Source organism: Leopardus geoffroyi, chromosome B3, assembly GCF_018350155.1.
Source record: "Leopardus geoffroyi isolate Oge1 chromosome B3, O.geoffroyi_Oge1_pat1.0, whole genome shotgun sequence".
Taxonomy (NCBI): Eukaryota; Metazoa; Chordata; class Mammalia; order Carnivora; family Felidae; genus Leopardus; species Leopardus geoffroyi.
In genome coordinates, this window is record NC_059337.1 from 70,681,490 (window position 1) to 70,753,578 (window position 72,089).

The window sequence follows — 72,089 nt, forward strand, 5'->3', positions numbered from 1 at the left end:
GGGCAGAGGAGAGATGAGTGATCTTTGGAAATACAAAGTGTTTTGTTTTTGTTTGTTTGTTTGTTTGTTAATTATAAAACTCCCAGGCTCTCACTTCTCAGAATGTATCACAATGTTTTAGAATTAATTGAAAGTCAGAGAGAGGAAGATGGTGGCATAGGAGGACGCTGGGCTCACCGCGTCCTGCTGATCACTTAGATTCTACCCACACCTGCCTAAATAACCCAGAAAACCAGGAGAAGACTAGCAGAAGGGATTCTCCGGAGTCAAGCTTAGACGAGACGCCCACGGAAGAGGGTAGGAAGGGCAGAGAGGCGGAGAGGTGGTGCGTGCTACACGGACTGGAGGGAGGGAGCTGGGGCAATGGAGGGACAGCCTGCCCTGCAAAGCAGAGCCCCCCAGTCTGGCTTTCAAAAGCGGAGGGGTCAGAGTGTGTTCTGACAGCCAGTGGGACTTAACATCTGGAATGTTATAAGTTAACAGCTCTGCTCGGAGAGCAGGAGGGCTAGAGGACAACGACAATGGAAGGGAGAGTTGTTGAGCCCCTGACTACAGAGCTCAGCTTGGCGGGGAACAAAGGCACTCACCAGTGCCATCTCCCTCGCCCATCCCCCAGCCAAAATCCCAAAGGGAACCAGTTCCTGTCAGGGAACTTGCTTGCACCATGCAAACACCCAACACTGTGCTTCTGAGGATCCATCCCTCTGGTGGCAGGCAGGACTCCCTCCAGGTGCCACAGAGCCCCTCCTGAAGCGGATCTCCCAAAAAAAGCGAGCTGGGCCTTCCCCTCCCGCCCCTGTGCACCTAGTCGATCCACCCAAGCTAATACGACAGATCCTCAGCACTACAAGCCTGGCAGTGTGCAAGTAGCCCAGATGGGCCATGCCACCCCACAGTGAATCCCGCCCCTAGGAGAGGGGAAGAGTAAGCACACACCAGTTTGACTGTGGCCCCAGCAGTGGGCTGGGGCAGACATCAGGTCTGAGTGCAGCCCCGCCCACCAACACAAGTTATTCAAGACAGCACAGGGGAAGTGCCCTGTAGTTCTGCAACACTCCAGGGACTATCCAAAATGATGAAACCGAAGAATTCCCCTCAAAAGAATCTCCAGGAAATAGCAACAGCTAACGAACTGATCAAAAACGATTTAAACAATATAACAGAAAGTGAATTTAAAATAATAGTCATAAAATTAGTCGCTGGACTTGAAAACAGTATAAAGCACAGCAGAGACTATTGCTACAGAGATCAAGGGACTAAGGAAAAGCCAGGAGAAGCCAGGAAAAGCCATAGTAAAATATGCTATTAATGAGCTGCAAAATAAAATGGAGAAGACCACAGCTCGGATTGAAGAGGCAGAGGAGAGAATAGATGAACTAGAGGATAAAATTATGGAAAAAGAAGAAGTTGAGAAAAAGTGAGATAAAAAACTTCTGGATTATGAGGGGAAAATTAGAGAACTAAGTGGTGCACTAAAGAGAAATAATCTACGCATAATTGGTATTCCAGAGGAGGGAGAGAGAGGGAAAGGTGCTGAAGGTGTACTTCAAGAAATAATAGCTGAGAACTTCCCTGATCTGGGGAAGGAAAAAGGCATTGAAATCAAGGAGGCAAAGAGAACTCCCTTCAGATGTAACCCAAATCTATCTTCTGCACGACATATCATAGTGAAACTGGCAAAATACAAGGATAAAGAGAAAATTCTGAAAGCAGCTAGGGATAAACGTGCTCTAACATATAAAGGGAGACCTATAAGACTCGTGACCAATCTATCTACTGAAACTTGGCAGGCCAGAAAGGAACGGCAGGTAATCTTCAACATGATGAACAGAAAAAAAATATGCAGCTGAGAATCCTTATCCAGCAAATCTGTCATTTAGAATAGAAGGAGAGATAAAGGGCTTCCCAAACAAACAAAAACTGAAGGAATTCATCACCAATAAACCAGCCCTACAAGAGGTCCATCCTAAGGGGGGGATCCTGTGAGACAAAGTACCAGAGACATCGCTACAAGCATAAAACCTACAGACATCACAATGACTCTAAACCCATATCTTTTTATAATAACACTGAACGTAAATGGACTAAATGTGCCAACCAAAAGACACAGGGTATCAGAATGGATAAAAAAACAAGACCCATCTATTTGCTGTCTACAAGAGACTCATTTTAGACCTGAGGACACCTTCAGATTGACAGTGAGGGGATGGAAAACTATATATCATGACTGGAAGTCAAAACAAAGCTGGAGTAGCCATACTTATATCAGACAAACTAGACTTTAAATTAAAGGTTGTAACAAGAGATGAAGAAGGGCATTATATAATAATTACAGGGTCTATCCATCAGGAAGAGCTAACAATTATAAATGTCTATGCACCGAATACGGAAGCCCCTAAATATATAAAACAATTACTCACAAACATAAGCAACCTTAATGATAAGAATGTGGTCATTGCAGGGGACTTTAACACCCCACTTACAGAAATGGATAGATCATCTAGACACAGGATCAATAAAGAAACAAAGGCCTAAATGATACATTGGACCAGATGGACTTGACAGATATATTTAGAACTCTGCATCCCAAAGCAACAGAATACACTTCCTTCTCGAGTGCACATGGAACATTCTCCAAGATAGATCACATAACAGCCCTTCATAAGTATACAAGAATTGAGAATGGGTCACAAAACAGCCCTTCATAAGTATACAAGAATGAGATCATACCATGTACACTTTCAGACCACAATGCTATGAAGCTTGAAATCAACCACAGGAAAGAGTCTGCAAAACCTCCAAAAGCATGGAGGTTAAAGAACACCCTACTAAAGAATGAATGGGTCAACCAGGCAATTAGAGAAGAAATTAAAAAATATATGTAAACAAATGAAAATGAAAATACAGTAATCCAAACCCTTTGGGATGCAGCGAAGGCAGTCCTGAGAGGAAAATACATTGCAATCCAGGCCTATTTCAAGAAACAAGAAAAATTCCAAATACAAAATCTAACAGCACACCTAAAGGAAATAGAAACAGAGCAGCGAAGACACCCAAACACAGCAGAAGACAAGAAATAATAAAGATCGGAGCAGAAATAAACAATATAGAATCTAAAAAAACTGTAGAACACATCAATGAAACCAAGAGTTGGTTTTTTGAAAAAATAAACAAAATTGATAAACCTCTAGCCGGGCTTCTGAAAAAGAAAAGGGAGAGGACCCAAATGGATAAAATCATGAATGAAAATGGAATTCTTACAACCAATCCCTCAGAGATACAAGCAATTATCGGGGAATACTATGAAAAAGTATATGCCAACACACTGGACAACCTGTAAGAAATGGACAAATTCCTAAACACCCACACACTTCCAAAACTCAATCAGGAGGAAATAGAAAGCTTGAACAGTCCCATAACCAGCGAGGATATTGAATCGGTTATCAAAATTCTCCCAACAAATAAGACTCCAGGACCAGATGGCTTCCCAGGGAAGTTCTACCAGACGTTTAAAGCAGAGGTAATACCTATCCTTCTCAAGCTATTCCAAAAAACAGAAAGGGAAGGAAAACTTCCAGACTCATTCTATGAAGCCAGTATTACTCTGATTCCTAAACCAGACAGAGACCCAGTAAAAAAAGAGAACTACAGGCCAATATCCCTGATGAATATAGATGCAAAAATTCTCAATAAGATACTAGCAAATCGAATTCAAGAGCTTATAAAAGGAATTATTCACCATGATCAAGTGGGATTCATTCCTGGGATGCAGGGCTGGTTCAACAGTCGCAAATCAATCAACGTGATACATCACATTAATAAAAAAGGATAAGAACCATATGATCCTGTCAATCGATGCAGAAAAGGCCTTTGACAAAATTCAGCAACTTTTTAATAAAAACCCTTGAGAAAGTCGGGATAGAAGGAACATACTTAAAGATCATAAAAGCCATTTATGAAAAGCCTACAGCTAACATCATCCTCAATGGGGAAAAACTGAGAGCTTTTTCCCTGAGATCAGGAACATGACAGGGATGCCCACTCTCACCGCTGTTGTTTAACATAGTGTTGGAAGTGCTAACATCAGCAATCAGACAACAAAAGGAAATCAAAGCCATCAAACTGGCAAAGATGAAGTTAAGCTTCCACTTTTGCAGATGACATGATATTATACATGGAAAATCCGATAGACTCCACCAGAAGTCTGCTAAAACTGATACATGAATTTAGCAAAGTTGCAGGATACAAAATCAATATACAAAAATCAGTTTCATTCTTATACTCTAATAATGAAGCAACAGAAAGACAAATAAAGAAACTGATCCCATTCACAATTGCACCACAAGCATAAAATACCTAGGACAAATTTAACCAAAGATGTACAAGATCTGTATGCTGAAAACTATAGAAAGCTTATGGAGGAAATTGAAGAAGATATAAAGAAATGGAAAAACATTCCATGCTCATGGATTGGAAGAATAAATATTGTCAAAATGTCAATACTACCCAAAGCTATCTACACATTCAATGCAATCCCAATCAAAATGGCACCAGCATTCTTCTCGAAACTAGAACAAGCAATCCTAAAATTCATATGGACCCACAAAAGGCCCCGAATAGCCAAAGGAATTTTGAAGAAGACCAAAGCAGGAGGCATCACAATCCCAGACTTTAGCCTCTACTACAAAGCTGTCATCATCAAGGCAGCATGGTATTGGCACAAAACCAGACACGTAGACCAATGGAAAAGAATAGAAACCCCAGAACTAGACCCACAAACGTATGGCCAACTCATCTTTGACAAAGCAGGAAAGAACATCCAATGGAAAAAAGACAGTCTCTTTAACAAATGGTGCTGGGAGAACTGGACAGCAACATACAGAAGGTTGAAACTAGACCACTTTCTCACACCATTCACAAAAATAAACTCAAAATGGATAACGGACCTGAATGTGAGACAGGAAACCATCAAAACCCTAGAGGAGAAAGCAGGAAAAGACTTTCCTGACCTCAGCCGTAGCAATCTCTTACTCGACACATCCCCAAAGGCAAGGGAATTAAAAGTAAAAATGAACTATTGGGACCTCATGAAGATAAATAGCTTCTGCACAGCAAAGGAAACAATCAACAAAACTAAAAGGCAACCAACACAATGGAAAAGATACTTGCAAATGATATATCGGACAAAGGGCTAGTATCCAAAATGTATAAAGAGGTCACCAAACTCCACACCCGAAAAACAAATAATCCAGTGAAGAAATGGGCAGAAAACATGGATAGACACTTCTCTAAAGAAGACATCCAGATGGCCAAACAACACATGAAAAGGTGCTCAACGTCGCTCCTCATCAGGGAAATACAAATCAAAACCACACTCAGATATCACCTCACTCCAGTCAGAGTGGCCAAAATGAACAAATCAGGAGACTATAGATGCTGGAGAGGATGTGGAGAAATGGGAACCCTCTTGCACTGTTGGTGGGAATGCAAACTAGTGCAGCCGCTCTGGAAAACAGTGTGGAAGGTGCTCAAAAAGTTAAAAATAGACCTACCCTATGACCCAGCAGTAGCACTGCTAGGAATTTACCCAAGGGATACAGGAATACTGATGGATGGGGGCACTTGGACCCCAATGTTTATAGCAGCACTCTCAACCATCGCCAAATTATGGAAAGAGCCTAACTGTCCATCAACTGATGAATGGATAAAGAAATTGTGGTTTATAGACACAATGGATTACTACATGGCAATGAGAAAGAATGAGATATGGCCCTTTGTAGCAACGTGGATGGAACTGGAGGGTGTTATGCTAAGTAAAATAAGCCATACAGAGAAAGACAAATACCATATGTTTTCACTCTTATGTGGGTCCTGAGAAACTTAACAGAAACCCATGGGGGAGGGGAAGAAAAAAAAATTTAGAATGGGAGACAGCCAAAGCATAAGAGACTCTTAAAAACTGAGAACAAACTGAGGGTTGATGGGGGGTGGGAGGGAGGGGAGGGTGGGTGATGGGTACTGAAGAGGGCATTTTTTGGGATGAGCACTGGGTGTTGTACAGAAACCAGTTTGACAATAAATTTCATTAAAAAAAATTAATTGAAAGTCATGTAGAGATATCAACTAGTCTCCAGAAGGCCTCTCATCTCAGCTGAGGAATCATTCTAATCTCAAGCAATTTTATAATATTAAAAAGAATGGTGTGTGTGTGTGTGTGTGTGTGTGTGTGTGTGTGTGTGTGTGTAGTGTGTGTGTGTTCTGTCAGTCAGAGGTGGAGTGGGAGATCATGAAAAATAGAGGAGGTAATGGGATGGAGATAATATTGTTGACCATTTTTTTTCTATTAAATTTGTGCTGCAAATAAATAACTTTGAATATATGTCATTTTGCTTCTTGAAAGGTTATCTGTAGGATCAATTTCCATGAATACAGATAGCTAGAAATATAACATCAATGGAAGAGAGAGAACAGAAGGAAAAACATGACAGGACACAAATGGAAAAAATAGGAGAAAAGATAATGGGACAGAGAAACCATGATCACAGAGATACCTGTACCACAAAGCCACATGTGCAAATACAAAAAGGTTGGGGGAACAGGGAGGGAAGAGAGGGAGCAGAGGATCAGAGGAGAGAGGAGAGATCTTTGGAAATACAAAGTCTTTTTTGTTTGTTTTTTAATTACAAAATACCCAGGATAATATAGAGAATTTAACTAGTCTACAGTGGGCCTCTCGTCTCAGCTGAGAAAGCATTTTAATCTCAGGCAATTTTATAATATTAAAAAGAAATGTGTGTGTGTGTGTGTGTGTGTGTGTGTAGTGTGAGTGTGTGTGTGTGCGCGTGCGCGTGTGTGTTTTAAGAGGTGTATCTTAGGATGACCTGAACTGGTTAACTACACAAGGCATCCAGTAGTGATGAAAATATGAGACTGGAATTCAGAGGACAAGATTGTATTCCTGGCTCCACCCACGATGGTTGTTTCTTTGGGAAACTGTTGCAGGTTCCTCAGATATTTCCCAATCAGAAACCGTGGAAAGGAATTTCTTTCTTTTACAAAATGTTGTAAGTATCTATCATTTGGAAGGCTTAGTGTATGGATGGGTCAGCAATTCAGCACTAGTTATGGTACGTGAAGTCCTTGCTCTCAGGGAGTTTATATTCCAGTGGAGGGAGCCAGTCAAAGAGCAAAGAAGATAGGTTTAAAACTGTCAAAAATGAAGAATATAACAGAGTGATATGTTGGAGAATAAATGGAGACAAGTAGGGTGTTCTTTTAGGTTGGGTATTAGAAAAGCCCTTTTTGAGGGGGTGACATTTAAGCTGAATAACTAGATAAATCTGACTATGGGAGGTCTGAGAGAGGGCAGAACAGGCAATGGGAAGAGCAAGAACAAAGACCATGGAGGTGAAAGAGCTGGTGCATGGAGGAACAGAAAAGAACCCACGTGGTGATTAAGTCATGGGCAGATGGAGGAAAAGTATGAGGCCATGTCAGAGAGGTAGGCAGCAGTTGCACAGGATACAGCATGTAGTCATTCTTCTACCTGTGTACTCACAATTACAGTAGGGCTTTTGTAATCTGAAGGCCACTCTGGCCACTGCGGGGAAGAGGGATTTGAAGGAGGCAAGTGTAAAAGCAAGAACAGTTTGAAGATTTTGCAGTACTATGCACAGGAGAATTTGGGGACTTAGCCTGCTGGAGAATGGAGGAAGGAAGTGGGTAGCAGAAAGAATAAAGAGAACTCAACATGTATTTTTATGGTACAGTCATTTGGACTTGGTGATAGACGTGATGTCTGAAAAGAGGAATAAGGATAACTCAAGAATTTGGAGGGATTAACTATAAATAATAGCATTGCAATTTAAAAACATGGAAGTGACTCAGACAAGATGAGTTTAGTAATAGGAAAAAACTTGCTGTTTTAAGCATACATTTAATTTTTGCATAGGTAATATGTTTGCATAGTTAAACATTTTTAAGGTAAAAAAAAAAAGTTGCCCGAGAGATCTTCCCATCGCATTCCCCCATCCATAACCTATAACCCGTCCAACCAGAGAGAAAACAATTTCTTGTGTAAATTTTCAAAATTGTGACTATGTAAATAGTATTTATGTACATTGGTTTATTTTCCTGTTTTGAACATATATTTGAAACATATCATACAATATCTTTACCTTATTTTTCACTTACAGTGTATCTTGGGAAATTTTTTGTGTTAATACTTAAAGTGTTTCCTAACTCTTTATATGTATGGCTGTTTATTATTCAGGTTGTTAACATATAACTTTATTTTTTTCTCCTAATGAGGAAAATATAAGTCATTTACAATTTTTTGGTTATCACAATGTGTTCTTCAATAATTAAACCTCAATGTGTCACTTTTTGAATGTATGAAGGACACATCCTCAGAAATTAAGTAGAGGGTCAATGTTAGTGTGTGTGTGCATGTACATGATATTTTTTTCTAAAGTTTACTGAGTGGTAATTTATGTAAAATAAAATGATCAAACCTTCCGTATACAAGTAAATGAATTTTTGAGCAAGTATATACCTTCTGACCCTGACAAAGGACAAGATACAGAGTATTTCGAACACATGAGGAATTTCCCTCTAGATCATTTTCAGCCAATTACATCCCTGGAAATAACCACTATTCTTATTTTTATCAACATGGTTTTGTTTTGTATGTTTTTGAAAGTAACATAAATGGGACCATAAAATATGTGTTGTTTTGTGTCTGGGTTTTTAAATTCAATATATTTCTTTTGAGATTTATCCATGTTTCTTGTTAATAAACATTCCATTTTCTGAATATGAACAATGTTTTCCCCCTAAATTTGGAGGGAGAAATAAATAAAGCTGACAAGAGCATTTTTGTATAAATCTTTCCATGGACATTTGCTCTCATTTATCTTGTGTACACGCTTACGAGTTGGGTTGCTGGAACATAGGGTCAGGATATTTTTCATGCTTGAGAAATGGCCTTGCTTTTCCATAGGGGCTGTGACATTTTACACCCCTACCATCAATATAGGAGAGAAATAAATGTTCTGTATCTTCACAATTTTTAGTCTTCTAAATGTAGCAGTTCATTGAAGCTAGTGTGTAGTGGCATCTTGTAGTCTTGATCCACACATCCCGTTGAGGAATGGTAATGAGCAGCTTTTCAAATGTTTGCTATTTGGATATCATCTTCTGTGTAGTGTCCTTTCAAGCTTTTTGCCAATAGGACTCTGTATTTTCCACTCTGTCCTTTTCAGTCCAATTTAGCTATTGTGTTACCAGAATAATTCTCTATAAACTTTGTGCATATCTTAGGAAACTTTTTTGTGTATACTTTATGCTTCAAAAGCCACATCCATAATTGTGTCTGAGACATATTTGTCTGCTTTAAGTGTACTTGGCTAATGTGGACAAAACCTGTAGGATTCTTGGATATCTTATTTTCCAGCCAAGATTCTACTGGGCACTGTCCCTAATATTTCAGAAGACTTAACGAAGGGGCTCAGAGCCACGCCATTGATTTATTCTTTATTCTGAAGCTATTTATTACATGGAATTTGTGTTTTTTTTCCATTTGGAGACTGTCAGGGGCCTTCTATATTTTCTCTAAAATCATTTGAAAACTGATCCTAAGTATTTCTTCTTAGGGTCTCTATTTCTGTACTTTGTCACATGCTGGTTGAAATAATCATCTGGTGCTGTCAGTATTCTGCCTAGAATACTCTTGAGCCATATCCTTAAGGAAACATATACATTTTCTGTATTCCATGTTTATTCTGAAGACAGTGTCACCAAACATGTCACTATGATTGAAATCTAATCTCAGTTTCCTCATTACTCCTCTAGCCCCTCTAATCATCTCCTTGCTAATATTCCAAACTCTGCCTTTGTTGATCCCAAACCATGGCCTGCAACATGATTTTGGTTTTTTGCTATGGTTGAACCCCACTACTGGTACCTATCTCTATTTGTTATAACTGCAGAAAGACTACCCCACAACTTAGTGGTTTAAAGCAAAAATTTGTTCTGTATTTATGACTCTGGAATTCAGGCACTGTTTCAGGAGTGATGGCCAAGTCTTCATGTGGTATTGACTGAATTGGTCAACTGGGTGCAAATGATCTAAGATGGCTCAGTTGTGTCTCCTACAACAGCAGGTGTATGGCTGGGCTTCTTCTTCTATGTGCTCTTTCAGCCTTCAGTGTCTCTTTTCATGTGGCCTCACGTTTCACTTATTTAAAACTTTTTATTTAAATTTCAGTTAGTTAACATACAGCTAATATTAGTTTCAGCTTTACAACATAATGAATCAGTGTTTCCAAACATCACCTGGTTCTCATCACAGCAATGCACTCCTTAATCCCCATCATCTATTTAACTCATCCCCCACCTACCCCATTGTTGTAAACATCAATTTGTTCTCTATACTTAAAAGTCTGTTTCTTGGTTTTCCTCTCTCTCTTTTTATTCTCCATTGCTCATTTGTGTTGTTTGTTAAATTACACATATGAGTGAAATCATATGATATTTGTCATTCTCTGACTTATTTCACTTAGCATAATACTCTCCATAATCCACCCTTGTTGTTGCAAATGGCAAGATTTCATTGTTTTTGATTATTGAGTAATATTCCACTGTATATATGTATATACCACATCTTTTTTTATCCATTCATCATTTGATAGATACTTGGGCTGTTTCCATATCTTGGCTATTGTAGATAATGCTGCTATAAACATTGGGGTGCATATATCTCTTTGAATCTAGAAGTGTGGTTGCTGAATCATAGGATAGTTCTATTTTTAACTTTTTGAGGAACATTCATAAAGTTTTCCAGAGTGACCACACTAGTTTGCATTCCCTCCAATGGTGCAGAATGGTTTCCCTTTCTCCACATCATGTCAACACCTGTTGTTTCTTATGTTGTTGATTTCATCCATTTTGACAGATATGACATGATATTTCATTGTAGTTGTGATTTGGATTTCCCTGATGATGAATGATGTTGAGCACCATTTCATGTGTCTGTTGGCCTTCTTTATGTCTTCTTTGGAAAAATGTCTATTCATGTCTTCTACCATTTTGTAATTGGATTATTTATTTATTTTTTGGTGTTGAATTGTATATGTTCTTTATATATTTTGGATACTAACCTTTTATCACATATGTCATTTGCAAATACCTCCTCCAATTCCATAGGTTGCCTTTTAGTTTGTTTATTGTTTTCTTTAGTGTATGGAAGCTTTTTATTTTGATATAGTCCTAATTATCTATTTTTGCTTTTGTTTCCCTTGTCTCTGGGACATATGTAGAAAGAAGTTGCTATGGCCAATGTCAAAGAAGTTACTGCTTGTGTTTTTTTCTAGAATTTTAATGGTTTCAAGACTCACATTTATGTCTTTCATCCATTTTGAATTTATTTATGTGTATGGTATAATAAAGTGGTCTGTTCAGTTTCATGTTAAGATGTCTATACTATCCAAAGCAATCTACACATTTAATGCAATCCCTGCCAAAATACCAGTAGAATTTTTCAGAGTCAGAACAGACAATCCTAAAATTTCTGTGCAAACACAAAAAACCCCAAATAGCCAAGGCAGTCTTGAAAAAGAAGAGCAAAACTGGAGGCCTCCCAATTCTGGACTTGCAGTTATATTACAAATATGTAGTGATCAAGACATTATGGTACTGGCACAAAAACAAACACATAGATCAATAGAGTAGAAAACCCAGAAATGGACCCACAACTATATGGTCAATTAATCTCTGACAAAGCAGGAAAGAATATCTAATTGGAAAAAGACAGTCTTTTCAATGAACGGTGTTGGGAAAACTGGACAGCAACCCGCAAAAGAATTTAACTGGACCACTTTCTTATATCACGTGGCCTTTCATTTTTAGGAAGAGTGACATGGGCTTCTGTACAGCATGGTGTTTTCAGATGCCTAAGGTCATAAAGAACTAGTTTCAGTGACCTTCAGTGAAGCTTGGGAATTCCAGAAAGGTGGTTCCACCACATTCTATTAATTAAAGCAGTCCCAAAGACAGCCAAACTTCAAGGGAATGGAGAAATAATATGCAACTTTTGAATATAGGGGTAACAATGCTACATTGCAAAGAAGCATTCATATAGAGAAGATGGAAATTTGTAGTATAAAGCACTCTGTTGCATTGATTCATCTAATGAAATCATAAAACCAGACCAGATGCAAAGGTGGGGGAAATGGACTCTACCTTTATGGGAATCACTTCAAAGAAATGTGGCCATTTTTTTCAACCAACTGAAGTTAAATTCAGCTTATTCTTGATTTCTTCTAAAATATTACTTAGATTACTTACCAAGTTATTCCACTTTAAATAATTCATCTGAAGTATTTTCATTTGAGTGACACTTTCCCCAGATATGACATTTTTGGGTTGTTTTCTTATCTAATGGATTTTTTTGATGTTGCCCCACAGCCACTTCCACTTGTTTAATAGTTGGTGGTTTATTTCTGGAACAGTGCATGAGTGACCACTTAGGTTGGTACCCAGTGGGAACAGTATAGGTGACACCTGTCCAAATTCTAGTAATGAAAAACCCTTTCTCTAGGAAAGTGTTATTTTCTTATTTATCTTTTCACATTTTCAACTTGAGTAAAATGAGCTAGTTTAGTTTGAAACAAAAAAAAACCAGCATCTTGGTTTTGAAAAGTAAACTATTTTTACAAGATGTAATAGCAAAGAATAGATCTTTTATATTCACGTTAGCAAAGAAAGAATGACTAGGTAACAACAAGACTGAATATTTTAGGCAAGTCATAGAGTTATTGATATTATAACACAATCTGTGACTTAAAATATTTTTTATTTAATCATAAATTGCTGATATTGAAAGCAAGAGAAATCATTAGCTTGGAAAAAATAGAGAGAAAGCAAGAGGGAGAGAGAAAACCCAAAAAGATTTAAGGACATGACAAAGGAGACAGTCAAGTTGGTTGGTAAGTTTATGTTTCAACTGGCAGGTTTAGTGGCTGGGATGGAGGCAGTAGAACAAATTAATAGCTGTGAATAGCTATGGTTGTTGTCAGATACCTATTTTCCCTATGCAACCCTGCCTTATCAAAGCTTCTACTCCAGCCATGTCCTCCATGATTCAACTTACTCACTGCTTTCTGGCATGCCAGAAGTTTTCTTCTGTTTCTTCTATTTTAGTTTCTGACTCCATATGCTATTTTGAACTTAATAATGTTTCATTACTCACAATTATGTTTGTTCTTGTTTAGTACATGGTGAAAAATTTTAAGAAAATATGTCTGTAATAGCGGTGCACTGGTTTTGAAGATCATATCAGGCAATGATCTCTTTCTAGTAACTAACTTTACTCGTTATATGAAACATAGGATGACAAAATAAATAGAAGTCAAGCTGGCTTAGATACAGAGATTTAATGTTAATGTAACAGGACAAAAATAGATACTATCAGTTTATTATTTCTCCCCTTCCCTCCCTTCCCTTTTTATTGGATGGATGTTTGATCCTATAGAAAAGTCAACTGTTTTATCATTTCTAGGCAAAGAGGAGTCAATTCAAAATTCAGAAAGTATAATGCAAAATCAGCCTTCAAGTTCTTAAAACAAAAGTCACATTATTTTTGAGGAAGGAAGCAGATCATCATAGGAGATAATTCAGTATATAAAAAAAGAACCCTATCTACATCATTCCATATTGCACCTTGAGATGCAAACTAAGTTCTCTATTAAAAATTGGAATATTTTTAGATGAACAGAACCTCTGGTATTCTTCTTATTAGTCATTTGTTTTTATTTTTAATGAAATCATGACAAATCTTTTTCCCTCAATGGCTTGACAAATTACCTTGTCAAATAAGACTAAAACTCTATTGAGTTGTATGAAATGACCTATGACTTTGATGACTGTGTTCCTCTGTTTGAACTGAGAAGATGTGTACACTTACAGAAATATGTAAATTAAAAGTCAAATGTTGTAAAGTACATTTTAATTTGTCAGGTGTTAGTGCCAGGGAAAGAGATATTGGGCAATAATAATTTACTATAAATCAGAATATTTTGCTGCAAAGAACATGCAAATTGGAAGATACTATTAATTATAGTGCACTGCTAGTTTAATTTTAACATAAGAGGTAGAGTTAGAGACAAATAAGGTCACAAAAATTCAAAAGACAAACAAATTAAAAAAAAATCAAATAGCAAGATATCTGTTAAGCCCAGCCAACCTAGAATTCTTTTCCCCCAGGCATAATTTTACCTTGGAGAATGTAATTAGACATTGGCTGTAAGAACTTACAGCTGGCTAGAGACTCCACAAGGTAGGGAAAAAAAAGTGGTTTCTGGTAAGAAACAAAGCAGTATATTGCTCTATGGTAATTAACATCACTTTCACAATCTACCACAACGTTGTTTTTTTTTTTTTTTTTTTTATTGCCAGTATTGTTGAAAGGATACCATCCCAAATCCTACTTTGAACCACTTTCTTTATTGTTTTGTTGCTCTTTTTTTTACTTCTATGTTTTAATTCCCTTTATGATATTAGAAATAAGTGTGTTTAGATGAACAAATATTAAATGTATAGATTGGAATTTTTTCCTATGCATTCATCTATGAAACTCTCACACTAATCAAATTATAAAACACTTATCAAAAAAATTTTCCCTTATACCACTTTGCAGTAAATATTTGCTGTCAGAGCTAAGGACTATTCTCATTTCTGTCACTAAATATCAGTTTTGTCTATTTTTTAATCATTCAAATAAAACCTCATAATATGTATTCCTCTGACTGTCTTCTGACTAGGGATGTTTTAGATCTATATTTTTGTTGTTTCATATATTTAAAAATGTTTTTTTAAATTTTATTACTGAGTCATATTTCACTATGGATATACTCTGATCCCACTGGCATCTACTTTTCAGGTGACCTAAACTGGCATAATTGGTATTGGGAGTGGTCTGAGAAAACAGGTGATAAATGGGCTTTGTGGTTGTGCAAATAAGACTTATGTGCAAATAAGACTCTGTTACAAGTGGTAGATAAGACACAGGCAAGTCCTGGCATAATATAAATGCTTGATCGCTCAAGATTTCAGTGGTGGTGACCTGGGGAAACATCTTGTGGAAAGGAATGCAATTTGAGGTAAGTGATCCAGTCATTTGGAAGTCAAAGGGATCAAAATAACTACAAAGAGTGGAGTTGTTTGCTTATTGCTAAGTTGTATTGATGCCTTGGAATAATTAGAAACAGAAGACCATAACAAGCAGCTATCAGTTAAGTGTAGGGACCTTAGGAGCTCTTTGGTCATTTACAAAGAAGTCCTTATGTCCTGTAGTAGAAATACCTTAGACAAGGACTAGATTGAAGATCTAACAGACTTACACAGCTCCAACACAATATAAACACTCAGGCAAGGCATGTGTATTATGGTAAAGTCAAGGCACTAGAAGGAAAAATTTAGGACCCTGACATTGGGCATGAGTATATCTGGATAAATGCTCCTGAAGGCTTTGGCTCTGCAGACTCCTTCATTTTAGTAAGAGCTGGACTTCCTCCTGTTCAAGGAAGTTTCAGAGCCTTTTCTCCTGTAAGGCAACAGGTGATCCTTTAGGCCTGGCCTAAGTTCCTCTCCAGTGAGATAACTACCAGTCCCAGGATGACTCTTGGGACACACTGGGCCTCATAAAAAAAAGGAAACAAACTGACACAAAACCAATTTCAAGAATGAGCTTTCATGTATAATCAGGAACTATGGGACTATTATTGAAAGGGAATATTGAGTCTCCTTTACACATTGTTCTCTTGACCTCAATGAGCATCTTTATGATGGTTGTTTTTAATTCTTTGTCAGGTAAATCATGTAAGTCCATTTTATTAGGGTTGGTTTCTGAAGATTTATCTTTTACCTTTCTTTGGGACATTTGGTCTGGTTCTCCATTTTCAATTCTTTGTGTTGGTGTATGCATATTGGACAATGTAGGCACCTCTCCCAATCTCCACAGATTGGTCTTATATAGGAAGAGATCCCCACCAGTAAGCCTAGCCAGGGTATCTGGGGAGCTCTACAATATTTTCTGTCCCCAAGAAGAAACAGGCAGCTTCTTGGTAGTGATTTTTGTTTTCTCACTCTGTGCTGAACTTGGGGTAGGGTGTGGGGAAAGCGCTGGCATCTATCAGCCCAAGCTGCATCTCCATTCTCCCCCAGCTGGTTAGACTATGCTAGAACCATCAGAGCTTCGGGATTGGTGAGACAGATGCTAATTCTTGGGGAAGCCCCAGAAAAGTTAGGGTGCTGGATGCATGAATTAAGTCTGACTCTCCTGGCAGAAGCTGAGAGCTGGGAGTTTTTAATATACTCACTCTGTGCTGAGCAGTGGGCAAGATCAACAGCATGTACTGCCCCAAGCTACTGCTTCTGTTCTCCCCCAGGCAGCTAAACTGTGCCAGGCCTGTCAGAGTCCAAGACTGGCAAAACAGAATCTTGTCCTCAGGAAGCTGCCTCTGAAAATCTGGGATAGTATAAATGCAAACCCACTCCTTCCCTCCAATTGATGAAGTTGGGACATTGGGGGTATCTTCCTGATCCTGTGACATTGTGACAGGGGCAAGATTTCTGGTAAAAGGGTATCCTGAATCTCCTTAAAAGCTTCAGTGAGCCTGGGGCATTTGCATTTTCCTGGGGTGCAAGAGACTTTGAATTAGTTTTTGATTTTTCTCAAAAAGAATTTTTCCATGAATTGTCGATGATTGGTGTATTTGTGGATTTCCTACTCTGCCATGTTTCTGTTGTGACCCCTAGCATTAAGTATTGATGCATGCTGCCATGTGGATGAATCTTGAAAAAATTAGGCTAAACAAGAGAAAGCAGTCACAAAAGACCCCATCCTTTGCCCCTCCCCACACACCTAGATAACCAGTCTACTTTGTACCCATAAAAATTTGTTTATTGTGGACATTTCATTCAAATGGACTTGTGCTATATGTGGTCTTTTGTGACTTATTTCTTTCACATTGCCTTATGTTTTCAAGATTTGTGCATGTTGTAGCTTGTGTCAGTACTTGATTCTTTTATTGCCAGATAATATTCTATAGTGTAGATATACCACATTTGTTCATCCATTCATCAGTGATGAACATTTGGGTTTTTAAATATCTTTACTATTATGAATAAAGAAAGTGCTATAACCATTCATATTCAGGCTTTCATAGGGGCATGTGTTTTCATTTCTTTTGTATATTCATATTTGGCATGAAATTGATAGGTCACACAGTAACTCTGTGTTTAAAATTTTGAGGAACTGCTAAATTTTCTCCAAAATGGTTGTCCATTGTACATTGTATAAGGCCATGTATAAGGATTCTGACTGTTCTGTGTTATTGTCTGTCTTTTTGACTACAGCCATCCTAGTGGGAGTACAGTGGTATCTTACTGTGATTTTCATTTGTGTATCTCTAGTGACTAATGATATTGAGCATCTTTTCATATACTTATTGCCCATTTGTGTATCTTCTTTGAAGACTTTTTTTTTAGTTATACCCATGTCTCTTATCAAATCCATGATTTGTAAATATTTTTTTTCTCCCATACCATGCATTGTCTTTCATTTTCTCCTCCCATTTGTGTTGAGATTTGTTTGTCTTGTGATTTTTGATTGTGAGTTTTTATCTGCAAAACCTTTCTGTGAGAGTTCACTGTAGCCCATTTTCAAGGAACATTTCTTTTCAGTGAATATTTGTGTTTACTTGTGCCAAACACCTAAACATGTATCCTTAAATAGCAAGTTAAAATAAAATTCTCATTTTGAGGTGTGGGAAAATACAAAGAATTAAGTGACAAGTGAATCCTTGTTAAGGAAGCATTTAATTTCATCTGTACCAAGAATCAAGTTTTGGTAACATTTTTTTCTTGCCGTCTGCTCTGCTAGGCAGGCTTTCTTCTAATACTCTCTTTTTTTCTTTTCAAAATCTGAGCACTCAGCATGGCCTCCAGTTGGTCTCTATCTCTGTTCAGGCCCAATTCCTAATCCATAGTACTCTCCTAAATTTGTAGGATCTCTGGGCAATAGCATTCTGTAGATGTTTTCGGAGTAGTAAATGGTTCAGTGCAGGTTTATCCTCCTGGAATGGAGCTCAAGCTTCATACTGGGCCTCAAATGTAATTTGTTTACTTTCTTTTAACATTTTGAATGGATTTTAATGGTTATTTTAGATGTTTCTAGCAGTCTTAGATGTTTTGTAAACAGAGGGGCTCAGGATTTTGAGTGTGCTATACTATAGACACAAAACTCTCATGTAATATTTTATCAGTTGGAGAATAATCCCATCTACCACTGGATGTATATTTTACCTTATAAATGGTTATGGTTTGTTTAATATAGGGTGTGCTACAATGTAAGACTGAGATTTTATGTTTACCATGTATGAAGAGTTGAATGTAATTGCATATAGCAAATATTCTGAACTTGCTTTATTTCTTCTCTTCCATTTAACTGAAAATTTTCATGTTTTCCATTCTCCTTTACTTTAATTACAAGGCTCTAATGCTTGTAATTTATTAAAATACATGAGCACCATAAGCCCTTGTGTACTCTTAGTGTTTTTAACAGTTTCTATCTTAGAAGAAGATAGAAGAAGTCTATGTATTGCGTAAGTGTAGGTCAAATTGAATAATATTCTACTATAATAAAATAATTCATATTTTCTTTATTCACTCAATAAATATACATGAACTACTGGGTGCCAATATGTATATTAGAAACTGGAAATACATGGAGCTTACAGCCTAAAGACAAAGTGGACCTTTGTCCACTATAATTATACAAGTATTGCTGCCATAACTTGTGCAAAGGATGGAAATCACAGCATGCTATAAATGATTTAAAAAAAAAGAAATCTAGGGGTACCTGGGTGGCTCAGTCATTAAGTGTCTGACTTTAGCTCAGGTCATGATCTCACAGCTTGTGGGTTTGAGCCCTGGATCAGGCTCTGTGCCTGTAACCTACTTTGGATTCTGTGTCTCCCTCTCTCTTGGCATCACCCCACCCTCCCAACTTGTGCTCTGTCCCTCTCTCAAATAAACATGTAAAATAATTTTAAAAAAGAAATCTAAATTGGCCAAGGACATATAGGAAAGGGGTTCTAAAATCTAATATTATGTCTGGGTTGTATATTTTAGGAGGAATTTAGCTGGATGGAGAAATGACGGAAGATCATCCTAGGTGAAGGAAACAGCCTATAAATAGTCCTAAATTAATATGCCTGATATTTTGGGGGCACCTGGGTGGCTCAGTCAGTTAAATGTCCAAATCTTGATTTTGGCTCAGGTCATGGTCTCATAGTCCTGAGATGGATCCGGCATAGGACTCATTGATCAGTATGAAGCCTGCTTGAAATTCTCTCTCCCACTCTTCCTCTGTCCCTCCCCTGATTGCACACGGGTGTGCTCTCTTTTTCTCTAAACACAAAAACAAAACAAAACAAAACAAAAAAACAACAACAACCACAAAAACAAAAACAAAAAACAAAAAAACCAACAAGAACAAGCAAACAAAAAACAATTTAAAAGAGTCATCTCTGCACCCTTAAAGAAGTGCATAAAGAACATCTGGGTCGTGCAGCCTAATATGGAGATGATCCTGTGTTCCCTGAGCAAGTCTGTGATTATCTTTGGTATGGTGACAGTGGAGAGACACATATTCCAAAAAGATTTCCAAGGAGGAAGTACATGGGAGAATGAAGTATAGAACTAATGTCACTGTGACCATAATGAGAATGTTCCCAAACACAGTAGCACTGTAGATTAGGGAGAATGTTACAAAGAAGAAAATTCAAGGTTCTTATTGTCCAGAAAATCCTAGTAAAATAAATTCAGTCACTACAGATCCATTTTTAAGATCCATTTACTTGATTCATAGAGGATCCAGAAGTTCATTTATACAAAGAGAATAAAAAAAAATAAAGCCACAATTAGCACTGATGTTTTCCTATTTCTAATTGATGATAATAGTTGGTGTTATGAGAATACATAACCTTAAATATGTCGGCATCACATCTATAATTTGAAATTATTTTATGGGTCACATTCTGAAACAATATTCTCATAGTTATGCAGCAATTAAAAAGTATTAAGAGAGTGGAAGTTTTATTTTCTATTATCTTATTCATTCAAATGATACTCTTATCAATTGATATTGACCATCACTAATTTGCTCCCTTGGACAAATTGGATAAGTAGCTATATTAATATTTATTTTGTCTTTTATTATCACAGTTATCTGTCTCCTTGTGAGATTATGTTACAAAAATATATAAGGAATATATAATTTGGAAGATGAGATTGTGTTATCCTGTATCACGGAAGTCATTTTTTTAAGGTTATTCTATGTTTCTGAAATAAACACACACCTAGAAGCTAATTTAGACATGAAAGAAAGTATTCCAATTCATTAAAATAATTTTGCTTTTTAGTTTCTGTTGGGTAGTATACTGAGAATTTTACGAAACATGTACTCATCCTCAGATCTTTATGAACTTCTTTTCCTAGTACCTTGTATTACTGTTGTTCACAGTGCAAAGTGTGTGTCTTCTGTGTAAATTTAAGTGGTGGGTAAGAGTAAATAATGAAATGATTCAACCCTAACATATAGAGTTTGCTCTGGTTATGACATGTCATACTAAATTGTCTTTACTTGGCTTTTTAAAAATTATTCATAGCATCTAGAGTGATCAAAAATGATCAGTAGCTATTACGTGATTACTGTGTGCTAAACTCTAAATGTTTCATATACATTAACACATTTAATGCTCATAAGAATCCCATGAGGTGAATAGTATTAATATCCTCATTTTGCATATAAAGAAATTATGGCATCGAAGTATTTAATGATTTACGCTGTTACACAGCTACCAAGGGTCAAAGCTGGTATTCAAGCTTGTCAATCTGATCTTAAATCTGGGCCCCTGTTAAGAGACATATTGCCTCCAAAATTAAAGGAATGTATATTTATGGTCTAGTTGTCAAATATTGATTGAATTCATGTGTTCCAGTAGAATTCCTTAGGAGATATGATTCAACAAGTATGTTGGAATCTTTCTGTGTTACAGTTAATTACACTGTATTTTCTTATATAGAATGAATCAATGCATGTCTAGAGACAATCTAGAGATACATAATTATCAAGTCAAACTGGCAATAAACCAAGTAAAAATATTTAATTTAGTATATGGTGTATATAACATATTGTAACAATTTTAAAAGGTTGGTGACCAATTCCAAGTGACACTTTCACATACAGCTTTAGGCTTGGTTGCTATTATCTTCAAAACACTTACAAAGTGAACACATTCCTTATGATCAGTGAACAAAAATGACAAGACTCAGAGAATATGTGAGGATTTGTAGGAAGAAGAGAATAAAGAACAGTGAGTAGGAGGAGTGGTACGTTTAGAAAAGGGACTGAATTCAGATGTAAAGATGAACAGGAAGTGTCTGTTCTCTTTTCTCCAATGACCTGTAATGTTCTCCTTGTTTTCGTTTCTACTCAGGCCCTTATCAAAATATCCTATCACCATTATCCAACCTTAATTCATTGCTTTCCTACCTTAGATATTTTTAAAAACTGGATAATCATACAAATTAGGGAAAATAAAGATGAAAATGGTGTTCTTGTAGGTCAACCGCCCAGGAGGACACAGAGTGTATGCTAAATGATGATGATGGTCTGGAGGAGCACACAGAGGACAGCCACGCACCATGCCCTCTTTGAAGGTCTGTGTTACGTGATTATCAGGTGAGTGAGCAGGAATTTTGCTTTGGAGACCTTTATGACAGTAATTTTAATAAATGCACTTTGAAGAAATGATTATTTGATGAATATAGCAGCTACAATTGGGGATGAATACCTTTGCTACATGGAATTTCATGCCCCATGATACACTGACAACAGAAAAACTTGGATGTGAAATTAATACAGTTAAGTATATTGTAATTAATAGGAATAAAGCCTACATTACAGCTTTAATTTGCCCTTTCATTTTGTTTGAGAGGGAAAGCTGGCATTCATTTATGTTGATAGCTTTCCCAGTATTTGTTTCTCTTATTCCTCTCCTTCTCATCCCATGCAAGTTTCTAAAATGGTTTCTTTAGTTCTGCATTTAATATGTGTGTTGTTATGAGTGTACAAAGACAATATAATAGAAAGGAAAGGAATTATATAGTTTAGACAGAAATTCTATTACAGGAGAATTGTCTTCCTCAAATCAATTGCGTATTTTATATATTTTGTTATAATTGAAGGTATAATAATTATATGTTAGATCTGGGAGGTCCTTGTAGTCATGTACTTCTTACATCTTATTTAGCAAATGAAAAATCTAGGTCCACAAAATTAGATACCACCTTGAAGGCTGGAATAGCAAAAGAGGAAGAGAAATTACCCATAATACATAAATGCTGCTGGGACAGTGTCACCATTACTGTGTTGGGACTTCTAGCTTATTACTGAGTAAGAATGTAAGAGATCATGCACTTGATGAAGCTTGAGGAGCCTTGGACCCTTCCACCTTACTGATGCTGCTGAGCCCTCCAAAGTATTTCTGGAGTCCATCATTGCCCGGTGGCCTGGTGGCTGGATACTCTGCGGCCACAGCCCAAGGCAGAGGAATGTAAAGTTTCCCCCTTTTTCCTGCCTTCCAATATCATGTTAATGTCTTCCACTGATAGAACCTGATACTAGTAAGTTTTAAGTTTACAAGGAGTTCAGGAAAAGTAATTTTCAGGCTTGTAGCTATCTACTAAAGAGAGGACTGTAGAAAAGCTAATATGGGGCAGCGAGTCACGAGAAATATTCTGAATCCTCTTCCAATTTTGTTGCTTAGATTCCATACACACCACTCCGCCTTTATTTAAATTTCCAATCAAAGATAATTGCTTCAGCTGAAAGATTCATTTATCCTGCATACAAATTAAGATATTCTTATCTTTTCTCCAAATGGAAAGCTAGAAGTTTTCATAGCTTCCTATATCCATCTCAGTGCCATGTTGGGATCTCCTGTAGCTTAATCATAATCCCACAGGATCATTCCATAGCCTAGAGACTAAATGGCAAAGTTAATCACCAGCATCTTCTTGGTGAGGAAAAATAAAAGAAAAAAAAGAATTTGAAATTTCTTTATAAATACCATAAATGCACAGTTATCCTAGTACATATTCAGAAAGAAAATATTCTTGGTTTCTACCATCAGCATTTTACTAATGGGTTGGGAAACTCAATTGTCCATGGTTGTCTTCTTTTACTGCCAATTGCTTTCTTTTTTCTGGTCAGCTAATAAATCTGATGATAATGATTCTTTATTTGGTGGGGTGAACCTGATGTAAAATTTTATTGGGTTATATCATTCTCATTTACTTAACTGAAATATACTCGTTTACTTTACATATAATAAATGTACAATATTATATTAGTTTCTGGTGTACAATATGTTGATTCAGCAGTTGTATACATTACTATACATTACTCAGTTTTCACTAGAATAATTGTAGTCACTGTTTGTTACCATACAATATTATCTTTGTGCACTGTTGGTGGAAATGTAAATTGATGCAGCCCCTGTGAAAAACATTTTTATTTACTTTTATTACTTAGTTTGCAAATATTATGAGACACCACAGAGAATCGTTTGAATCTCATATATGAGCTTTCCTACTCTATTGAGGAACACTAAGCCTAGTACACCTTGATTATTGGGATCAATCTTTTCAGTTGACTTAATAAACTCTTCTATTAAATCAGAGGTATGAGGAGACTGAAATGGCTGGGACTTTTTTACTTTCAGGTCAATGGGAATTTTTTGTTTGTTCTTGTTGGGAGTTATTTATTGGGAACATGTGGCAGGAACAAGAATAAATTTATGAATGTTATTAAAATTTAGATAGAAAATCTGTTATAAAGGCATAGATGTTGAAGTTAGAGTTTGGATTAGATTCTCTGTTTAGTGCTTGTTATTTCTGTGGCAAGTTCATTAAATTTTGTAATGCTGAGTTTTCTACTGAGAATATGTTAATAATATGCTCTATTTTCACCATTATAATGTTAAGAGAAAACACACGCAAAGTGCCTCATCCATGGTTAAAGCTCAGTAAATATCTGAAAACAACAAAAACCTGAAAGTTACAACATACATGAATGGGATTATATTGGAAGGGTTTGTGTTTGGATACATAATTCAGGATGTTTTATTGCATATATATGTTGTTTAGGGAAGGATTGCCAGTTCTCAAGGTGTGACTTATATTTCATACAAAATCATATGCCTCAGTGTCTTTGGATGATGGTGGTGGCAACAATGATGATGATGTCTTTCATGATTGTAATGTTTCAGTTAAAAGGTTGATCTGGGACTCACATGCTTGTTCTTTATCTTTCTTATTGCTTTTCTCATGTTTTTATTCCTGAACGTGTAGATGATTGCATTTAAAAGGGGAGTGAAAATTGCATAAAACACAGAGAGGATCTTATCTATGGAGATCTTGCTGAATGGCCATATGTAGATAAAGATGCAAGGTCCAAAGAACAGCACCACCACTGTAATGTGGGCTGAGAGTGGACAAAGCCTTGGAAGACCTGGTGGAGGAGCGACGCCAGACAGTAATTAGAATGATGCTATAGGAGACGAACAGAAAGGTGAAACAGAACAAAGTGAGTAGTCCACTGAATGCAATGACCTATAGCTCCAAGATGTGTCAGTGCAGGCAAGTCTGATGACCTGAGGCAGATCACAGAAAAACTATTCACAACATTGGGACCACATAATGGTAAAGGCACAGTGAACACCATTTGGCTCACAGGGTGAACAAAACCAGTCGTCCAGGACAGAATTGCAAGTCCGATGCGAATACAATGGATCATGATATTTTTGTAATGAAAGGGTTTGCAGATTGCAGTGAATCTATCAATTGTCATGGCTACAAGCAACATCATCTCACCTCCACCTAAAAGGTGAAGGAAGAACATCTGGGCCATGCAGTTTTATAGGAGATAGCCTTATATTCACTAATTAGGTCATAGATCATTTTAGGAGTAGCAAAGGAGATCAGGGACTTATCAATAAAGGAGAGGTTTTCCAGCAGGAAGTACTTGGGAGAGTATAACTGAGGGTCCAGTTTTACTACAAAGATAATGAGGTTACCTAATACAGTGACTGTATAGATAATGGAAAAAAATAAGCAAAGCTGTCATTCATGAAATTCTGTGAGGCCCAGCAAAATAACCTCAGACACCATGGAATGTTTTTTTTTTTCTCCATTTGTTTGATTGTTAGTATATGAAACCTAAAAAAAATAGATTAAAGTCTATGAGTTAAAGTTAATATTCACTTAACGTTGCTTACTAAAATCTACCAAAAGGTGCAAAAAAAAAAAAAAAAAATCAAAAGTATTGAGCAACATTGAATCCAAAAAAATTTTGAACGTTTATTTATTTTTGAGACAGAGAGAGACAGAGCATGAATGGGGGAGGGTCAGAGAGAGAGGGAGACACAGAATCCTAAACAGGCTCCAGGCTCTGAGCAGTCAGCACAGAGCCCGATGCAGGGCTTGAACTCACGGACTGCGAGATCATGACCTGAGCTGAAGTCAGATGCTCAACCGACTGAGCCACCCAGGTGCCCTTTTTAAATTTTTTTTAACGTTTATTTATTTTTGAGACAGAGAGAGACAGAGCATGAACCAAAAAATTTTTTAAAAAGAATGGACATAATTTCTTACCAAAGGTTATGAGGAACTTCTGTCATAGACCAAGATGACTGAAGAAAATTGAAGCCAGCAATACATAACTCATATCTGCACTAATCTTGAGTAAAGTGGTATCTGAGTTGGTAAAGAAATTTACAAGTTGCTTGCCCCCTTTTTAGAGGGTAAGGAATAGATTTTTTGACCCTCCATGGGCAAAGAGGAGGACACTTTCCTCTTGAAATCTGTTTTTAAAATGCATAATAGTAAGGGGCATATCAGTTAAGGAGAGGCCAACTGGTTTTCTAACTGAAAAGCAGGACCAAGAAAAATTTGGTAGATGGAATATAGAACATTGAGAATCTAGGAGTCAGTCCTGCAAGTGCTGCTGAAAGTCAGGAGAGCAGCAATAATAAACACTCTGAATTTTAGACACTTGAATCTATGGTTGGCCACATGGAGATGGCTTCTTACCTTCATTTACATAAGGTAGAATAAAGGCTTCGATATATGGGCTCTGACTTTACCTCCCTGCCTATGAATTGAGTAGATTGGAAGGTACAGTACTCAGACTTGGCACAAATGGATGCTTGCTGCTGGCTTTTCACTGTCTCACTTACTTTTTCTGTCAAGTGGCTGAATGTTCTAACAAATTTAGTATAACATCCATATCATTTATAAGGATAGTATAATTGTAGAGCTCTGATAAGCAAAGGGGGGTGTCTATAGGGAACACATCCATGTGGTTGAATAAGCTGGATAATTTTCTTTTGTGGGAGATTGCCTTGGGCACTGTATATTTAGCTGCATTCCCGGCCTCTGTCTATTACATGCCAGTAGTATCCCCCTGTGTGTGACACCCAAAAAGGTCCACACATATTGCCAAATGTCCCTTGGTTGAGAACCACTTATATATACTATTGTATATATCCTAATACAATATCCTATTGTATTATCCTATCAATAATTAATACGAATATAAATATTTAAATACTAAATATGAAAATTTAAATATATAAAAATTATTAATAATTGGAAGAAGAGTTAAGATATGACGTATAACCAAGAGAAAAAAATCATCAAGAAAACCATATTCAGAAATATTTAGATATGAAATTTTAAATTAAACTTTCTTGAATAGATATTTTGAAATCAGGATCTTAGAAGAAGACAGAATCATGAGAGAAAAAAATGAAAGCTATAAAAGAAGGATGGTATGGAATTTTTCAGGCTGTAAAATACAGGATAGAAAATGAGAAATTCCATTTGAAAGACAAAGGAACATCAACAACAAAAATCACTCTGGATAGAAAATAGAAATCATTGAAACTAAAGCAAAAGCCAAAAAAATTGTGGAAAAATTTAACAGAGCCTCAGTGACCTATAAAAAATATCAAGTGACCTAACACTTGTGGTATTGGATTCAGAGATGACAGGAAACAAATATTCGAAGAAATAATGTTTAAAAACTCTAATGAATAAAGTATCAATTCACAAAACAAAATTAGGTTTGAATTTCTCAAGAAAAACAAAGAAATCACTTCAAGACGTATAATAATTGCTGAAAATGAGCAATTTATAAAATTTCAAAATCCGTCAGAGGCAAAAAGATACATTATATACAGAAGAACAAAAAATGAACAACTCTACACTTTTTTTAAACTATGCAAATTCTACTTAAAATAGGAAAAGAAAAAAAACCCTCTCAAACTAGAATTCTATACCAAAATTAAGAGTGAAATAGAAACATTTTTGAGCAGGTAGAAGATTAAATATTTCATGGTCACCAGAAATGTTAAATGAAGCTGTAATGACAATTTATTACATTTATAATATGTACAAATAAAAGGATGACATAATAATATACTACGAAGGAGAGAAAGGATAGAGAAGTCCAGTATATGTGAAATGATAAGATATTGTTTGAAGGTATTCTAATGTGATAATTCAAAATTGCATCATATAAACTGCAGAGAAACCATGAAAAAGAGGAAGTGGGCCTGGATGAGAGAACAACAGAATGGAAGGAAGGAAGAAAGGAAGGAAGGAAGGAAGGAAAGAAGGAAGGAAAAGGAAAGGGAAGGGGAAAGAAAGAAAAGAAAAGAAAGAAAGAAAGAGCAGTTAGCTAAAATAACCTTATATGTCTAGTAGCTACTAGCTTGGACAGCCTAGGTTTAAATGTATTTATTTAGTTTTTGAAAGAGACAGAGACAGAGTGCATGTGCACAAGTGAGGAAGGAGCAGAGAGAGAGGGAGATAATCCCAAGCAGGCTCTGCTCTATCAGCACAGAGTCTGATGTGGAGCTTGGGTCTGGATCTCACAAACTGTGAGATCATGACCTGAACCAAAATCAAGTCGGATGCTTAACTGACTGAGCCACCCAGGCTTGGACAGCCTAGGTTTAAACCATTTGATTCTTTCCTGGTTAGATCAAAACACAATCCTTGGTTATTGATATAGTTTCCAAAATGAAGCCTGTTGCTCTTTGTAAATCAGCCACAATAAGCCCTAAAGGCAGCAAAACTCTGAGGAAGAGGGTAAGGGAAAATTTGCATGATAGATGCTATCAAGTACCCTTACTTAGCATTGTAGGAGGAATTAGGCTTATGGGTCATTGACACCTTTAGATGTTGATAATCTCTTAAACTAGGGGTCTTGCTATGTGGGCAAATAAATTGGCTGTAGGTAATTGGAAAATAAAACCACTCTCATTTCCAGCTTTCAGTTACACAAACATTTATGGGCACATGGAGGAAAATTAAGACAAGCAATGTTGAAACCACCCAAAAAAGACGTCGTGCTGAGCCAAGAGGTTGGAATGCTAAGGTTTTTGTCAGATGCTTTCCCTAAAGCATTTCCTGAACCAGCTACTGGAAATAATTAATAAAATGGCGTGGAAATATCCAAACAGCAAAAACGTAGGCGTACTTCTCTCATACCCACTGAGGCCATTAGTCTAAACACTGTGGACTTAGCGTCCATCTGATGATGATTTTACACAGATTTCCCTGAAAAGAAGAGTCTGCACAGAGCCAGCAAAGGATTATACTGGACTCCTTCCAGAAGCCTCAGTGGTGTAAAAATGGGAATTTAATAGAACTGATGCCTATTCAGTTCTAGGATTTGCTTATCCTTTTGTAAGCAATCCTTCTTGCTCAACTATAGACCCCAACAGCACTTTCTTGAGGCATTGACAATGACTGAAACATTCCAGCCCCCAGACCAGAAAAGCCCTGATAACAACAGAATGCCTAGAAGACATCCCCCCCATGGCCCCTTCCTTGCCCATGATCAGGAGCTAAACACATACTGATCCCACCTGTGATTACATGCTCCCTTCCTGCTGTCTTGCATGTACCCCCTTAAACCTCTCCTAGAAAACTCTAGGTGTCTACCTTGCAGGCAGAGAAGTGAGTTAAGGTTTGAGCCTGCCAGCTCACACAGCTGCAGGCACCTGAACTAATTTTTCCCTTTTCCAAACCCTTGTCTCTTGGGTTATTGTCTTCTCTTGCGATGAGTATATCCAAGTTTGTTTGGCAATAGTATTGGCAAACCCAGCCAGGATTTATGCTATCAACTTGTCCAGTCCACTCAAGGTTCTCTGGGATGGATCAGTTGACTCTAGCAGCTCATCAGGGCTCACCCACTGATTTCCTGAGTTAGTGGCTGGGTGTATGGTTCCTTATTGGTCTTACAGAAGCAGCCACCAAGAAAACAGTTAAAGGTTTATAATAGTGGAGATCTATGAGTGTATTTCATGTGGAACAACTCTTTGATCAGAAAAGACACTTTACTGTTAGTAATCTACAAAAAGGCCCAAAGAAACATGGAATTACCTGGCTATGTCACATTTCTTATCACACTTGGAGCAGTGGTCCTATTGAAAATGGAAATAGGCAGGTCAAAATTACTTCAAATACAAGTGAAGAGAGGCATGAATGTCTGGCTAATATTATTGGGTAAATATATGTTTCAGGTAGATGTGAAAGACAGCCTAGGGGATACTCCACAGGAAACATTTCTTAGAACTGGAGGTGGGAATAAGGAAATGCGGAGACTGCAATTCTCCAGCTTTATATCTTTATATCTTCATTTTGACAGACCCAGTTATGCTTACAATAATGCCAGGCCTAAGCTTAATATAATAATTATGTAAATGGTAACTATATGTTTGTGATTGATCATTTTTAAAAATGTTTATTTTTAAGACAGAAAGAGACAGACAGAGCACAAACAGGGGAGTGGCAGAGAGGGAGACACAGAATCCGAAGCAGGCTCCAGGGTCTGAGCTATCAGCACAGAGCCCGATGCAGGGCTTGAACCCACAAACCAGGAGATCATGACCTGACCTGAAGTCAGACCCTTAACCAACTGAGCCACCCAGGCACCCCTGTGATTGATCCTTTTTAATATTCTTAAATAAGTCTTATATTAGAACACTCTAGACCTGGTAGTGGGTTTTATATTCCTCTTCCTAACTGTTGTCCATAATAAGTAAAACATACTAGTTTTGGTAAGTATGCAATGCCAGAAAAAGTTTTCTCTTGTAATTCAGGGAAAACAACATGGCATCTTTAATAATTCCCATTGGTATTTGATCATCAGTTGAGTATTGTTAGGTCTCAAAATACGTCACTTATTTATGACCACTCTCTCAATATATATGACTATTTTTGGAGAAAATATTTTTGTCATTCTTTTCGGGAAATACTATTATTTTTGGAAAGAGAAGCACTCCAGGTTTCAGTGTGTCTGACTCAAGTAATGTTCTAAAACACTGTAAAACTGGTAAGTCATAGAGGAAGTTTTAACATGCATTAAAAAAATATAGAACCATTTCTAGATATTGGCTTTTAATCCCATTGTTAATATGCAGAATCAGATGTGAAAAGTCCTTTAGAAGCTGAACACTGATAACAGAGAATTCTAGAAGGCATTGTCACTCTAGTTGTCATAAAAGTACAGCATATTCACATTATAAGTGTGATAGCATGGGGCAAATTAAATAATTGAGTACGCTTTGATATACTTCAAGTGATGTTATTTTCCTTTTGTTAAAGAGTTTCCATTTCAAACTTCATAATGTCCATATCATCACCAATAAACATTTGAGAGCATTGTCAATCCATGTCAAACAGTGACTCCTCAAGAAGTAAGTGGCCGAATGAATTCTTTGCTTTTGTTTTCAAAGAAATGTGCTATTCCCTGTCAGGCTGATAAACCTACCCAACCTAACACTTCAGTTTATCCTGTTCTGTTAAACAAACAAACAAACAAACATCATCAGCTCAATTAACAAATATCATGTAGACAAGAACATGATTTTTGGCAAACCTGACCTAACCCATAATTGCTTTTATTTCATATTCTTTTGTATTAAGATTACAAGCACTTTTAAAAATACATTTCAATAGAGTAAATCACTCATATATTCTCAGGTAATTGGACACATTGTGTTCTCTAGATCTAGCAACTCATAGATCAGTCATAATTTGTGGTTTCATAATTTGATGCCTGTGATATCCTGCAAGTAAGTTTCTACTTCTAGTACTCAGTTCAACTGTATTTTCTGCACATGAGTCTATGCATTAGAATTAAAATGTTGATTTCAAAGTTTATATATTTTTCTCCTCAGCCATTTTATATAGTTAGAAAGTTCCTTATAGAAAGAAGAAAGCTAAGGAAATTTCTGTGGGAAAGGGGATCCTAGGCAGGTAATCAAAATGATTCCTTTCAAAACATGAACTTTTTCTCTTTTTCTGTCACCCCTTGCCCCCTCCACACAAGATTGTGTGTGTGTGTGTGGGGGGGGGGTGGGTATAGGTGGTTTAGAGTTAGAAACTTATATGTGAATGTGGTTTAAAGGAAAATTATAGATTAGTGCAAGTTATACTATGAAAACAAAATAAAAACCATAAAAAGTAGAAAAATTCTTTGACTTTCAATAAACCTATCTATGGCACAGTTACATATCACTGATGCATTTTTCCAAGTATTTTTAAAATTCCTGTCTGCTTTCATTCATTTCATTAGCATCTGTATTGGTGGCCTTAATAACATGTATTACGGAGAATATAAGAGTAATTTGTCTATTTTCTTTTTTTTTTTTTTTAATTTTTTTTTTTCAACATTTATTTATTTTTGGGACAGAGAGAGACAGAGCATGAACGGGGGAGGGGCAGAGAGAGAGGGAGACACAGAATCGGAAACAGGCTCCAGGCTCTGAGCCATCAGCCCAGAGCCCGAAGCGGGGCTCGAACTCACAGACCGCGAGATCGTGACCTGGCTGAAGTCGGACGCTTAACCGACTGCGCCACCCAGGCGCCCCTAATTTGTCTATTTTCAAAGAGCTTAAAATTGATCTGGGGAAAGAATCACAACACTAGAAATGAGAGACCTCAGATTAGAAGAGATTTACGTAGCTCATTTTCTTGTGTTCCTTCAATTTCAGAATATTGGTACCTAATGCACATGGTATACCTGGAGAATAAGTAAATGGTAGATCACATGAAACGGACCATAAATACACTGGAAATTGTTATAGGTTTTACACTAAGGAAAGTTTTATTATATAGATGAGACCTTGAGGTGTCCTAAAGGATTTGGTTAAATGGACAGAGGAATTTGTGGACATGAAAACATGTAAGGATAGAAAAAAATGAATGAGGAATTCAGAAAACCATGAATTTGTTTTTGCTGAAACAGAAGTTGAATTTTTGCGCTATTATAAAACAGTATTGAATGTCTAGGGTGGATGACAGGCTTATTGTGAAGGCCTTGGTGAACTTGGGATTGATAAGGGAGTTATGAAACTGCAGGTTTCTTAAGAAGACAATAACAGGATGAAAACAGAATTCTTATGAGAATGTTCAATTCCTAAAGATAAACTGTATTTGTGGGGGAATTACATTATGTATCATCAACAAAATGCAATTCGATATAGCCATAAAATGTTTTGGATTTTCATGTGCTCATAGAAATATATATTTAATGTATTGACAACCCAAAGAAAATAACTATGCATATGAACACTATTCTCTCAATAAATAGTAGTGAATACTATGGTCTTAATAAAAAGCATATAAATGTAAACATATACTAGTACCCACAACAACACACACACGCAAAGAACACACACAATGTACTAATGTGTATATTACTGTTCTCAGAGGATATCCAGGAAACAGACTGTTAACAGTTATCCTGCTGCTCTGTGTGCCATGTTTTCTTTTCCATTCACATAAGCTACTTTGATCCTTTTTAAAAATAAATTAGTGGGGTGCCTGGGTGGCTCAGTCGGTTAAGCGGCCGACTTCGGCTCAGGTCATGATCTCGCGGTCAGTGAGTTCAAGCCCCGCATCGGGCTCTGTGCTGACAGCTCAGAGCCTGGAGCCTGTTTCAGATTCTGTGTCTCCCTCTCTCTGACCCTCCCCTGTTCATGCTCTGTCTCTCTCTGTCTCAAAAATAAATAAACGTTAAAAAAAATTTAAAAATAAATTAGGGAAAAATAAATATTTCTAACAGTTTTATTGGAATGGTTATTCTGTTTCTGTTTAAAAGTGCTTTAACATCCAATTTGACATTTTAAAATAAATATGCTTAAAATTCCTAATTTACATGGATTTTGCTTTAACACTGATTTTAATCTAGATCCTGAATATTCATTATATATTTTATTCATTCATTCACTCCTTCAATAGACATTAGTCAGATGCAAGAATGTATATAAACTATTTCATGTATATTTGAAGTCTATCTTGTTCTCTTCAAGTGCAGTTTCAAAAACGGGATTTCAAAACGTTAGTATGGATCTTTTAAATATTAGCCATAAAACTGAAAGGAGATACAACTTTTCTTAACATGGAAGTAACTTTAATTACTTAATGTAACTTTGTACTTTGCATCAGTCCAAGGTTCTCAGAGTAGGAAACTGGCCAGAGAATAAGTTTATGTAGAAAAAAATACATCCCCAGTTGGATAAATGTACCCATGAGATTGCCTCAGAGAAACAGATTGTACAACATTATGATGCTTCTTCCTTCTGTTTCTGATGATTGGGAGCATAAATTGCAGGAAATTGATGGCAATATGGGAAAAGGAGATGCAAGGCTATTCCTGGGATTCACATGAGGCACTTTCCCATGAAAGTATTTTCCCCTCTCTGGTAAAAAAAAAAAAAAAACAATGGCACAAAAGGAAGGCTTTAATTACTGCAGGAGCTTTTTAAGAACCTAGGTAATTGAGGAACTATTACGGTTGAAAATATTTTTTTTTAGAACAAAGCCAATAAAACCAGTGTTGTTATAAGGATGGGCTGATGGGAAAGCTATGGTATGAATTTAGATGACTGTACTGAAATAATGGTATTTCTATTACCGACATCAGTCAGTTACCTCAATTACCTCATTTTATCATTTTGAAGCTGTGATAAATAAACATGCACAAGCTAACCAGTGGTCCTCTGTATAGCAATACACAAGTGAATGAATGAATACACACTGAAAAGGAAATAAACTCAGTTCCATTTGGCTGTGAACTTTCTATATCCTTGGTATATCTTGCTTAAATTCCTGGAAGAGGCATTTGATGTGAATAATGTTAAATATTGAGTGAATAAATTATGCATGACTGATAAATATAAACATATATCTCTATATATGCACACACATATATAAATTACATGGTTTGACTCTGCTAGTGTACAATGACCATGACTGGTACTAGCTTGAGCTGTGAGGGATTCATTCAAAAATGGAGCAGGGAGGAGAAGAGGTATATTTTTCAGGAGATAGAAGCTTAGAAGTAAGACTTCATTTAAGGTATTAATTAATATTTGTTTACCAGAATCTCTTTCAAAATATGAGTCTTTAGAATCCTTTCTATAATTTCTGCATACATCATTTCCAGGTTAAGAAATTCAGTATTATTCTGTAAATGTAGAACCCACCATGATCTGATCTTATTTATGGAGATTTATTTACCATTATCTTATTTTTTTTTTTAATTTTTTTAATGTTTATTTATTTTTGAGACAGAGAGAGACAGAGCATGAACGGGAGAGGGGCAGAGAGAGAGGGAGACACAGAATCGGAAGCAGGCTCCAGGCTCTGAGCCATCAACCCAGAGCCCGACGCGGGGCTCGAACTCACGGACCGCGAGATCGTGACCCGGGCTGAAGTCGGACGCTTAACCGACTGAGCCACCCAGGCGCCCCAACCATTATCTTATTTATGGACATCTTTATAGCACAAAGAGGCATTCAATATCATGGAATTTTATTTTTTTTTTATTTTACTGAGGAGGAAATGTAACCCTCAGAAGGAGGTCGTTGTCATATGCTGCCCAATGAGTAACTCAGCTAGGTGTTGTATTGAGGTCTTTGGAATCCAAGTTCACAGTCTGTATGATTGTGATTTCATGTGCTGTTTTTATTTTTGTCTTTCAGAAATGTATATTCTGAATTCTCCTTGCTATTTGGTACACTGCTTTGGGCCATTTACGATATCACTGACCAACAAAATTTACCAAAAGTGGGAGGTGCTTTAAGTTCAGGTACCCTGTCTGAGTATCAAAATTAGACACCAACATGAACCATCCTTTGTATAAACACAAATTTTCTGCTCACAATTCTTACTCCTTTTGATTATGATGACGTAAAGTTGATAACATGGAAAGAGTAAACCATTCAGTGGTGTCTGAGTTCATTTTGCTGGGACTTTCCAAATCTCAGAATCTTCAGATTTTATTCTTCCTAGGATTCTCTGTGGTCTATGCTGGGATTGTGTTAGGAAACCTTCTCATCTTGGTCACCGTGACCTTTGACTCACGCCTTCACACACCAATGTATTTTCTGCTTATCAATCTCTCCTGTATGGATATGATTTTGGCTTCTTCTGCTACCCCTAAGATGATTGTGGATTTCCTCCGAAAGCGGAAGACCATCTCTTGGTGGGGATGTTATTCTCAGATGTTCTTCATCCACCTCCTAGGTGGGAGTGAGATGATGTTGCTTGTAGCCATGGCAATAGACAGGTATGTTGCCATATGCAAACCCCTCCATTACATGTCCATCATGAACCCCCGAGTGCTTGGTGGGCTGCTGCTATCCTCCTACACAGTTGGATTTGTGCACTCATCTAGTCAAATGGCTTTCATGTTGAATTTGCCCTTCTGCGGTCCCAACGTGGTGGACAGCTTCTTCTGTGACCTTCCCCTTGTGATCAAACTCGCCTGCAAGGATACCTACATGCTACAACTGCTGGTCATTGCTGACAGTGGCCTCCTGTCCCTGGTCTGCTTCCTCCTCTTGCTTGTCTCCTACACGGTCATCATACACTCAGTCAGGCACCGTGCTGCTAGTGGTTCTGCCAAGGCTTTCTCCACTCTCTCGGCACACATCACGGTTGTGACTTTATCGTTTGCCCCGTGTGTCTTTATCTATGTATGGCCCTTCAGCAGATACTCTGTAGATAAAATTCTTTCTGTGTTTTATACAATTTTCACACCTCTCTTAAATCCTATTATTTATACATTAAGGAATCAAGAAGTAAAAGCAGCCATTAAGAAGATAAGAACTCAACACATAAATTCAGAGTCCAGAGTGCTAACCATTACACCATAGAACTCAACATATAAATTCAAAACCCACTTTGTAGATGATGCCTCCAAAGAGATAATCTCTTATTTGGACATTTTAAGGAATGAACTTTTAATGTATTTGAAGTTCTGTATTAGGAAACAGTAGGTGTTTAAATTGTTGATGACAATTTAAGGAATGGACATTTTAAGGAATGAACTCTTACTGTATTTGAAGTTCTGTATAAAGAAACCGTAGGTCTTTAATTGTTAAAGAGCAAACCCCTTGTTTGTCGCTATCACTGGTTAAAAGCATGACATCTACAATCTGGAAGACATGCATTTAAATCCTCTCTTCACTACTTCTTCTCATGCAAATTTGAAAAGAAAAATGAATAAATTCTCTTTTTCTACTTCTTTATCTGCAAAAACTTCTTTATATGTTTCTTTTATTATTTTGGCATGTTTTTAATCTTTACAATTGTTATTTTTACTACTGCTATGACTCTTGTAATTATTACTGCTGCTATTATAGTTGTAGTTATTACTGGGAATCTGTATGTAGAAAATGTACACAGATGATCCCTCACATAGCTGTTATCTGAGTGTCTGAGTCACTACTGTTTGGTGCTAGTAAAGTATGTTTAGTAGGTAATCCCTAGTTAATATGTATTAACTTTTAGTTACTCGGTTTCCCCAGACATGGTGACTCTAACCATTCTTCACATATTTTGTGAGCCCACAATGTGCCAGAAGATTGACCCAGGGTTTCAGGAAGCTTAGAGTCTATGGATGGAGAGAGTAAGCTAAATATTCAGTCATGTTGTGGCATGTAAAGTACTATGTTACATGGTTGTAACTCCAATACAATTTTATCAGTAATAACACTAATATTTATCTCTTCCTTGTTTTCTGAGTCCACTGATAAATTGATTCAGAACTTACAGGGGGAAAGGGGTGATACTCCTGAAAAGTCTACAATCAATTCTTAGTACCAGTATCAAGCTTTTTTTTTTCCACTTTTAAAATACAATTTACAAATAGAAAAAAAAAATCACTGTCATTAGTGTACAATTCTGTGAGTCTTCGCAAATGCATAGCCATGTAACCATCACAATGAGAAAACAAGAGAATTTCTTCAACCCTCAAATTCCCCTGTGTCCCTTTGTGGTCTATCCCTCTCTCCTATCTTCTGGCTGTGATAATAGTGATCTATTTTTTTGTGCCTCGTTTTCCTTTTCTAGACGAATTCATGTAAGTGAATTCGTTTAGTAAGTAGCCTTTGGGAATGGCTTCTTTCAGTCAGCATAATGGCTTTGAGATTCATTTGTTAGCAAGTTGTTTTAATCATTGTAAATATGTACTACATTTTTAAAAATATTTATTTATTTTTTATTTAGAGAGAGAGAGAGGGAGATAGGGAATCCCAAGCAGGCTCCCCGCTGTCAACACAGAGCCTGACACAGGGCTCCAACTCATAAACTGTGAGATCATGACCTGAGCTGAAACAAAAAGTCAGTTGCCCAACCGATTAAGTCACCCAGGCACCAAAAATCTATATTACATTTTAATGTCTATTATATAAGTACTCTCATTGCTATTCTTCCTCATATCATCTTGAAACCAGTTCAGTTATTTATTATTAAGAAGAATGATTTTATTAAACGACATGAATGCTAAATATTATAATTGAATTAATCTCATACACTCATTTAGGTGGAAATATGATATTCACAATATTGGTCTTTTTTAATTAATTTATTTATTTTTATTATTTTTTAAATTAAATTAAAATTTTTTCTTTTTCTTTTTCTTTTTATAATTTTAATTTTATTTTTTAAATTTACATCCAAATTGTTAGCCTATAGTGCAACAATGATTTCAGGAGTAGATTCCTTAATGCCTCTTACCCATTTGGTCCATTCCCCTCCCACAGCCCCTCCAGTAACACTGTGTTTATTCTCCATATTTAAGAGTCTCTTCTGTTTTGTCCCCCTCCCTATTTTTATATTCTTTTTGCTTCCCTTCCTTTGTGTTCATCTCTTCTGTGTCTTAATGTCCTCATATGAGTGAAGTCATATGATATTTGTCTTTCTCTGACTGACTAATTTCTCTTAGCGTAATACCCTCTAGTTCCATCCATGTAGTTGCAAATGGCAAGATTTCATTCTTTTTGATTGCCGACTAATACCCCATTGTATATATATATGTATATACCACATCTTCTTTTTTTTAACTTCATTTTTTATTTTTTAAAATTTACATCCAAATTTGTTAGCCTATAGAGAAGCAATGATTTCAGGAGTGGATTGCTTAATGCCCCTTACCCATTTAGCCCATTCCCCTCCCACAACACCCCCAGCAACCCTCAGTTTGTTCTCCATATTTATGAATCTCTTCTGTTTTGTCCCCCTCCCTGTTTTTATATTATTTTTGTTTCCCTTCCTTTATTTTCATCTGTTTTGTCTCTTAAAGTCCTCATATGAGTGAAGTCATATGATTTTTGTCTTTCTCTGACTGACTGATTTCACTTAGCATAATACCCTCCATTTCCATCCATGTAGTTGCAAATGGCAAGATTTCATTCTTTTCGATTGCCAAGTAATACTCCATTGTATGTATGTATGTATGTTTATATATATATACCACATTTTCTTTATCCATTCATCCATGGATGGACATTTGGGCTCTTTCCATACTTTGGCTATTGTTGATAGTGCTGCTATAAACATGGGGGTGCATGCATCCCTTCAAAACAGCACACCTGTATCCCTTGGATAAATGCCTAGTAGTGCAATTTCTGGGTCATAGGGTAGTTCTATTTTTAGTTTTTTGAGGAACCTCCATACTGTTTTCCCGAGTGGCCGCAGCAGCTTGCATTCCCACCAACAATGCAAAAGAGATCCTCTTTCTCCGCATCCTTGCCAACATCTGTTGTTGCCTGAGTTGTTAATGTTAGCCATTCTTACAGGTGTAAGGTGGTATCTCATTGTGCTTTTGATTTATATTTCCCTGATGATAAGTGATGTTGAGCATTTTTTGTGGTGTCAGTTGGCCATCTGGATGTCTTCTTTGGAGAAGTGTCTATTCATGTCTTTTGCCCATTTCTTCACTGGTTTATTTGTTTTTTGGGTGTGAGTTTAATAAGTTCTTTGTAGATTTTGGATACTAACCCTTTATCTGATATGTCATTTGCAAATATCTTCTCCCATTCTGTCGGTTGCCTTTTAGTTTTGCTGATTGTTTCCTTTGCTGTGCAGAGCTTTTTATTTTGATGAGGTCCCAGTTGTTCATTTTTGCTTTTGTTTCCCTTGCCTCTAAAGACGTGTTGAGTAAGAAGTTGCTGCGGCCAAGATCAAAGAGATTTTTACCTGCTTTCTCCTCAAGGATTTTGATGGCTTCCTGTCTTACATTGAGGTCTTTCATCCATTTTGAGTTTATTTTTGTGTATGGTGTAGGAAAGTGGTCCAGGTTCATTCTTCTGCATGTCGCTATCCAGTTTTCCCAGCACCACTTGCTGCAGAGACTGTGTTTATTCCATTGGATATTCTTTCCTGCTTTGTCAAAGATTAGTTGGCCATGCATTTGTGGGTCAATTTCTGGGTTTTCTATTCTGTTCCATTGATCTGAGTGTCTGTTCTTGTGCCAGTACCATACTGTCTTGATGATAACAGCTTTGTAGTATAGCTTGAAGTCTGGGATTGTGATGCCTCCTTCTTTGGTTTTCTTTTTCAAGATTGCTTTGTTTATTAGGGGTCTTTTCTGTTTCCATACAAATTTTAGGATTATTTGTTCTAGCTCTGTGAAGAATTCTGGTGTTATTTTGATAGGGATTGCATTGAATATGTAGATTGCTTTGGATCGTATCTACATTTTAACAATATTTGTTCTTCCTATCCAGGAGCATGGAATCTTTTTCCATTTTTTTTTGTGTCTTCTTCAATTTCTTTCATAAGCTTTCTGTAGTTTTCAGTGTATAGATTTTTCACCTCTTTGGTTAGATTTATTCCTAGGTATTTTATGGTGTTTGGTGGAATTTTAAATGGGATCGATTCCTTGATTTCTCTTTCTGTCGCTTCATTGTTGGTGTATACGAATGCAACCGATTTCTATGCATTGATTTTATATCCTGCAACTTTGCTGAATTCATACATCAGTTCTAGCAGTGTTTTGGTGGAATCTTTTGGGGTTTCCATATAGAGTATCATGTCATCTGTGAAGAGTGAAAGTTTGACCTCCTCCTGACAGATTTGGATGCCTTTTATTTCTTTGTGTTGTCTGATTGCAGAGGCTAAGACTTCCAACACTATGTTGAGTAACAGTGGCAAGAGTGGACATCCCTGTCTTGTTCCTGACCTTAGGGAGAAAACTCTCAGTTTTTCCCCATTGAGGATGATATTAGTGTTGGGTCGTTCATATATGGCTTTTATGATCTCGAGGTATGCTCCTTCTATCCCTGCTTTCTAGAGGGTTTTTATCAAGAAAGGATGCTGTATTTTGTCAAATGCTTTCTCTGCATCTATTGAGAGGATCATATGGTTCTTGTCCTTTCTTTTATTGATGTGATGAATCACATTAATTGTTTTGCGGATATTGAACCAGCCCTGCATCCCAGGTATAAATCCCACTTGGTCGTGGTGAATAATTTTTTTAATGTATTGTTGGATCTGGTTGGCTAATATCTTGTTGAGGATTTTTGCATCCATGTTCATCAGGGAAATTGGTCTATAGTTCTCCTTTTTAGTGGGGTCTCTGTCTGGTTTTCGAATCAAGGTAATGTTGGCTTCATAGAAAGAGTTTGCAGGTTTTCCTTCCATTTCTATTTTTTTGGAACAGTTTCAAGAGAATAGGTGTTAACTCTTCCTTAAATGTTTGGTAGGATTCCCCTGGGAAACCATCTGGCCCTGGATTCTTGTGTGTTTTTTTTTTTGTTTTTTTGTTTTTTTGGCAACATTGGTCTTTTTAATCCTAGAACAGAGTTTATTTCTGCACCTATTAAGACCTTCATTTGTATCCCCCAGTAACATTATATAGCTTTCCTTATTATATACTGAAACTATTAAAGTTATGAATTATTTCCTTTTATTTATATTTATGAGGTCATTTTAATTGTATTTTTTCTTGCTATTTCTGTAATGAAGGAAAGTTATAATTGTATGTATGTTTACTTGAAATTAGCCACTAACCTGAACACTAAATCATTGAAAGTTGAGTCGATTTTCTTGGGCTTAGTATGAAATGTTTCAACCATGATAGTCTTATGTTTTCCTATTTTTTCAAAATCTTATTTCATATTTTAGCTTATGACATGTCTAGGACTTAATACTTTTTCTGAAATTTTTCCTGAATGCCAGAACAAAATATATAGATGCCATAAAATTTCTGATACATCTCTACTCTAGTGAGGAGAATTATGAATTTTAGTGTCTTACACAATATTGTGAATATTTTGCATATTTTTATAAAAATGACTCATATTTGGGATAATAAAGACTACCAATTGAACTTGGCTTATTTGACATGGAAAAATTTACTAATTTCAGTGGAGCTCTTGTCAACATTTCGAATGGGTAGAGGTAAATATTTTTTAGTTGTAGAAGAAATTTAAGGAAGTGAATCTAAAGTAGGGGATTAAACAACTCTGATCAATAAAGTTTACAAGAAGCTTGCCTGCCACCTAGTGGCTCCATCACCTGTCTTTTTCCTCTTAGCTTTAACAAAAACCAAGAATTGGGAAGGAGGATTTATAAGTTTGGTCTGGAGTCTTTCCAGTCCCCCAGTAGGCAATCTATATGCAGCCTATAACTTTCAAAGAGGCAGTCAGGCTGATTACCATCTCATCATTACCAAAAATAGCCATTTTCACAGTAAGATTGTAATGTTACTTTAAGGGCTTCCTATCTGCTAGTACCCTTCAGCTAAGTCCAGAATTCCAGGAGATATCACAACACATTGAGTCACTATGAGGAATTAGAGAATTCTGAAAATGGCAAGGCAGACTAGTACCAAGAAATTATCTATATGTCAAAATCATTGTTCATGATCTTTAAATCTATTGCTTACCATAGATTTATAAAGCTAAATCTTTAACTTCCCTAAGAGTATGGATGGTTCCAAATTTCAGGAGGAACTAAAAATATATACTACCAATCATCATTTCAGTTTGCAAGATTGGAACCCTTTGCTCAGAGTTGCTCTCACAAATGATTTTACTTTGAGCATAATTGGTCAGATAGGTTGATGTCTCTATGGAAAGTAGGACTTGTTTGAGGCTACTAAAGAGAGATCAGCCACTTTCACCACTGTTGTTCAACATAGTGTTGAAGTCTTAGCTTCAGCAGTCAGACAAAAAAAAAAAAAAAAAAAAAAAAGAAAGAAAGAAAAGAAAATGTATCCACATCGGCAAGGAAGAAGTCAAAGTTTCCATTCTTCACAGACAACATGATACACTACATGGAAAAAGTGAAAGATTGCACCAAAAAACTGATAGAACTGATACATGAATTCAGCAAAGTCGCAGGATATAAAATCAACGTACAGAAATTGGTTGCATTTCTATATACCAATAATGAAGCAGCAGAAAGAGAATTAAGAAAACAGTCCCACTGACAATTGCACTGAAAACCATAAGATAAATAAACCTAAACAAAGAGGTAAAATATCTGTATGCTGGAAACTATAGAAAGCTTATGAATGGAATTGAAGAAGACACACAAAAAAATGGAAAAGCATCCTATGCTCCTGGATAGGAAGAACAAATATTGTTAAAATGTTGATACTACTCAAGGAAATCTATGCATTCAATGCAATCCTTATCAAAATAACACCAGCTTTCTTCACAGAGCCACAGTAAACAATTCTAAAATTTGTATGGCAACAGAATATACCCTAAATAATTAAAGTATTGTTGAAAAAGAAAACCAAAGCCAGAGATATCACAATTCCGGGCTTCAAGCTGTATTACAAAGCATAATCATCAGGACAGTATGGTACTGCCACAAAACAGACACATAGGTCAGTGGAACAGAATAGAGAACCAAGAAATGGACCCACAAATGTATGGCCAGCTAATCTTCGACAAAGCAGAAAGAATATCCAATGGAAAAAAGACAGTCACACTCAGCAAATGGTGTTGGGAAAACTGGACAGCAACATTAAAAATGAAACGGGACCAGTATTTTATACCATACACAAAAATAATTTCAAAATAGGTGAAAGACCTAAATGTGAGACAAGGAATCATCAAAATCCTAGAGGAGAGAACAGGCAACAACCTCTTTGACCTCAGCCGCAGCAACTTCTTACTAGACATGTCTCCTGAGGCAAGGAAAACAAAAGCAAAAATGAACTATTGGGACCTCATCATTATAAAAAGCTTTGCACAATGAAGGAAACAATCAGCAAAATTAAAAGACAACCGACAGAATGGGAGAAGTTATTTGCAAATGACATATTGGAAAAGTTAGTATCCATAATCTTAAAGAACTTATCAAACTCAACACCCAGAAAAAATAATCCTGTGAAGAAATGGGCAAAAGACATGAAGAAACACTTTTCTAAAGAAGACATCCAAATGGCTGATACACGAAAGGATGTTCAACATCACTCATCACCCGGGAAATACAAATCAAAACCACGAGATACCATCTCACAACTGTCAGAATGGCTACAGTTAACAACTCAGAAAACAACAGATGTTGGTGAGGATGTGGAAAAAGGGGAACAGTTTTGCACTGCTGGTAGGAATGCAAACTGGTGCAGCCACTTTGGAAGATGGAGTTTCCTTAAAAAATTAAAAATGGAGCTACCCTATGACCCAGCAATTGCACTACTAGGTATTTATGCAAACATTACAAAAATGCTGATTGAAAGGGGTACATGCACCCCAGTGTTTATAGCAGCACTATCAACAGCCAAATTATGGAAAGAGCCCAAATGTCCATCGACTGATGAATGGATATGGAAGATGTGGTATATAGGGGCACCTAAGTGGCTCTGTCAGTAGAGCGTCTGACTGCATCTCAGGTCATGATCTCACAGCTTGTGAGTTCGATCCCCACTTCGGGCTCTGTGCTGACAGCTTGGAGCCTGGAGTCTACTTCGGATTCTGTGTCTCCCTCTCTCTCTCTGCCCCTTCTCTGCTTGTGCTCTGTCTCTCTCTCTCTCTCTCTCTCTCAAAAATAAGTAAACATTTAAAAAAATGTAAAAAAAAAAAGATGTGGTATATATACAATGGAATATTACTTCGTGATCAAAAAGAATGAAATATTGCCATTTGCAACAATGTAGATGGAACTAAAGTGTGTTATGCTAAGCAAAATAAGTCATTCAGAGAAAGACAAATATCATATGATTGCACTTATATGTGGAATTGAAAACAGAAGAACGTAGGGAAAGGGAAGGAAAAATAAGATGAAAACAGTGAGGGAGGCAAACCATAAGAGACTCTTAAATACAGAGAACAGACTGAGGGTTTTTGGAGAGGTGTTGGGTGAGGAGATTGGATAAATGGGTGATGGAGGGCATTAAGGAGGGCACTTGTTGGCATGAGCACTGGATATTACATGTAAGTGATGAATCACTACATTCTCCTGAAGCCATTATTACACTCTATGTGAACTAACTCAGATTTAAAGAGAGACAACAAAAGCAATTCTTCAGTCTGTATCTAAAATACAGAATTTGAGGGGTGCCTTGGTGGTTCAGTCAGGTGAGCATCCGACTTCAGCTCAGGTCATGGTCTTGCAGTTTGTGAGTTCGAGCCCTGCGTCAGGCTCTGTGCTGACAGCTCAGAGCCTGGAGCCTGCTTTGGATTCTGTCTGTCTGTCTGTCTGTCTCTCTCTCTCTCTCTCTGCCCTCCCCTGTTAGCACTGTGTCTATGTCTGTGTCTCTCAAAAATAAATAAATGTTAAAGAAATTAAAAATAAGAGAATTTGAAAAATTAAGAGAATCTGATTAGAAATTCAGTAAATGATTAGGCTGTAGAGTGAAGTCTTTGAGTATCAGTCTTATGAACTAGGTGCTGTTTTCATCCCCATTTTATATATGAGGGAACTGGGGCAGAAGGCTTTATAAGTTACCTAAATTTCCACAGCTAGAAGGGAAAGGAAAAGATTCTGACTCAAGTCTGTTTTTAGAAGCTGTGTACCTCTTTACAATTCTCTGATACCTCTAATAGCGTTAACCATTTTCTGGAAACACTTTTGTAAATTACCTCCTTCCCCAAATCTAGAAGTTGTTTAAAATATAACAGAGGTCTGGGAAGCTAACTCCATGAACAAATAATACAACAGCTAATTTGCTGCTCTCATACACTCAAGTCTAAGAAAAGTAATGTAGAAACTTTCAACTGTAAGACTCCATTGCTCACAGGTATTGGGTTTTGAAAATGACTACATATAATAAAGAGGATAAAATTTACTATTAGTGTTGATTGAAAAAAGTGAAATGATTTACATTTCTGCCCTTAGAAAGTCAAACTTGTCCATGCACCCAATGTCCAGTAAGCCAAATTCTGAGACACTCGTTTTGAAGCAAAGAAAACTTTGTTATGAGAAGGCAGCCCAAAGAGAAGGCAGAAGATCATTCCCAAAGCTGCCTTGCCCCGTTGACTCTAGGGACAGCTTATATGCATAAGAGGAGGGTAATGAGTTTCTTGAAACATTCTTGTGGCTAAAGGGTGTGGGGGGAGGGGCTTGAAAGAATCTGGAGGAAAGCATTCTTCTGGAGAATGAGGTGCTATTTAGGACGTGGTATGATCAGATACATCAAGACAAATGTTACTGTCCAGGCCCAATTAGGTTTCTACAATCACTTGGTAAACAGGGAGTAGTGGTAAAAGGGGAAAAGTTAACGATTGATCATGCATGAGGTTAAGAGGTTCAAAAACCATAATTAAGTAGAGAACAAACAGAACGTGGACCTAAGTTAATAATGCAACTGATAGAACTATAGTTCCCCTTAGGCCTTCAAAACAGGTCAAGGAACCAAGCACCTGCCTCAAATCCCCACTCTTATTTTATAGTTCTTCCATCTTGGAGAATAGGGACAATGACCACTCTGGCTGCTTCCTGCTGCTGAGGGGCAAAGAGCAATAGCCAAGGGAGTGGAAAAGGGAAATCTGCCTTTGAAGACGTTCTCCAGTGTCTGGGCACAGGGCTTGGACCTCGGTTTTCACCGTGACTGTTTCTCGGGAGACTTTCCTCAGATGGCCACAGCTAGCAAAGTAGCATGCTGTCTCATTACTCTTTGTTTGCTTCTCCGTTTTCTGGACTTGATCCCAGTTATTAGAAACCTCAAAAGCAATCCCTACCAATGCCCAAATAGCCCTCTCTAAAGCTACCACTGTTTTTTGTAATTTCCTTTGACTATCTGGGGCACTTTGGCTAATAAAAGTCATATGTATCACTTTTAAATTTTCAGGTGCTTCAGGGTAGATGTCAGCATACTGACAATATGCTTGATAAATTCATTCAAGGAAAAATGAGGGGTCTTCTTGAGGCATCTGATTAACTTGTTGAACCTTATTTAGATTCTTATGTTTGGGTACCCCTATTTTTTAATCCTACTAGCATACATTCTGGGTAATTTTGAAGTCTGTGATGTCCTCCTGCATTTATATCTTGATCAGGGTCGCAGATTAGCACCTTCTCTGGTGCCTCTGATGCTTTTGGCCTGGCAGGATTGTTTGAATCTAGTAGATGAAGATGATGGGCTTCTTCTGTACTTTATCTAAAACTGCTTGGCTTTTTTCTGCTGCAAGTAAGGCATTTTTATGGAAACAAAAGAAAAACACACGCTAATGGTTACAGCAGTATGTAAACCCAGTGTCTGACTCCTGAGTGCCACCAGTGGGAGGATTTCTAGCTGTTGGGCTTGAAGCATCCTCAGTTGGAGTGGGAGCAGGCAGTGTCTATCTGACGGATTTTCCTGGCCTACAGTTTGAGTGCTTCTGGTGATTTCTGAGTGGCCCACACGGCAACAGGCATGAAGATTGTCTCAGCATGGACTATTGTGGCATTTTCTCTGAAGCTTATTTCAAGTTGTCCAGCTTTAGTTTATAGGCCTCGGGAAAAAGGTATTCTTCATTTCTCAGTTGTTTCAAATTAAAAGAGTGGGTGAAAATAGAAAACCTTAGTTGGGAGAGTCATAGACAGATATTTGAAGACAGCAGAAGAATCTAGGATCCAGCCCAGTTGAATAGGCAAACAGCAAACATACAACAACACTTAATCATAATTAGAATTTAACATTAACAAAGGTGTGTTATTGATATATAATTTTTCTCTCTAAATTTACCCTTCTGTTTATTGAAGACTAATTTGCAGCCAAATGAAGACTAATTTGCTTCAAACTAATGAGTCCAGTTTTAACAAACTTGGCTTAATTATTTGCATAAGCACAGCAAGAATAGTGATAGACCGTATAGGTTCTTTTAAATCTGCTTTGTTACATCTTGTCATAAGGAATTTCTTTTTTTTTAAGTTCATTTATTTTGAGAGAGAGAGAGAGCATGAGCAGGGGAGGGGCAGAAAGTGAGAGAGAATTCCAAGCAGGCTTTGAGCTCTCATAAAAACTATAACTCCAAAAGGCATGTCTATTTTAACCAACAAACCCAAACTTTAATTTATCAGAGATTATCCCAGATCCTGTGAACCTGAGAAATCTTTGAATTAGTTTCTATCTTTGTGTGTGAGGATGCCCCATTCTTATCTTCAACTAAACAGAGCTCTTTTATAGTTTTACTAATAGCATCCAGACATAAGCATCCAGACATAAGACTAATAGCATTCACTAATGCCATAAAAGACAGACATAAGCAAGAAACTTTACAATAAAGATTGTATTTATCCTTGATAAATAATCTTATGGAAATTGTGGACTAGATTTTGAGCAAGGGTGTTTCACTAGCTGTTTGTACTTTTAAAAGGTCTTTTTTTTCTTCCTTCGCAACTTTTTTTTCCCTTCAGTCTCAAGAATAGGGAATGATTTAGATCAGTCATTCCCAGAGAGGTTAAAGGACTTTGAATTGTTTCAGGGGCAGTATTTATACTTATATAAATGAACATTTCCACCTGTATTGTGGCCAAGCTACATTGCAACAGAATACCATTTTCTTTTGGTTGATAGAAGCTTAAGTAAAAGAAAACCAGTTTTGCATAGTGCAACCCTAAGTGCTATATTCAAGATTGAATTGGTGTTTCTGATATTACAGACAAGATGACTAATACGAGTTCTGTGGGAGAAAAACAAAAGCAAATGATCCATCAACAAAAGAAATTAAGGATGTTTATAAGGATGTTTCATGTTGCAAAATGTGAGGGCCTCTCTTGAAAGGTATTCTTTGGAAATATTCCTAAAAAGAACCAAAACTAAATGAGAGGAAATGCAGTTGCTGATTGCACACACATAAACCCACGCTTCAACAACAAAAGTTACCCAGAGCCCATGGAAGGTGTCTTTGCTTTAGCTGAGGCTTGGCCTTGAGAAGAGGTCAGTGCAGGTCTGGAGGGCAGCCAGGGGAAGTTTCCTGGATTCAGTGGTGATCCAGGCAGCTGCAGGAAATTCCCATGATATCACCCCTCTGGCCAGGGCTGGCCTTCCTCAGGCAAGAGCCTCCTGGCTGGCTCGTTGAATTTGTTAGAAACCCAAACTTGTTTGTGTACCTGATGAGCAGTGAACCAATGTCTGAGATACCAGTTTTGAAGCAAAGAGAGCTTTATTTTCAGAAGGGCAGCCCAATGAAAAGGCAAGAGATTATTCTTAAAGCTGCCCTTCCCTGTTGAGCCTAGGGACAGCTTTTATACATGGGAGAAGGGTAACAGTTTTCTGGAAATCTTGACGGGGTCAGGGAACTTGGGGAGAGAGGTGCTTGAAAGAACCTGGAAGTAAGCATGCTTCTGGACAACGAGGCACTATTTGGGACCTGGTATGATCAGATATGTTAAGACAAATGTTACTGACTGGTCCTTACTTGGTTTCTACAATCAGTGAATAAACAGAGAATAGGGATAAAAAAAGGCAAACTTAATGATTGAACATGCATGAGGTTAAGAGGTGCATAAACCATAATTAAGTAGGGAACAAAACAGAACATGGAGCTAAATTAATAGTGCAATTAATAAAATGATAGCTCTGTTTCAAAACAGGCCCTGGAACCAAGTGTCCAGCCTTGTTGTGTGTAGAATAATGTCCTCCTAAATTAATGTCCACCTGGAACTTCAGAATGTGACCTTACTTGTAAAGAGGGTATTTGCAGATGAAATTAAGATCAGGATCTTCATGAGATCAGACTGGATGAGGGTGGTCCCTAAATTCAGTGAGAGTGCCCATAAGAGACAGAAAAGGACATACAGATACACAGAGAAAAAGCCATATGAAGATGCAGGTAGACAGAGATTAGATTTATGCAGCCAAAACCAAGAAACATTTCTTGAAAAATGTGAAAGAATAAATTTCTGTTGTTTTAAACCATAATGTTTGTGGTAATTGGCATGGTAGCCCTATGAAATTAATACAACAAACAACACTGTCATTTTGTATGAGAAAAAATTAAAGGTAAAATACAAATTTACACCATCAACTTAATATAAAAATAGAATGTTGGATGATGCAAAGTGGTGACAAGAACGTGGATTTAAAGGGCTTCTCGTGCAGTATAGTAAGAGGGTTAATCAAGGTGCAGATGGGGCGCCTGGGTGACGCAGTCGGTTAAGCGTCCGACTTCAGCCAGGTCACGATCTCGCGGTCTGTGAGTTCGAGCTCCGCGTCAGGCTCTGGGCTGATGGCTCAGAGCCTGGAGCCTGTTTCCGATTCTGTGTCTCCCTCTCTCTCTGCCCCTCCCCCATTCATGCTCTGTCTCTCTCTGTCCCCAAAAAAATAAATAAACGTTGAAAAAAAAAATTAAAAAAAAAAATCAAGGTGCAGAGAAATTTGGCATTATTTAGTGAAATTAAATATACACATTCACAGCTACTAAACCATTTCTCTCACCCACCCAGTGGTGCTTAGAGAGTCCCTGTGAGGGACAGTGGTGGAAAGTGAAGCCTATGTGGATGGACCTGACACTGAAGCTCAACACTCCTCCACTGCTCCATGCAACACAGGTCCCAGTGCCATTTCAGCCACCAGCCATCCCCTGAAGAGATTTTTAAGATATCTCCTTGGGGATCCTGGGGCATACCCTTTTGGATAAGCCCTTCATGGGAAGTCTCATGGTTCTGCCTAGAGGAGGGCAATGGTGGCATGTGAAGGAGGTCCAGAACAGAGAAGAGCACCAAGGCTGGAGGCCTCCTCTGGCAACCGCTTCCACTTCCCCAGAGGAGGATGCCTCTCTGACCATCCACCCCAGTAGCTGCAGTGAGCCCTGCAAACTGTCATCTCCTCTGAGTGCTCAGTCTCCACTGGTCATCTTCTCAACCCCTCTGTGTTCTCAACTATGCCAGAAGGTGCCCCCAAGTAGTTACAACACTGATCGTCGACCAGGTACTGGTCCCCAGGACCTCACCTGTGTCCCCAGTGCCTAAACTACCATCTGGCACACTGAAGATGAGACAAAGAGGTTGAACAATTTCCAAAGACCACACAGCAAATCAGTAGCAGAGGTGTTCTACAAATCTCACATTTAAAACCCTGGTCTTGGTGCCTTCAAACAAAGGGTAATGGGAAGGCTGTGGTGTTGGTCGAGGTAAAATCTGGGGGGCATTCCAACCCTAAGATACTATAAAAAAGGAATTCACCATTGCAATGGGAGCTCAGCATCCACTAAGGCAGTCCACTTGCCATTTCCCTTGGGCTTTAAAGTTCATTTTAATTATTAAAAAATTGGATTTACTCCCTGAATATGTGCCTTCAGAGAAAAGTTGGCACAGATATACAATGTGGTAGAGAAAAGATGTCCAATAGAAATTATCCCAAACTAAAATCTTAAAATTTTTTGAGATTACCCAAAACTAAAACACCAATCACAATGCCTAGTAAAATTTGTCACACAGTAGGAATTAAATGTTTTCTGAACAAATGATTTAATAAATAAAATATCTCATTATGTGACGAATGCAAGTGCTACATTTATTCTTAGCAAAACCCCTAAACTAAATATTGGAACCATATAATGTTGAGAGAAAATTACTTAAATAATATTATTTGAGTGATGTGTTATCTCAATGAAAGTTCCTCTGTGTAAAAATCCTTCATTGTCTCAATTCCCCAACAATCTCACACTAATCTAATCTATACTTAATGTTAAATATTTCATACAAAGTACTACAAAGTAGTGGAGGAGGTATTATTTGTCCTCAAGTAAGGTTTTGCCCAAAGTTGACCCCTGGGTTAGAATTGACAACCTCCTTTTTTATGTACCGATTGTCCCTGCTACATTCTACCATTATTCTTAATCAAATGCTGAACTTATCAGTCATTCATGTATATTGTGTAGCTTGTGAAAGCTACCCACAAAAAAAATTATTGTATAAGTTTTATGCTCTGATCCTTGTTGAAAAGTCTTGAAAAATATGTTTCATTGAAGTCATTCTAAAATCCTGTCATAAGTACTCAGTTTATACATAATAAATCCACAAATGAATTAGATCATTGGCTTTTTAATCCCAAACCCAATGGATTAAAAGAGATGACAAGGACAGTAATGAAATGTGGGATCAGGGGAACTGTATGAACCTTAGGTTAATTGATTTATTTCCCTTTATACTGATTGTTTTAATAACTGAATTAAGTGAGAATGGGAAACTGTCAGTGTTACATAGATATGGTCTGAATGTGTGAGCTTGTGAATGAGCAAACGAATACAAAGGAGAAGATAGTCCAACTACTTCCAGAAGTCCTAGTAAGAATGTGGATTGTCAAGATTTCAAAACAAGCATTGTGGGGATAGCTGCATAACTCCATAATTTGTTTCAAAGTCATTGTTTTATACTTGAAATGGGTGAATTTTGGTAGGTAGGTACATTTTTATGTTAACAAAGTGGCTTAAAAAAAAAAAAAAGGAAGATTCCAAGTAGGCTTAACATGGGAGAAAAGCAAATTCTGCTGTTGGGCTTGGTTTTAATCTTCTCTGTATTCTATTTTATGTCTTACAAATTAAAATTATATTCTGATAAAATTTAGTTGATAACTTTCATGTGCCTGATAGTTGACAGGTCCTTTCATATCCATCTCTTTTCTTTATATAGATTCAGAACAAAATCTGAAACTTGAGATAATGGAACTGCAGAATTATTCCTTGGTGTCAGAATTTGTGTTGTATGGACTCTGCACTTCACAGCATCTCCAACATTTTTTCTTTATATTTTTCTCTGGGATCTATGTGGTCACTGTGTTGGGTAACCTCATTATTGTGGTCACTGTAATTTCTGACCCCCACTTGCACTCTTCCCCTATGTACTTCCTGCTGGGAAATCTATCCTTCTTGGACATATGGCTAGCCTCATTTGCCACCCCCAAGATGATCAGGGATTTTCTCAGTGATCGAAAGCTCAACTCCTTTGGAGGATGTATGGCTCAGATCTTCTTCTTGCACTTTATTGGTGGGGCTGAGATGGTGCTTCTGGTTTCCATGGCCTATGACAGATATGTGGCTATATGCATTCCTTTGTATTACATGACTATGATGAGCTGGCAGACCTACATGGATCTGGTGTTCATTTCATGGATCATTGGATTTGTGCACTCCATCAGCCAAGTAGCCCTTACTGTGAGTTTACCGTGGACAGCTTCTTTTGTGACCTTCCTCTTGTGATCAAGCTTGCCTGCATGGACACTTATGTCTTGGGTATACTCATGATCTCAGACAGTGGGTTGCTCTCTATGAGCTGTTTTGTGCTCCTCTTGGTCTCCTACACTGTTATCATCATCACTGTCCAACAACATGCTGCTGGTGGGGTATCCAAAGCACTCTCTACTTGCTCTGCATATATCATGGTAATCATGCTCTCTATTCTTTGGGCCCTGCATTTTCATTTGTGTGTGGCCTTTCAGTTGGTTCTTTGTGGACAAGCTCCTGTCTGTGTTTTACACCATTTTTACTCCACTCTTGAACCCCCTTATCTACACATTGAGAAATAAAGAGATGAAAACAGCTATGAAGAAGCTGTGAACCAACATGTGACTTCGCACTGAATTCCAGCTTTCCATAGAGCTACATGTTCTTACTCATTCAGGGAAAAGCATTTCTTTAATATGATTCCGCTCAAATATTTCAATCGGATGGTTAATTGATAGAATTTGTATTGTATTATATTACAGAGAAATAGTTGTTGAATTCAACAAAATCATATGTATAATTTTATTCTATATAATTGTATATTGCTAATAAGATTTTATAATATCACTTTCAAATATCACATATTTATAAGATTTATATAGTACATTGATTATATAATTTTATTATATAACTTTATATTATAAACATAATATATAACTATAATGTAATTATATTATAACATTAGTATGATCATAATATAACTATATAATATAATATAAATCTATATACACATACATGTACATACACATTCACCCCCACACATCTGTTTTGTAAAACACTTGGCAATTTTCTTTCTCTCTTTGTTAAATCAGATTTCTTTTACTAGTTTACTTTGTCTAAAATATTTATATAAAAATGAATTTTACTTTCCTAATTGTAGTCCAATACAGCAAGAGCTTTCAGTTCAGAGGTATTCAAGACATGAGACATTCAGCATAAGGAAACTAACCCAAGAATAAAATGCTCTATGAATCATACATTCTTATGGTTTATTGATATGATTTGTATTATATTGCAGAGAAATGGTTGATTTCAACAAAAATCATATATATCATTATATTCTATGTAATTTCATATTTAAATAAAATTTTATATTCTAATATAACTTTATAATATTACTACCTTACAATATAGGATTTATATATTAATTATTATAATTTCATTACGTAATTAATTTTATATTATATATAACTTATAACTGCACTATAATATAATATTAGCATAAACATGTAATATAACAATAACGAACTCTATTTATACACACATACACATAAATACACATTCAACCCCACAAATGCGCTTTGGAATGCACTTAGTAATTTTCTTTTCTTTTTTTTAAACCATATTTCTCTTATAGTTCGTTTTGTCTAAAATATTTATATAAAGTGAATTTTAATTTCTCACTCATAGTCCAATAGGGTAAGAGCTGTCAGTTCAGAGGCATTCAGGACATGAGACATTTAGCACAAGCAAGTTAGCCTGAGTATAAATAGCCCTATGAATCTTTCTCCTGTTTTTGAAAGCCTGAGCGGAGGAAAGAACACTATTTCAATATCCTATTGATTTAAAAAGTATAATTCTTCTTGTGAATGTGTATTACGCTTAATCTTTTTATTGAAAAAGTGAATGTATGCCAGTGAAATTCGATAACAGAAGTTAATTTTCACATGGGAAAATCAGCATTTTATGGCTCAGTATTTCATGGTGTAAATTAAGGTATTGTGTTACTATTTAATATGCATTGGATTAGAAAATTAATAACTTTTTACCCACAGATTTTAAATAAACACGACATCTACAGTATATCTTACTGAGTTGATTCTGTCCTTTGGGGAGTCATTTATGTGTTTGAATGCCCCAGATTCGGATCTCATGCTGAGTTTTCAAATGTTTTTGAATCCTGAAGAGAGAATCATAAGCAAGAGGTAAATTTTATATTAACTAAATTAATGGTCAGAAAACAATTCTCTTGTATGTTGATTCTGAAACATCAAACCAAAGGAGAGAATTGGATAATGATAGAATTATTTGAGTAACAGGATGAATCTTCCATTAATTTTAGATAATGTTTTCAGTCAGAAGAAGCATGCTCCTGGGTACTTCTGTCTTTTCTCATGACTATAGTCTCACATATTTACATAAATGTTAAAGAGCAGACTAAAAACAACTGCCTTAGGAAAAATTTCTCAACAGACAGTGTCCTTGCTTGCTACTGCAAAAATACTGTGTTTTGATTTTATAGACTTTGGACATAGTCAGATTTTATGATCAATTACTCCATATATATGAACATTGTATGTATGAACATTTTAAAGAGCTTAAAAGTTCCAAAGAGATATATGCATTCCTGTGTTCACTGCAACATTATTTACAATAGCCAAGATATGAAAGCCACCTAAGTGTCCAAGGATAGATGAATGGATAAAGTTGAAGAAGTGGTGTGTGTGTGTTTACATATAATGGAATATTTTTCAGCCATTAAAAATAACAAAATGTTACATTAGAACAAAATGGATGGACCTAGAGGGTGTTATAATAAGTGAAATAATTCAGAGAAAGACAAACACCATATGATTTCACTTATATGTATGTAGAATCAAAAAACAAAATAAACAAATGAGAAACAGACTTAATAGATACAAAGTGGGGATTGGACAAAATAGGTGAAGGGAATTAAGAGATACAAACTTCCAGTTATAAATAAGTCTCAGGTATGTGATGTACAGCATAGGGATTATAGTCAGTAATATCACAATAACTTTGTATGTTGACAGCAACTAGACTTCCTGTGGGGATCCTTTCATAATGTATACAAATATTGAATCACAGTGATGTACACTTGAAACTAATAGGATATTGTATACCAATTAGATTTCAATTAAAATAAAGAGTGGATACAAAAATAGCTTTCAGGAAGATGACACCTTACTCCTCTCTTAAATTGTTGAAGAGAGCAAAAGAAGGCCTAAAATCTGAAGGATAAAGTTATATTTATAAACCTGCTAGAATACATTGAAATAAAAAAGGAGGAAAAATATGTCGTGTCTTCTAGGTTAAATCTTTTTATAAGTAAACAGCATTTCTATGGGCCTTTATTGCATTTTTTCCTCTTAATGGCTTTATTGCAAAATTTTGCAGGGACACTTGAGTTTCCCTTTGAAGAAATGGGACAAAAAGTGTTGGTTGCCCTGACTCCTCTCCCCGCCCTCCAGCCAAATAAGTTTCAGCTGTTCGGGCATTTCTGTTGCCTCTAAAATCAAAAGAAACAGCAGCAAGCAAGTGTTACCGCGCAGAGTAGGACCCAGAAACCTGTGAGGCGGGGCATTCACAGGTGTGCTGAGAATGCAAGGGCTCCAGGCCTTGGTGGAGCCTCAGGTGGGCGGCGCGCAGGCGCAGTGGGGAGGTGGGCCAGGACCCCGGGCGCCGTCAGGAGGGCTGCAGACAGTGTGGTCAGGACGTGGTGCCCCCTGGCTTGCCTTCTTTCGGACCTCTGTGCTTGCACGTCTATGGCACCACCTGGCTGGGCAGCCGGTGATGTCCAGGGGGTCTCCGGGCAGGATTGGCCGCTGGTCGAACACACACTGGGGGGAAGCCTGGCTGCCTCCGTGAGACCTCAGGTGGGCGTGGACGCCTTGAGGGCAGATGGGCCTTCCTGACAACGTGGGGGTGCTGGCCAGCGGGGACTCCTCCGAGGCATGGCCTGCTTCCTGTTGAGGATCCTTAGATGTCAGCAGCCACTTTTTGGGGACCCTGGATCTCGGCCAGGTAGGTGGACCGTCAGCACGCAGGTGTAGAGGCGGTGCCGGGCCGTGGAGAAGAAGCGGGTGGCGTCCACGGGCGGGTTCTTGCTGTGGAAGAGCGTGCCCCGCGTGTTCTCATTCAGTGTCCCCTCTTTGTGTGATGTTCCTGCCAGGCACGTTCTTGATGGGTCCCACAGAACGGCCCCCCGTAAGGATTGTTCTCTGGGTCGGCCTCTGGTACAGCCCTCCTTCCTCCTGGTCATGTAGTTGGGGCCTGTATTGTGATGATGATATACACACGGAATTATCACATTGTACACCTCAACTTTGACCCAACCTCAGGCAGCTTTCTGTCAGGGACATGGCAGTGATTTCTTAGTTGTGTGGGGCAGACAGCAGCTGTGGTCAGGCTGGTCCCAAAAATGAGGGGAAAATAAGTTGTTGTGATTGTCTCAGTGAGGGGGTGATTAGTACTCTTTTACACGTAGTCCTGGTTAAAATGCCAAAATTGAGGGCTTTCCAGAGAGTTCATGAGAATGAGACGCAGAGAAGGGACTAGTCTTGGACTGTCTTCCACTTGAATTGAGACAGTGTTCTTTTGGGACAAGAATCACATCACAGACATTTCAGCTTCTGCAGTGCTTCTATAATGCCTGTAATGGGGGGAAGAACTTAAAAGGAAATCTGCCTTAGGATTAATTTCCTTGGTTTTTATTGGTATAATACTGATTATTGACTTTGTAGATATTACACATAGCCATTTTTTTTTTTACCATCAAGGTATATTTAATACTATTCACACATTTATTTATGCAATTAAATGTTCGTCAAGCATCTGCTGTGTTTCAGATTCCATGAATAGAGCTAGGGGTGGATATAGAGTATTTAGGAACACACATTCCCAGTTTAGTGGAATTAAAGCAAGTATATAGTCACAAAATATGCTGTCAGGTGAGAGCTATGATAGAGATAAACATGATGTCTGAGAGTATAGGAGAGGGAAACTTAATCCAGTCCTGATGATTAGCAAAGGCTTCCCTTATTACCTCAATTTTTCTCTGATTCCTGAGGACCCTGTATTTTGTCCTGTTACTATGCACGCATACACACACACGCACAGCATGTTTAGCACAGAACCAGTCCTAGAGTAAATGCTGAAATAGATGCTAGATCCCACAGGTGTTTATGACTTTTTAGAGGTATCCGTGGCTCTTGTCTCATCCCCAATCTCTGCTCAGCTCTCCTCCTTGCTTTGGTCAGATCCATGAAGATGGATATGGACCCTGCACCCTCGCTTTAGGCACAGAAATCCCTGGAGTTGAGGTGTCTGGACTGGGTAAGGATGGCTGCTTGCCATGTTAGTGAAACTTGAGTGAGTAAAGTCACCAGTTTTCCCCAAACTGCGGAGTTTTTCAGGGAACTTATCATTGTCAGTGCACAGAGACCCATACATTTATTTTTTACACATTTTTATTTAAATTCCACTTAATGTACAGTGTAATATTACTTTCAGGTGTGCAATAAAGTGATTCAACACTTTCGTACAACACTGGGTGCTCATCACAAGTGCACTCCTTAATCCCCATCACCTATTTTACCCATAGCCCCACCCACCCTCCCTCTGGTAACAGTTCTCTCTAGTTAAGAGTCTGTTTCTTGGTGTCTCTCTCTCTTCCCTTCGTTTGTTTCTTAAATTATACCATAGATTTTAATAAAGGAACTTCTTTCAATTTTGAGCAAGTCTTTATGAAACTCACTTTCCTATTTTGAAATAAGATATGTAAACCACAGAATACAGTATTTTTCAAAAGTAATGTGAAGACTGCCTACATTGAAATCACCTGGGATGCTTTTAAAAATGCAAATAATCTGGATGCATCCTTGCTTTGCTGAATTAGAAATCTGGGAATGAATCCCAGAAACGTGCTTTTTACTATAAACTGCTTCAGGTAATTCTAATTCACAGTCATGACTGAGAATCACTAAATAAGTGTTGACATTATTCATCTATAAGAGTTTTGCAATAAAGGATGGTTAGAAGGATTTGCTTATGTGAGAAGTCTCTGTTAATGGGCCATGATGTATTCTCAGAAATACATCACTAGGATATATTAATTCTAAAACTGTGACCTCATAAAATATGTTGTTTATGGACAAAAGAGTAGGTCACTGAGAAGTTGCTGTGAAGTTCAAGGCATCTTAAATATTTTTTCTTTACCTGCAGTCATTCAGAAATCAGATGCGTTCTCTTCTAATTTTCTGTGCAATATCAATGTTTTTCTTTAAAATAATTAAATAGCTTTAAATCAAATTATTTTGTGTAATGAAGCTTTTAATATAAGTAACTTATTTGTTTTAAAATATCACTTATTGTCAAGTTAGCTAACATACAGTGTATACAGTGTGCTCTTGGTTTTGGGGTAGATTCCCATGTTTCATCGCTTATACAACATCCGGTGCTTATCCCAATAAGTGCCCTCCTCAATGCCTGTCACCCATTTTCCCCTCCCTTCTTCCCTACCCCCAGTCAACCCTCAGTTTGTTCTTTTGTTCTTAACAAACCCTCAGTTCTTTATGTTCTTTATGTATCTTATGGTTTGCCTCCCTCTCTGTTTTAAACTATTTTTTCCCCTTCCTTTATCCCATGGTCTTCTGTTAAGTTTTTCAAGTTCCCCATGAGTGAAATTATCTTTCTCTGACTGACTTATTTCACTTAATAACCCCCCCACGCCCCGTTCCATCCACATTGTTGCAAATGTAGTTGTTGCCATGTTGCCAACTAGTATTCCATCTTATATATAAACCATATCTTCTTTATACATTCATCAGTTGATGGACATTGGACATCTTTCCGTAATTTGGCTATGATTGAAAGTGCTGCTATTAACATTCGGTACAGGTGCCCCTGTGAATCAGCACTCTTGTATCCTTTAGATAAATTCATAGTAGCACTATTGCTGGGTCATACATAGGGTAGTTCTATTTTTAATTTTGTGAGGAACCTCCACACTGTTTTCCAGAACAGCTGCACCAGTTTGCATTCCCACCAATAGGGCAAGGGGGTTCCTATTTCTCCACATCCTGGCCAACATCTGTTGTTTTCTGAGTTGTTCATTTTAGCCACTCTGACCAGTGTGAGGTGGTATCTCTGTGAGGTGGTATCTCAGTGTGGTTTTGATTTGTATTTCTCTGATGATGAATGACGTTGAGCATCTTTTCATGTGTCTGTTTGCCATCTGGATGTCTTCTTTAGAAAAGTGTCTGTTCATGTCTTCTGCCTGTTTCTCCCTAGCTTATTTGTTTTTTGAGTGTTGAATTTGGTGAGTTCTTAATAGATTTTGGATACTAACCCTTTATCCACTCTGTCATTTGCAGATATCTTTTCCCATTATGTCAGTTGCCTTTTAGTTTTGTTGATTGTTTCTTTGCAGTGCAGAAGCTTTTATCTTGATGAGGTGCCAATAGTTCATTTTTGCTTTTGTTTCCCTTGCCTTTGGAGACTTGTTGAGCAAGAGGTTGCTGCAGCTGAGGTCAAAGAGGTTTTTACCTGTTTTCTCCTCTAGGGTTTTGATGGTTTCCTGTCTCATATTTAGGTCTTTCATGCATTTAAGTTTATTTTTGTGTATGATATACAAAAATGGTCCAGTTTCATTCTTCTGCATGTTGCTGTTAAATTCTCCCAGCACCATTTGCTGAAGTGGCTGTCTTTTTTTCCTTTGGATACTCTTTTCCTGCTTTGTCAAAGATTAGTTGGCCATACATTTGTGGGTCCAATTCTGGGTTCTCTATTCTATTCCATTGGTCTATGTGTCTGTTTTTGTGCCAATACCATGTCTTGATGATTACAGCTTTGTAGTAGAGGCTAAAGTCAGATTTTTATGCCTCCTGCTTTGGTTGTCCTTTTCAACATTACTTTGGCTACTCGGGGTCTTTTGTGGTTCATACAGGTTTTAGGATCATCTGGTTTAGCTTTGAGAAGGATGCCAGTGCAATTTTGATTGGGATTGAATTGAATGTGTAGATTGCTCTGGGTAGTATTGACATTTTAACAATATTCTTCCATTCCATAAGCATGGATTGTTTTTCCATCTCTTTGTGTCTTCTTCAATTTCTTTTGTAAGTTTTCTATAGTTTTCAGCATACAGATCTTTTACATCTTTCGGTTAGGTTTATTCCTAGGTATTTTATGGTTCTTGATGCAATTGTAAATGGTACAGATTCTTTGATTTCTCTCTCTGTTGCTTCATTACTGGTGTGTAGAAATGCAACCGATTTCTGTATAGTGATTTTGTGTCCTGTGACTTTGCTGAATTCATGTATCAGTTCTAGCAGTCTTTCAGGTTTTCCATGTAGAGTATTATGATGTCTACCAAAAGTGAAAGTTTGACTACTTCGTTGTCATCTTGGATGCCTTTTATTTCATTTTGTTGTCTGATTGCTGAGTCCAGGACTTCCAACACTGTATTAAACAACAGTAGTTCGTGTTCCTGATTTCAGTGCGGCTCTCAGTTTTGCCCTACTGAGGATGATATTAGCTGTGGGCTTTTCATATATGGCTTTTATGGTGTTAAGGTATGTTCCTTCTATCCCTACTTTCTTGAGGGTTTTTATTAAGACAGGATGCTGTATTTTGTAAAATGCCCTTTCTGCACCTGTTGAGAGGATCACATGGTTCTTATCCTTTTTCTATTAATGCAATGTGTCGCATTGATTTGTGAATACAGAACAGACCCTGCAGCCCAAGAAGAAATCCCACTTGATCATGGTGAATAATTCTTTTCATTTACTGTTGAATTAAATTCAGTAGTATCTTGTTGAGAATTTTTGCATCCATGTTCATCAGGGATATTGGCCTGTAATTCTCCTTTTTTGTGGTGTCTCTGTCTGGTTTGGGAATAAAGGTAATGCTGGCTTCATAGAATGAGTTTGAAAGTTTTCCTTCTCTTTCTGTTGTTTGTAACAGTTTGGGAAGAATAGTTATTAACTCTGCTTTAAATGTCTGTAGAATTCCCCTAGGAAGCCATCTGGCCCAGGACTCTTATTTGTTGGGAGATTTTTCATAACTGATTCAATTTTTTCACTGGTTATAGGTCTATTCAGATTTTCTGTTTCTTCCCATTTGAGTTTTGGTAGTGTGTGGGTGTCTAGGAATTTGTCCATTTCCTCCAGGTTGTCCAGTTCGTTGGCATATGATTGTTCATAGTAGTCTCTAGTAATTGTATTTCTGTGGTGTTGGTTTGATCTGTCCTTTTTCATTTATGATTTTATCTATTTGGGTCTTCTGTTTTATTTTTGAGAAGTCTGGCTAGGGGCCTATCAATTTTGCTTATTTTTTTGAAAAGCCAGCTCTTAGATTCATTTATCTATTCTACTGTTTTTATTTTTGTTTTGTTTTGTTTAGATTCTATATTATTTATTTCTGCTCTAACATTGATTATTTCTTCTTCTAGCCTTGGGGTTTCTTTGCTGTTCTGCTTCTAGTTCCTTTAGGTGGGCTGTTAGATTTTGTATTTGGGACTTTTCTTGTTTCTTGAGATAGGCCTGGATTGTAGTGTGTTTTCCTCTTAGGACTGCCTTTGCTGCATCCCAAATGGTTTGCACTGTCATGTTTCCATTTTTGTTTGCTTCTATGTATTTTTTAATTTCGTCTTTAATTGCCTGGTTGACCCATTCATTCTTTAGTAGGATGTTCTTTAACCTCCATGCATTTGGAGGCCTTCCAAATTTTTTCTTATGGTTGATTTCAAGTTTCATAGCATTATGATCTGAAAATATGCATGGTACGATCTCACTTCTTTTATATTTATTGAGGGCTGTTTTTTGACCAGTATGTGATATGTCTTGTAGAATGTTTCATGTGCACTTGAGAAGAATGTGTATTCTCTTGCTTTTGAAAGGGAAGTTCTGAATATATCTGTCAAGTCCATCTGGTCCACTGTATCATTCAAGGCCATTGTTTCTTTATTGATTTTTCTGCCTAGATGATCTGTCCATTGTTGTAAGTGGAGTGTTAAAGTCACCTGCAATTACCGTATTCTTATCAATAAGATTGCTTATGTTTGGATGAATTGATTTATATATTTGGGTGCTCTCAATTGGGGACATAAACATTTATAATTGTTAGCTCTTTTGATGGATAGACCCTGTAATTATGTTATGATGCCATTCTTCATCTGTTACAGACTTTAGTTTAAAATCTAGTTTGTCTATATATGTATGGCTACTCCAGCTTTCTTTTGACTTCCATAGCATGATAGATGATTCTTCATCCCTTCACTTTCAGTCGGAAGGTGTCCTCAGGTCTAAAACGGGTCTTTTGTAGACAGTACATAGATGGATCTTATTTTTTAATCCATTTAATCCATTAACCCTGGAACAAGATTTTTAAAAATGGGGTTGGTGGTGGAAGAAACCTTATCCCATATGAAGAGAAATGACAGCGGTGGGGAAAAGAATAAAGAAAAGAAAATTGACCAGCCAGAGAAACTATACAGCTTAATCCAGAGAGGGAAAATAAAGAATGAAATACAGAAGAGGTGTAAAAAGAATAGATTAAATATGTCTTCTTAAGCAAACTAACAACCAGAATAACCAGACTAGAGAAGGGAAGAAATAAGAGGAAGAAAAGGAAAAGAAAAAAAATAAAGGAAGAAAATACATACACACACACACACATAATGAGAATTGACCAAGAATTAAAACAGAAAATGCAAAACTTCTGGGTGCCTTGGAACTGGTGGCTGTGCTGATTTGGAGGAGGGACCTGGTCTGGTTTGGTCAATTGCAATCTTGCTCTGGTAGATACAGAGTTACCAGGTACTGAGTGGTGTGGTTTGGTGTAGGTCGGTCCTGCCTCCACTGTCAGCCCCTTGTGGGTTTCCTGAAGCCCCACCTTGTTGGTGATGGGGAGAAAAATGGGGGTACCGAGTCTCTCCTCCCCAGACCAGGTGTCCCAAGCCACTCTGTTCAGGCCATCTTCACATTGTTGTGTGGGCAAGAGTGGGCCAGTTTTTTCCACCCCACTGTCTCCTGCGCCTCCCAGGCACTGGGCTGTGATTCAAATCCCCATGTCTTAAAGGATCCCACTCCATGCACACCAGTTTCAGGGTAGTGCCACTCTGCCCAGCCAGCCAACAAAGGGCTTTGGGCTCCTCACAGTACCATGAGGGCGTGAGCAGGGCGGTTTGTCCAGCTCCACAGTCTCCTGCACCTCCCAGGTACTCAGATGGGATTCAAACCCCAACGTCTTCTAATGTGAGTAATTTCTAAATTCTCACATGGGGGCCCCCAAAGTTGAGGATTTCCATTTGAGGGCACCTGGGTGGCTCAGTCAGTTAAGCATCCAACTCTTGGTTTTGGCTCAGGTCATGATCTCACAGTTCATGAGTTAAAGCCCCACATTGGGATCTGTGCTGTCAGTGCAGAGCCTGCACTGAGAGATTCTCTTTCTCTCCCTCTCTCCCTCTCTCCCTCTCTCCACCCCTCCCTGTCTCTCTGTCTTTAAAAAATAAAAATAAAAAAGGATTTCCATTTGAAGTAAAATTCCATTCCTATACATGGGGAACATTTTTTTTCATTCCTAACTCTTCCTCCTTGATCTTAGATGCAGTTTGAAGAAAAGATTCAGTAGACTTTCATAAAAATGTATGTCCAAACATTGGGTTTTCTGGTATTGCCTCTTTCCTCCACTAGGAGGGCCCTGAGGGTCTTGCCCAAGGAAGTGACACTTTTGCAATTCTATGGTTCTGTTTAAGAAACACTCCTCTCCAGTTTTTTTGATAAAGGAACTCTTCGACTTTTAATGCTCTTGCGTCCTGCTCTGGGGCTCCCAGGAAAGCTATACTTTAACATTTACGAAGATACGAATGGCTTAGCCAGACTTCAAAACATGGGCTCAGTTTCTGCCCCAGCATACATTTTACATCTGCTTCTTTAGCAAGTAACATACAAGAAACATTTCAAACTAAAGGTAGGTAAGAGTAAAAACCTCCCTAAGTTCCATTCCCATACCTCCAAAGCCTGCAGCCTTGCACATACTAGAAGCATAACATGAAGTTTATAATTTTCTGCAGTGTCTTTCCTCATGATGATTTGTAACTATTGATGTAACAAAAAAATATACATAACCCTGCATTAAACATTCCTTCTCCTGAGCACTCTGTTATTTGTAAAGATTGTGTATTCTAGGCAGCTGTCCTAACTTGGGCTCCAATAAAACTCTCTTCCTCTTTTTTAGAGATTCTGAAAGGTTTGTTGATTTTGTGTTGACATATCTAGAACCAGACTTTCTCTCTATGAGAAAAGTGCTTGTGTTATATAATTTTGATACTACATCTGTTTTCAATGAACCATTAAATCAAGTTTTCAGGCTGTCTTTATTAAATTCAGTCCATTTTTATTTCCACTTAGATTCTTCAAATACAGGTAATTTGAAAACTAATTAATTTTAAAATTAATTTAAAGAAAGAATTTAACAATTCTCTCTGTATGCAACTCTCTCTCCTTTGATACTCAGTCATGTGAAGGCTAGCTTCCTTGGGCTCACCAATTTCTCAGCTTTATCTCAACTCAGGGAGTTCATCAGACTCCATCTGGGTTTCTCTTCTCTGTGATGCCACCTGCAAACTCTCACAGCAAAGAACTGGGCAATTGCAGGATTCACTTAATTTGTTTCCTGTACCTTAGGGACTGTCCTGTCCTTCACTGCCTGGTGTCCACGATTATGAGAACTGTTATTTCATGTTTCTAAGTTGTTTCAGAAGGGAGAGCAAATCCAGTCCCTGCTACTCCATCTTAGAAGCGGAAGACATGGTCTGTGTGACTAACATAAAATTTTTCCTGAAAATAAGCCTTGATACGAGTGAGATAAATGGAGTATAAGATTATAGCATTGCCATTGGAGGTACTGGGTGAAAATTAGAGGCTCATCATGAAAAGGTTTAAAGAAGAAGAAAACCCAAAGGTTACACTGTCAAATGCACAATTTTGCTCAATTAGAAGTTGAAAACAGTGACTCTAAATAGTGGAGAGTAGCTCCATTGCCAAACTCTGAGACATATCAACAGAATAATTTCTTTACATTCTGTCAAATGATTTTTTTCTGCATGTATTAAATAATATAATTTTTCTTTACTCTGTTAACTTAGTATTACACTGAGAAGTTTTGTAAAATTGGACCATCTTTGATAAATCATCCCAGGATAAAACCCACTTGGTTAAATAACACTTAAATAAAATATTGGTTTGAGTTTGTAAAAGTATTCATTTTTTTGTATTTGTTATAATAATTAGTAAGGTTTGTTTATAATTTTATTTTGCTGTTCTTTCTTCCTTTGGCATCAAATTTATACTAGCCTTATAAAATAAGTTTGACAACTTATTTTTTCTGGAACACTTATGTAGGGGAAGACATTTATTTCCCAAAAATTTAGCAAAATCAGTTATAAACCTTTTACTGCCTGGTATGTTGGAAGAAGAATTAAACAAAGAAAGCATTGCTAACAAAACTCAATTTCTTTTTGGCTTTATTTTTATTTTGATCCTGTCAGAAGTCTATTTTATTGCTATTTAAATAACACTTTATTTGGGATTCTGGGAAGCTGGTGGCGTAGGAGGACACTGAGCTCACCACGTCCTGCAGATCACTTAGATTCCACCCACACCTACCTAAACCCAGAAAATCGCCACAAGACTAGCAAAACAGATTTTCCAGAGCTAAACATAAAAGAGAGGTCCATGGAAGAGGGTAGGAAGGGCAGAGAGGCTGTACGTGCTACACGGACTGGCAGGAGGGAGCTGGGGTGGAGGGGCAGACCACCAGCAAAGCAGAGCCCCTGAGTCTGGCTTGCAAAAGTGGAGGGGCCAGACAGAGTGGGTTTGGATAGCAAGCAGGACTTAACATCTGGAAGGTTATAAACTAACAGCTATGCTCAGAGAGTGGGAGGGCTGCAGGAAAAGGGGAGGGAGAGTTGTTGAGCCCTGGACAACAGAGCGCAGCTTGTTGGGGAACAAATGCGCTCGCAAGCGCCATCTCCCTCACCCATCCCCCAGCCAAAATCCCAAAGGGAACCAGTTCCTGCCAGGGAACTTGCTTGCACCATGCAAACACCTAACGCTCTGCTTCTGCAGATCCATCCCTCCAGTGGGTCTGACTCCCTCCTGGTGCGGCAGGGCCCCTCCCGAAGTGGATCACCAAAGGAAAAGCGAGCTGAGCCTGCCCCTCCCGCCCCAGTGCACCTTGCCGATCCACCCCAGCTAATACACTAGATCCCCAGGACCACAATCCTGGCAGTGTGCAAGTAGCCCAGACGGGCCACACAACCCCACAGTGAATCCCACTGGGGAAGAGAAGACACACACCAGTCTGACTGTGGCCCCAGCAGTGGGCTGGGGCAGATATCAGGTCTGACTGCGGCCCCGCCCACTCCCTGCAGTTCCGCACCACTCCAGGGACTATCCAAAACCATGAAACGGGAGAATTCCCCTCAAAAAAACCTCCAGGAAATAACGATAGCTAATGAACTTATCAAAAAGGATTTAAACAATATAACAAAGTGAATTTAGAATAATAGTCATAAAATTAATTGCTGGGCTTGAAAACAGTATAAAGGACAGCAGAGAATCTCTTGCTACAGAGATCAAGGGACTAAGGAACAGCCAGGAGGAGCTAAAAAATGCTATTAATGAGCTGCAAAATAAAATGGAGACGACCACAGCTTGGATTGAAGAGGCAGAGGAGAGAATAGGTGAACTGGAAGATAAAATTATGGAAAAAGAAGCTGAAAAAAAGAGAAAAAAGTCCAGGAGTATGAGGGGAAAATTAGAGAACTAAGTCATGCACTAAAGAGAAATAAACTACACATAATTGGTATTCCAGAAGAGGGAGAGAGAGGGAAAGGTGCTGAAGGTGTACTTGAATAATAGCTGAGAACTTCCTGGATCTGGGGAAGGAAAAAGGCATTGAAATCCAAGAGGCACAGAGAACTCCCTTCAGTCATAACCCAAATTGATCTTCTGCACAACATATCATAGTGAACTGGCAAAATACAAGGATAAAGAGAAAATTCTGAAAGCAGCTAGGGATAAACAGGCTCTAACATATAAAGGGAGACCGATAAGACTAGTGACGGATCTCTCTTTTGAAACTTGGCAGGCCAGAAAGGAATGGCAGGAAATCTTCAATGTGATGAACAGAAAAAATATGCAGCCGAGAATCCTTTATCTAGCAAGTCTGTCATTTAGGATAGAAGGAGAGCTAAAGGTCTTCCCAAACAAACAAAAACTGAAGGAATTTGTCACCACTAAACCAGCCCTACAAGAGATCCTAAGGGGGATCCTGTGAGACAAAGTACCAGAGACATCGCTACAAGCATGAAACCTACAGACATCACAATGACTCTAAACCCATATCTTTCTATAATAACACTGAATGTAAATGGACTAAATGTGCCAACCAAAAGACATAGGGTATCAGAACGGATAAAAAACAAGACCCATCTATTTGCTGTCTACAAGAGACTCATTTTAGACCTGAGGACACCTTCAGATTGAGTGAGGGGATGGAGAACTAATTATCATGCCACTGGAAGTCAAAACAAAGCTGGAGTAGCCACACTTATATCAGACAAACTAGACTTTAAACTAAAGGTTGTAACAAGAGATGAAGAAGGGCATTACATAATAATTACAGGGTCTATCCATCAAGAAGAACTAACAATTATAAATGTCTATGCGCTGAATATGGGAGCCCCCAAATATATAAAACAATTACTCAAAAAACCTAAGCAACCGTATTGATAAGAATGTGGTCATTGCAGGGGACATTAATACCTCGCTCACAACAATGGATAGATCACCTGGACACATGGTCAATAAAGAAACAAGGGCCCTGAATAATACATTGGATCAGATGGACTTGAAAGATATATTTAGAACTCTGCATCCCAAAGCAACAGAATATACTTTCTTCTCGAGTGCACATGGAACATTCTCCAAGATAGATCACATACTGGGTCACAAAACAGCCCTTCCTAAGTATACAAGAATTGAGATCATACCATGCATACTTTGAGACCCCAATGCTATGAAGCTTGAAATCAACCACAGGAAAAAGTCTGGAAAACCTCCAAAAGCATGGAGGTTAAAGAACACCCTCCTAAAGAATGAATGCGTCAACCAGACAATTAGAGAAGAAATTTAAAAATATATGGAAACAAATGAAAATGAAAATACAGTAATCCAAACGCTTTGGGATGCAGCGAAGGCAGTCCTGAGAGGAAAATACATTGCAATCCAGGCCTATCTCAAGAAACAAGAAAAATCCCAAATACAAAATCTAACAGCACACCTAAAGAAAATAGAAGCAGAGCAGCAAAGACACCCCAAAGCCAGCAGAAGAAGAGAAATAATAAAGATCAGAGCAGATAAACAATATAGAATCTAAAAAAAACCTGTAGAACAGATCAAAAACCAAGAGTTGGTTTTTTGAAAAAATAAACAAAATTGATACACCTCTAGCCAGGCTTCTGAAAAAGAAAAGGGAGATGACCCAAATAGATAAAATCATGAATGAAAATGGAATTATTACAACCAATCCCTCAGAGATACAAGCAATTATCGGGGAATACTATGAAAAATTATATGCCAACAAACTGGAACACCAGGAAGAAATGGACAAAATCCTAAACACCCACACACTTCCAAAACTCATTCAGGAGGAAATACAAAGCTTCAACAGACCCATAACCAGAGAAGAAATTGAATCAGTTATCAAAAATCTCCCAACAAATAAGAGTCCCAGACCAGAAGGCTTCCCTGGGGAATTCTACCAGACGTTTAAAGCAGAGATAATACCTATCCTTCTCAAGCTGTTCCAAAAAATAGAAAGGGAAGGAAAACTTCCAGACTCATTCTATGAAGCCGGCCTTACTTTGACTCCTAAACTAGACAGAGACCCAGTAAAAAAAGAGAACTACAGGCCAATATCCCTGATGAATATGGATGCAATAATTCTCAATAAGATACTAGCAAATCGAATTCAAGAGCTTATAAAAGGAATTATTCACCATGATCAAGTGGGATTCATTCCTGGGATGCAGGGCTGGTTCAACATTCGCAAATCAGTCAACGTGATACATCACATTAATAAAAGAAAAGATAACCATATGATCTTGTCAATCGATGCAGAAAAAGCATTTGACAAAATTCAGCAACCTTTTTTAATAAAAACCCTCGAGAAAGTTGGGGTAGAAGGAACATACTTAAGCATCATAAAAGCCATTTATGAAAAGCCCACAGCTAACATCATCCTCAATGGGGAAGAACTGAAAGCTTTTTCCCTGAGATCAGGAACACAACAGGGATGTCCACTCTCACCGCTGTTGTGTCACATAGTGTTGGAAGTGCTAGCATCAGCAATTAGACAACAAAAGGAAATCAAAGGCATCAAAATTGGCAAAGATGAAATCAAGCTTTCACTTTTTGCAGATGACATATTATACAGGGAAAATCCGATAGACTCCACCAAAAGTCTGCTAGAACTGATACATGAATTCAGCAAAGTTGCAGGATACAAAATCAATGTACAGAAATCAGTTGCATTCTTATATACTAATAATGAAGCAACAGAAAGACAAAGAAACTGATCCCATTCACAATTGCAGCAAGAAGCATAAAATACCTAGGAATAAATCTAACCAAAGATGTACAAGATCTGTATGCTGAAAACTATAGAAAGCTTATGAAGGAAATTGAAGAAGATATAAAGAAATGGAAAAACATTCCCTGCTCATGGATTGTAAGAATAAATATTGTCAAAATGTCAATACTACCCAAAGCTATCTACACATTCAATGCAATCCCAATCAAAATGGCACCAGCATTCTTCTCGAAACTAGAACAAGCAATCCTAAAATTCATATGGAACCACAAAAGGCCCCGAATAGCCAAAGTAATTTTGAAGAAGAAGACCAAAGCAGGAGGCATCACAATCCCAGACTTTAGCCTCTACCACAAAGCTGTAATCATCAAGACAGCATGGTATTGGCACAAAAACAGACACATAGACCCATGGAATAGAATAGAAACCCCAGAACTAGACCCACAAACATATGGCCAACTAATCTTTGACAAAGCAGGAAAGAACTTCCAATGGAAAAAAAGACAGTCTCTTTAACAAATGGTGCTGGGAGAACTGGACAGCAACATGCAGAAGATTGAAACTAGATCACTTTCTCACACCATTCACAAAAATAAAGTCAAAATGGATAAAGGACCTGAATGTGAGACAGGAAACCATCAAAACCCTAGAGGAGAAAGCAGGAAAAGACCTCTCTGACCCCAGCCGCAGCAATTTCTTACCTGACATATCCCAAAGGCAAGGGAATTAAAAGAAAAAATGAACTACTGGGACCTTATGAAGATAAAAGCTTCTGCACAGCAAAGGAAACAATCAACAAAACTAAGAGGCAACCAACGGAATGGGAAAAGATATTTGCAAATGACATATCGGACAAAGGGTTAGTATCCAAAATCTATAAAGAGCTCACCAAACTCCACACCCGATAAACAAATAATCCAGTGAAGAAATGGGCAGAAAACATGAATAGACACTTCTCTAAAGAAGACATCCAGATGGCCAACAGGCACATGAAAAGGTGCTAAACGTCGCTCCTCATCAGGGAAATACAAATCCAAACCACACTCAGATATCACCTCACGCCGGTCAGAGTGGCCAAAATGAACAAATCAGGAGACTATAGATGCTGGAGAGGATGTGGAGAAACAGGAACCCTCTTGCACTGTTGGTGGGAATGCAAACTGGTGCAGCCACTCTGGAAAACAGTGTGGAGGTTCCTCCAAAAATTAAAAATACACCTACCCTATGACCCAGCAATTGCACTGCTAGGAATTTACCCAAGGAATACAGGAGTACTGTTGCATAGGGCCACTTGTACCCCAATGTTTATAGCAGCACTCTCAACAATAGCCAAATTGTGGGAAAAGCCTAACTGTCCATCAACAGATGAATGGATAAAGAAATTGTGGTTTATAGACACAATGGAGTACTACATGGCAATGAGAAAGAATGAAATATGCAACTTTGTAGCAACATAGATGGAACTGAAGAGTGTGATGCTAAGTGAAATAAGCCATACAGAGAAAGACAGATACCATATGGTTTCAGTCTTCTGTGGATCCTGAGACACTTAACAGAAACCCATGGAGGAGGGGAAGGAAAAAAAGAAAAAAAAGA

At 37.6% G+C, this 72,089-nt stretch overlaps 1 protein-coding gene and 2 pseudogenes across 1 annotated transcript; 2 read left to right on the plus strand and 1 right to left on the minus strand.

The window, feature by feature from the left end:
- Window positions 1–22,620: 22,620 nt before the first annotated feature.
- On the minus strand, window positions 22,621–35,332 carry LOC123583670 (annotated as a pseudogene).
- A 73-nt stretch (window positions 35,333–35,405) lies between these two features.
- On the plus strand, window positions 35,406–36,365 carry LOC123583671 (olfactory receptor 4K13-like). The gene has a single exon (XM_045450816.1). It carries the CDS (start codon window positions 35,412–35,414, stop codon window positions 36,363–36,365), a length of 954 nt encoding a protein of 317 aa, XP_045306772.1. The 5' UTR covers window positions 35,406–35,411.
- Window positions 36,366–52,535: 16,170 nt separating this feature from the next.
- Window positions 52,536–53,429, plus strand: LOC123582211 (annotated as a pseudogene).
- The last annotated feature ends 18,660 nt before the right edge of the window (window positions 53,430–72,089 follow it).

What these genes read in the sequence shown, in the direction of transcription:
- LOC123583671 (XM_045450816.1), top strand. Translation starts at nt 35,412, where the DNA reads ATGGAAAGAGTAAACCATTCAGTGGTGTCTGAGTTCATTTTGCTGGGA.